General features: G+C 41.8%; 1 protein-coding gene and 1 long non-coding RNA gene across 3 annotated transcripts; one reads left to right on the top strand and one right to left on the bottom strand.

Moving 5' to 3' along the window:
- The first annotated feature begins 17946 nt into the window (after positions 1-17946).
- On the top strand, positions 17947-25739 carry LOC116738081. Its single transcript, XR_004343667.1, has 3 exons — positions 17947-18054; positions 19916-20597; positions 25716-25739. It is a non-coding gene; the product is annotated as an uncharacterized LOC116738081 (long non-coding RNA).
- A 16227-nt stretch (positions 25740-41966) lies between these two features.
- Positions 41967-45191, bottom strand: TCF21 (transcription factor 21). Of its 2 annotated transcripts, none has more exons than XM_030316383.1 (2): positions 44323-45191; positions 41967-42553 (listed from the first exon to the last, which is right to left on the bottom strand). In XM_030316383.1, the coding sequence occupies exons 1-2, from the start codon at positions 44770-44772 to the stop codon at positions 42464-42466; spliced, it is 540 nt and encodes a 179-aa protein (XP_030172243.1). In that variant the 5' UTR covers positions 44773-45191; the 3' UTR covers positions 41967-42463. The 2 variants fall into 2 exon arrangements, with proteins under 2 accessions (XP_030172243.1, XP_030172244.1); XM_030316384.1 differs by lacking the exon at positions 41967-42553 and adding an exon at positions 43183-43244.
- Positions 45192-60948: the final 15757 nt, after the last annotated feature.

Below are 60948 nucleotides of genomic sequence, written 5' to 3'. Positions count from 1 at the left end.
GGGTAAGTGACCAAGCAAGGCCAAAGAGTGTCCTACTCTAGGACTTACTGAGGTGCAGCTGGGAAAAAGAACAGTCCTCTTTTCTGGCAATAAAATCGGGTAAGGTGTGAACTGACACAATGAGCTGATATATCCTGTAAGGAAGAGAATAATGTTCACTAGCGGATAACAAAGTGACATAGGAAGAGAAGTGGAGACAGAAGATGGAGAAAAAAGACAAGCAAATGTAAAACTGCGTGGGTGGAAAGGCTCAGTGGTATAAAGAAGTCGATCTTCCTCAAATGTATCTACATATTCAATGTTATTCCAATCGATAGCTAATGATAATTTTTAAGAAAGTTAATCAAATTCTAAATTTCACCTGAAAAATAAAATGCAGGAGCATGACATAGTGTTGCAAAAGAAAAAATCATGTATTTAACTGCCAGATCTAAAAACACATTAAAAAAGCAACAGTAATGGGAGGGCCTGGGTGGCTCAGTCGGTTAAGCATCTGACTTTAGATCAGGTCAAGATCTCATGGTTCATGAGTTCAAGCCCCACGTTGGGTTCTGTGCTGACAGCTCAGAGCCTGGAGCCTGTTTCGGATTCTGTGTCTCCCTCTTTCTCTGCCCCTCCCTTGCTCACACTCTGTCTGTCTGTCTGTCTGTCTCTCTCAAAAATAAACACTAAAAATATTTTTTTAAAGCAACAATAATTAATATAGTATAGAATTGGGGCAGGGACGGACAGAATATGAGTGGAAAAGAATAGAAAACAGGGGCACCTGGGTGGCTCAGTCAGTTGAGTGTCCAACTTCAGGTCATGATCTCACAGTCTATGAGTTCGAGCCCCAAGTCAGGCTCTGTGCTAACAGCTCAGAGCCTGGAGCCTACTTCAGATTCTGTGTCTCCCTCCCTCCCTGCCCCTCCACCACTCACACTCTCTTGCTCTCAAAAATAAATATACATTAAAAAAAAATAAAAATAGAAAACATATCTATGTATTTAAAGGAATCTATTAAATGATAAAGGTGCATTTCAACTCTGTTGGAAAAGGGTAATTAATCAGTAAATGGTATTGAGACAGTTGACTATCCACTGGAAAAAATATATATGCAGTCAGATCTTTATTTCATAACAAAAATACATTCCATGTGAATTAAAGACCTCCGCTGGCTGTCTCTGATGTTAGCCCCCTTTTGGAGGAGTTCTTACGACATTGGTCAAATGTACAAGCTTCAAAGATCCTCAGCTCTGTTAGGTTTTTATCATCAAATCTCTATCCATATAGTTTATTTATAAATGACTATGGAATAACCTTTTTTTCCTACACAAATGATGCACAAGTATGTTTTCTTTGTAGAAAGTCAGACGACACAAATGTACATACACAAAATGGAGCCTCCTGTGTCCCCCTCCTGCCATCCCACCCCCCCCCATCTCAGATTTAATGCTCTAGTGTGGCTCCTGCTTTATACGATTCAGAAACTCTCCACTGTTCTGTGATTCTGGTGGCACCTCAGACTCATTTCTTGTGCTGCTCTGAATTAATTTTTATGTTTATATTTCTTCCGTTAATTTAATTGAATCTTAAAATACTAGAGTATATGTATCTTTAGGCCACATTCTTGAAACAAAAGTTTGTTTGGTCGTTTGATAGATCATTCAATTTGCAACTAATATAAATACGGTTAAAACCTTGGATGGCGAGTAACTTGTTCTGTGAGTGTTCTGCAAGACAAGCAAACATTTCTAATACATTTTAACTTGATAAACAAGCGATGTCTTATAATATGGGTAGTACGTGATGCCGAATATCACATGACTGCAATTGAGCCAATGGTTCTTCTCTCTCTCGCTCGCTGCAGGATTGTGGGTGATCATCTTCAATGTTCAGATGCTCCGTCTCAGCCCACGGTGTTTGGCAGAAATCAGTGGTTTTTCAGAACATTGGAAGCTGCCCACAACTGGCACTAGTGGATTTTTTGTCACTTCAAAGCACCTATGGACAGTCCTTTGCTTTTCCATACAAGAGTAAGTTTAGGAATGCTTTGCTTCATTCTAGGTCAGGCTGCCTGCAGATATAGACCCTTTCCTCTGCTGCCTTATTGCCAGTTACATTAAATACAATAGGTAAAAAGATTTTATTAAAACTGTACTGTAGTCAACACCCGTGAGAGTGTATACAATGGCCCCCATGCAGAAAAAGGTTGAAAAGAAAGGCAGTTACGAGAAGGAAATGATCACAATGGAAGTTCAGAAGGAAATCATCGCGAGGTACAAACGAGGTCTGCAAGTGGCCAAAACTGCAAAATTTTGTAAGAAGTCTACGTCTGTATCTCGTCTGTAGAGGAGGAGGAGACAAAGGTGGAGGAATCCCTCACTTCAAATGAGATTAGGGAGATGTATAAAACGTGAGGAAGAGTACACAATTTTGTAGGAAAGGACTACGCAAAAAAGGCTGAACACTGTGAGCAATGAATCTGTTTAATAACAATGCAATGTCACATTTCAATGAAATTCTCAAAAGGAAGCAAAAGCCATGTGTCATTGGACAGGTTCCTTGTTAAAGTTGCATGAAAAGAAAAAAGAGTCCATTGAGCCAATAGACAGCAGTGATTCCATTAGTGAGACTAAGAGTGTGAAAACTGCCCTACACAATAACCCTCCTCTCTCTTGTCTCCCTCACACCGGCCATGAAGCTTTTCAAAGGTAAGTGCAGGTTGATTTGTTTATTTTTCTTTATATTTTGTATTTTCCTTATTATTTTGTATTCTATTATAGTATTGTAATCATTTTTATATGAATATTTTTGGGTTGTGGAACGAATCATCTGAGTTGCCGTTATTTCTTATGGGGAAGTTCACTTTGATATACAAGTGCTTTGGATTACAAGCATGTTTTGAAAATGAATTATGCTCACAAACCAGGGTTTTACCATAACATTATTTTGAAGTGTGTCAAACAAGTCATTTTGAAAAATGCATCTCGCCCTCTAGTGGTATGAAAATTAACTTTTTAATTTTTACTCTGGAAATTTTACCCTGTACATTTACCAACTCCTTAACTTGGGGTAGCAGGGTGGAGGTTGGTGCAGGAAAAGTATCCTTAGATTTGTATTGTTTGAAAGAAGTTACAGTATGATGGGTTTTAGATCTTGTTGAGTTGTTAAATAAGATTACTAAAAGACTACTGCTACTATAAAGAGAATAAAAAATAGTGTATATATTCCCATGTGATAGAAGGCAAAAATTAAATAATAAAACAAACAACTAAACAAACATAAAGTCAAGAGAGAAAAAAGACATAGAAAAAGTGGAACAAAGAGATGATGTAAAGTAAGAGAGTGGAAAAAAGTTGTAAATTTCTACTAAACAAAATACATGTAAATTAAACTCACATGCAAAAAACAAAAAACATAATAGATTACAAGTAATTCAACTATATGCTGTGTGTAAATATATTGAGTTCGCCAGCTTAAAAACAGAGATTGTTTTGGTGGATTAAAAAAATAAGCAAATGGGGGCACCTGGCCGACTCAGTCAGAAGAACATGTGACATGGGGTGCCTGGGTGGCTCAGTAAAGCGTCCGACTCTTGATTTCAGCTCAAGTCATGGTCTCACAGTTTGTGGGACTGAGTCCCAAGTCAGTCTCTGCGCTGACAATGCACAGCATGCTTGGGATTCTCTCTCTCCCTCTCTCTCTGCCCCTCCCCTGCTCCTGTGTGCTCTCTCTCTCTCTCTCCTTCTCTGACTCTCAAAATAAATAAATAAACTTAAAAAAAATAACAAGTAGAGCATGTGACTCTTGATCTAGGGGTTGTGAGCTCGAGGCCCATCTTGTGTGTAGAGATTACTTAAATAAATAAGACAAAAAAATAAAAATAAACAAATGAAAAGGAAATAGAAGATCTCTAAAGATTTATTATATATGAATAGCAGAAATTATGAAAGTTAAATGTTAAAAAGATTCCAGAAAAATGCTAATCATAAAAATGTAGTAGCCACATTAATATCAGCAAAATGAAAGCAAAAATTAGAAGATATAAAGTTAAAATTTGACAAATTTATATCAGAGTAGATATGCCAATAAATCTCTCTGAGCTATTAATAGATAACACAGATAAAAATTAGTAGAGATTAATACAATTAAAAATCTTTTGATTTGTGTTAAAGAAAAAAGCCTGAAAATTCATGAGCTAAGTATCCAACTTAAGAAGTTGGAGAAAGAAGGGTACCTGGGTGGCTCAGTCGGCTAATCATCCAACTTCAGCTCAGGTCATGATCCCACACTTCGTGAGTTTGAGCCCTGCATCAGACTCTGTGCTGACACCTTGGAGCCTGGAGCCTGCTTCAGATTCTGTGTTTCCCTCGCTCTCTGCCCCTCCCCACACTAGCCCTCTGTCTCTCTCCCTCTTAAAAATAAATAAACAATAAAAAATAAAATAAAAAGGGGCGCCTGGGTGGCGCAGTGGGTTAAGCGTCCGACTTCAGCCAGGTCACGATCTCGCGGTCCATGAGTTCGAGCCCCGCGTCAGGCTCTGGGCTGATGGCTCAGAGCCTGGAGCCTGTTTCCGATGCTGTGTCTCCCTCTCTCTCTGCCCCTCCCCCGTTCGTGCTCTGTCTCTCTCTGTCCCAAAAATAAATAAACGTTGAAAAAAAAAATTAAAAAAAAAATAAATAAAATAAAAAGAAAAGGAAATTAAAGAATAAAAAGCTGAAGAAACTCCAAGAAAATAGATAAACTCCAAAAAAAAGATAACAGAAATTAATGAAATAGAAAACACAAAGAAAATACAGAGGATTCTACTTATTTTTAAAAAAGAATAATAAAGTAGACAACAGTTGTATGAGTCTGACCAAGAAAAATAAGAGATAAAGCTTAAATAAAAATAATTAGAAATGAAAAAGGGAGTCTTAACCTCAGACATGCCAAAGACTAAAAAGATAAAAAGAGAACACTAGACCAACTTTCTACCAATAAATTTAAACATTTTGAAGAAATGAGAAATTTCCTAAAGTATGAACAGCAAAAATGACTCAGGAAGAAAGGAATGGACCTCAGGATTCTGGTAACTGACTAATTCTTTTGCAGAAAACTACTAAAAATCCTGGGAGAAAAATCCAGAAGCCTTTCTTAGAAGCACACACTGAAAAGAGAATAAGAGACTCTGAGACCAAAATTAAGAAAAAGGAAGAACCTGGAGAGGTCAATAGTCATCAGAAGGTGTTTTTGCTCAGTGAGTATTGGCCAGTCCTGAGACCTGAAACTTTAATGTTGACATCCTCCGTAAGTGAAGGGCACAGCAATAGCCCAGTGGTTGCACTAATTGGGAAGTTGAATAGATCTTCCTGACATCAAAGTGAGACGCCAAAGGGCTATATCCTGAGGGTAAGAATGTACCTGAAGTAAACAAGTCCGGTAGTACTTGTTTCCAGACACTGATTTCAGACTGATAGTGTCCCTGGGTGCCCAGTGGAAACACAGATCACTCTGTAAGGAGGTAGATTTCTATTAGGTTTCAAATTATTCCTATAAATAGGTTTCCAAGTGCTATTCCCAGTGCATATAGAGTTAGACTTATATAGGCACGTAAAGAAGACCACATGAACAAGAACCGAAAGAAACGACAAATAACAGAAATAGAGTAAAAAATATTTAATATTTAGATTTAGAAAGTTATCGAATAGGTAATAAAACAATTATGCTTACTATTTAATAAAATAAAAGATACATTTGAAATACCTGTACGAAAAAAAATTACCTAAGCAGGTTTGAAAAAGGTCAAGATGAAATTTCCAGAACCAAAACAATATAATAGCTGAAATTAAAAACTTGATTAGTGGTTTTAATAGCAGAGCAAACACAGCTGAAAGGGGAATTGGTGAACTAGAAGATAAATTAGAAAAAATATTTTAAAATGAAACAGAGACAAAAAGAAAATACAGAAGAAAAGGTATTGACGTAAATGACAGGAAAGAAATGATTAACATACATTTAATCAGAATCCAGGAAGTAGAGGAGAGAGAAAAGAGGCAAAGGTAACATCCAAAGAGCTAATGGCTGATATATATATGTGATTAATAAAACTTACAAATATTTGTTTAGTTGAGATTAGTTAAGAAAGAGAGAAAGTACAAACAGTTACTATCAGGAATACAAAAAGGGATCATTATTTTAAATGCTGTAGACATTAAAAAATGATTAGAGGATATCATAAACATTCATATATACAGCAAAGGATTTGGCAATACAGAAGAAAGGACACATTCCTAGGAAAACATATTTTGCCACACCTAAGAACTTAATAGCCAGAATTTTCCCACAAAGAAAATTTCAGGCCCAGATGGCTTTTGAGGATACCAAACACTCTGGTAACAAACATTCAAAGAAGATAAATAGTTCCAAGCTTATATAAAATGTTCTAAAGAATGGAAAAATAGGAAACACTCCTAGTTTCATAGAATGACTTGTTATCAAACATTACAAAGAGGGTGTGAGATATGAAAATACTGGCCAGTTTTAATCATTAGGCAAAATTCTTGAACAAAACAATTCAGAAATGATGATCTTCTCAGTAAATGGTGCTAGAATAATTTGGTGGCCAAATGGAAAAAAAAAGAAAAAAGAACTTCAATCCATATCTTGAAGCATATATAAAAATTAATTCAAAATGGATCCTATACTTAAAGGTGTAGCCTAAGCCATGAAATTTCTGGAAGAAAACACAGGGAAAACTTTATGTCCTCAAATTAGGCAAATATTTCTTATGTATGACATCAAAAGAATACCTATTAAAGAACCAATACATTGGATTTCATCAGAATTAAAAACTTCTATTCCTCAAAAGAAATGTGAAGAGAATGAAAAAGTAAGCCATAGACTTGGAGAGAGTATTAGCAAGTCATATGCTTTATAAAAACTCTAAAAATATTGTAAGAAAACAATTATGACAAAACAACTCAATAAAACACAGAGCAAAAGACTTTAACAGACACTTCATTAAAGAATATATACAGGTGGTTGGGAATGCAAGCTGGTACAGCCACTCTGGAAAACAGTATGGAGGTTCCTCAAAAAACTAAAAATAGAACTACCCTACGACCCAGCAATTGCACTACTAGGCATTTATCTACGGGATACAGGTGTGCTGTTTCAAAGGGACACATGCACCCCCATGTTCATAGCAGCACTATCAACAATAGCCAAAGTATGGAAAGAGCCCAAATGTCCATCGATTGATGAATGGATAAAGAAGATGTGGTATATATATACACAATGGAGTATTACTCGGCAATCAAAAAGAATGGAATCTCGCCATTTGCAACTATGTGGATGGAACTGGAGGGTATTATGCTAAGTGACATCAGTCAGTCAGAGAAAGACAAAAATCATATGACTTCACTCATATGAGGATTTTCAGAGACAAAACAGATGAGCATAATGGAAGGGAAACAAAAATAATATAAAAACGGGGAGGGGGACAAAACAGAAGAGACTCATAAACATGGAGAACAAACTGAGGGTTACTGGAGGGGGTGTGGGAGGGGGGATGGGCTAAATGGGTAAGGGGCACTAAGGAATCTACTCCTGAAATCATTGTTACACTAGATGCTAACTAATTTGGATTTCAGTTAAAAAAAAAAAAAAGAATATATACAGGTGGCAAATAAGCACAAGTAAAGATGTTCAACATTATTAGTTATTAAAGCAATGCAGAGACACCGCAATGAGATATCATGGCACGGCTATTGAAATAGCTTAAAATTAAAAAAAAAAAAAAAAAATACTGGAAGCACCTGGGTGGCTCTGTTGGTTAAGTGCCTGACTCTTGATTTCGACTCAGGCCATGATCTCATGGTTTGTGAGATCGAGCCCCAGGTTGGGTTCTGCACTGACAGAGAGGAGCCTGCTTGGGATTCTCTCTTTGTCCCTTTCTCTCTCTTTTTCAAAAATGAAGAAAGAAACATTGAAAAAAAAAGTGCTTAAGCTACTAGCCGATACATGAAAAGGAAAAATACACCATGACCAAGTGAGTTCATCCCAGGATTGCAAGGTTGCTTTCATATAAGAAAGTAAATATATATAATCCACTAAATGAATAGATTAGAGGATCAGGGGCCCTTTGGTGGCTCAGTCGGTAAGCATCTGACTCTTGGTTTTGACTCTGGGCATGATTTCACAGTTCATGGGTTCAAGCCCTGAATCTAACCCAAGCAGAGCCTCCTTGGGATTCTCTCTTCCTCTCTCTCTGCCCCTCCCCTGTTCTCTCTCTCCCTCTCTCTCCTCCCTGTCTCTCAAAATAAATAAATAAACTTTAAAAAAAAAGACTAGAAAAGTAGATGAATATTTCAATAGATACAAAAAAAGCATTTGATGTATTTCAATATACGTTTATGATTTAAAATATAACTTTTATAAAGCCAGGAATAAAACCACATTTCCTTAAACCGATAAAAAGTATCTACAAATAACAACAATATCTTTACTGCAGATATCATACCCAATGGTGAAATACCAAACACTTCCCCTTTAAGAATGAGACTCAAACAAGGACCATTGCTGTTAAACTTTTATTTTGTTTCAACCAGCTCTCTACTGGAGTCTTAGCCAGGTGAGTATGGCAAGAAAAATATACCAAAGATAGAAAGATTTTTATTTTTTCCCCCTTTTTAAAAAAATGTTTATTTTTGAGAGCGAGAGAGCGTGTGTGCACAGAGAGTGGGGGAGTATCCCAAGTGGATCGTTGAGGGGATCCCAAGTGGGTTCTGTGCTGCCCGAAGAGAGCCTGCTGTGGGACTGGAACTCACAAACCCTGCGATCATGACCTGACCAGAAAAGAAGAGTCAGACACCTAACCCACTGAGCCACCCAGGCGCCCCAAAGATACAATGATTTTTAAAAACATAATGGTTATGTCTAGCAGATGAAATATTTATATGAAAATAAAATTCAAAAGAATTTATTAGTTACTAGAATAAGAAAAGGAGTTCAGCGAGGTTGTGAAATGCAAAATAAAATATAAAAATTAGTTGCACTTCTACAAATCAGCTAGCAACTGGGAACTAAAGCCACTCCAGGTACTTTAAACAGAAGTTTAACAGAGGAAATTAGAGGAATATGAAATCATTGGAAGTTTTGGGCTTCCAAATATGACGCTCAGAACGACACAGAATGATCCTCCAAAGACCACAATAAACAAGTTAGAGAATCAGGTCACCGCATTCAGTAACACACCACCAGTGCTGCGATTCAGGAATGTGAAATCAGAAAGCCACTTCCCAACTGCCTCTCAACTCAATGCCTGTGAAATGTGACTGGATTCTAGAACACTGCCGCAGACGAGCTCCCCATCTCAATGACCGTGCTTATTTACTAGCCAAAAACGGATGAAGTGTCAGAAAGATGACCTCTGCCTTACTTTCATCTTCCAAATTTCCTGTAAATTTACATGATTGGTGGAAACTAATTCACAAAGATAAAACTAGCTTCAGAAGAGTCTGCAAAATGTAGATTTTAGCCTTCCAGACTCTGCTGGAAGGAGCAGTGACAATACAACAGTGATACTAGGAAAGAGTAGGAATGAAAACTGAGGGTCAACCATATCCACTTCATCCAGCAACAAAAATTGAACGAATGTAATAAAAAATGTAAGATATATAGAATCCACAAAATGAAGCATTTAGGAATGCTCCTAATAAGATATGCAAGACCTTTATATAAAAATTATGTTATTCAATTAAATTGAAGAACACTTACATAAATGCAGAGATAAATCATTTTCATAGGTAGGAAAACTCAATATCTAAAAGAAGTAATTTCTTCCTAAACTGAGCTGTAGATTCTATAGAATTCCATTCTAGATCCCCACGAGATTTTTTAGAGGAACTTTGACAAATAATCCTGAAGAACAGGCAGAATTTATTAAACAGCTATAGAGTTAAATGATGGACTATTGGTGTAGGGTTAGATCAATTGAGTTGCGAAACAGAATAAGGAGCCAAAGTCAGACTCATATAAGGAAACCTGATATATGTCAGAGGTCATGTTGCAATTTCAGTGGGGAAAGAATGAGCTAATCACTTATCAGTGCTAGGAAAATGGGTTATAAAATAGGACCCCTCCTTCGCACCATACAGGAATATCAATTCCCGCCCGATGAAGGACTTAAATGTGACGGGTAAAGTTTCAAGACTTTAAAAAGAAAACACGGAAGCAGATGAAATGGTTATATTGGATTTATGATCTCAGGACTGGGAAGTATTTCTTAAACAAGATACGAAAGCAATAATCATAAAGCAGCTCAAGTTTAGAATATTAAAATGAATCTCCTGGGCGCCTATGTGGAGTGTAGTTGGTTAAGCATCCAACGCTTGGTTTTGGCTCAACCCATGATCTCACAGTTTGTGAGTTTGAGCCCTACATCGGGCTCTGCACTGATAGTGTGGAGCCTGCTTGAGATTCTCTCTCTCTCTCCCCCCTCCCTCTGTCTGTCTCTGTCTCTCTCAAAATAAATAAACTTAAATTTTTTTATGAACAAAATAAAATGAATGTCTTTACTGCATGAAAAAATATGGAGAAGTAGCGAACTTCTGTAAATCGGTAAGGAAAAGTCAGACAACCCAGTTGAAAAATATGCAAAAGACATAAAGAGCATTTCATAGAAGAAACATGATGATACGAATAAAAATATGAGTCAAACATAGGGAAAGATGCTCAATCTCATCTTGTTAGCAGTGATAGAGTAACTCTTGCTTTGGGATACAAACACAAAAATATTCAAGGCCACACTGCTAGTAGCTAAACTTGTAAACAAATCCAAAGTTTTCTTAAAAAATAGAAGGGACAAGTTGCGGTGTGTTTATACGAGGGAATATTATATGGCAGCAAAAATGAATAAACTGACATTAGAAGCAATCACAGGGATTAATCAATTCAATATTGAGTGCTATGAACAAGTTGCAAAGGCTGCATAGAGTATGAACCCAGCTCAAAGACAGGCAAAATGAAACAAACTTAAAAATCGCTTGTGAAGGAAGGGTTAAAAAAAAAAAAAAAAAAAAAAGTAACAAGAACAATTTTTATAAGTAAGGATACTATAAGCAAAAAAATCCAGGCTAGCATTTACCTTACTGGGAGGAAGGTTGGGCTCGCTGAAAAGTCAAACTTTGAACATGTTCAGTGTGTTTCATATGTATATGATTTGTCAAGCCTAGACTAGCAGCATAGTCATTAAAATAAAAGTAAGATAAGGATGCCTCTTATCACCATTATGTTCTCCCCTTTGTTCTAGAAGTTCTAGCCCAGGAAGTGAGATGAGAAAACGAAATAATTGTATAAAGGCAGAGTAAAATGGTTTTTAATGATTTTTATTTGTGCATGGTGGGAGGACAATTTGAACTTGCAAGGGCTAATTCCAAAGCTTGTGCTCTGAAACACTTTGCTCTATTGTCTCCAAATAAATACTGAAAATAAAATCGTTTCTCTGTAACAGAAATAACCAGTGATCAGGACATTTGTTCAATGGCAAGCATTCTCAAACTAGGCTAGTAAATGTCTTACTTAAAAGTACATATGCCTCAGGGGCTCCTGGGTGGCTCAGCTGGTTGGGCAACTGACTTCAGCTCAGGTCATGATCTCACAGTTGGTGAGTTCGAGCCCCGTGTCAGGCTCTGGGCTGACAGCTCAGAGCCTGGAGCCTGCTTCGGATTCTGTGTCTCCCCCTCTCTGCCCCTACCCTGCTCATGCTTTGTGTCTGTCTCTCAATAATAAATAAACGTTAAAAAAAAAATCTCTTTAAAAAGTACATATGGGGGCGCCTGGGTGGCGCAGTCGGTTAAGCGTCCAACTTCAGCCAGGTCACGATCTCGCGGTCCGTGAGTTCAAGCCCCGCGTCAGGCTCTGGGCTGATGGCTCGGAGCCTGGAGCCTGTTTCCGATTCTGTGTCTCCCTCTCTCTCTGCCCCTCCCCCGTTCATGCTCTGTCTCTCTCTGTCCCAAAAATAAATAAAAACGTTGGAAAAAAAATTAAAAAAAAAAAAAAAGAAAAAAGAAAAAAAAAGTACATATGCCTCAGATGGACCAAATCTATATATGCAATGTGATCAAGACTGTCTCTCCCGCACAGTGCTGCAGAAACATCTTAAATTCTTCCATTTCCCCCTTTTTAGACAGCATGCAGGTTGCTATCTTTCTATTAATTTGGTTTTTCTTGAGAGGAGTTACAATAATATTATTGATCCGGTATTGATTATCCCCCCTGAAACTATGCCTTGATTGGCTTGGGGTGGTTTTGCAGCTCCCCTCTAGAGTTACTTCCATTAGGAATTGATTCTTTCTAACTTCCCCCGAGATGGTAATTTTACACATTAGGATTGATCTTAGGACATTTTCTAGGGTCTGGAAATTCAACACTTGTAACTAGTGTTTTCTAGCTCATTTATAACTTCCATCAGAATCTTCATTAATTCCTTTTGTCCTGGGGACTCTCAACCGTTCAAAGAGGTTTGCTGAGCCTGTTGCTTTTCCTTCTGGAAAATGCTGGGAACACTCTCACTCGTGCCCTCCCTCACTACGTCCCTCATGTGGCGCAGGTTTGTTGGGCTTGCTCCTGCAGGGGCTCTGTGCCACCTTCCTCTCCTCACAATCTTGGATTTCAAGCCAGTCTCCAGTCAGCTTTGGAATCGTAAGTTAGAGCTAGAAGGGACTTTGGAGATCAGTTTGGTTTTATAAGCAAGCAAACAAAGGCCCACGCTATGTTTCCTGCTCGCTTCCTCCAGGACATTGTCCTGCATCAGCTCCTTGCTCCCGAAAACCCGATACCGAATCAGTAACAAGGGGGATCCCTGCTGTGAAAATACAGACCTGGAAACGAGAAACAAGGCTGCCACCGTGTGGTGCGAACTTGAACAGCAAGGAGGGATTTATACAGAGAATTGTGAGAATTGAGGAAATTATGCTCCGTGAATTTTCATTAATTAGAACAGTAATGACCCACTTTTGTAATTGTTATTGTGATTCACTTAGTGAGATTTACAAGAACGTGAGATCCTTTTTAGACTGCATCCAGAAGTCTTTAGACCAGGAGTTGTCTTAAGTCCCGGCAAGATGTTATAATTGACTGATCAATGTTTGCAACTGAGAGGTCTACGGAAGGAATATATGCGTTTTTATCTTAAAAGTAGGTCTAGATATGCCCCATTTTATTTTGTAGAACTATTAAGTAAAATAATATTTATAGGATATTAAATTCTTAAAATTCTCTTTGTTCCTACCTTTTATCACAAATATTTTTGGCATGATAGTCATGTTGTATAAATGAGATAATTAAGTAGAATTTAATGAAGTCTAAGTGAGGCAATTACTTAAACATTATGCATTTTGATGAATTTGCTCTCAGTGGTTATATAAGTGTTGCTCTAGTGTGAGTGTCACAGAAATGTGCACTGAGATCTATTTTGGGCCACACCTAAAGTGGAGACCAAGGGAGACTCACCAGCTGAGTTGCCCAGAGGTCGCTTCCGTGGATGTGATGCTTTCAGCAAGCAGACACAGGGTGAGAGACAAGGCCATGAAACATGAATTTGCCAAAAGTATTTGCTGTATCAGCAGCTATCCTCATCCTAGACTATTGCAAATTGCTTGTGTCAAGTACCCACGGGTCTGCCTTACCTCACCTGGAATTAATGAGAATGGACAAGGGGTACCGGATCCAGAACTCCGAGAAATGGACCGCTCACCGTAAGACAGCTTAACATTCTTCCAGGAGCCTAATAACCTCAGAGTCGCAATTTCCTTTCTGAACTCAATGAAGCTGAAAAATACATTAACCCTATTCTATATTTTTAAAACTTCAATATCAGTCATACTCGAAATAAAGGGTTCAACAGAAGGCCCTGACCTCATGGCATGGTCAAGAACTTGAGCTCTGGAGTCAGACCTGCTTGAGTTCAAATCCTACTTCCTCTACTTGGGTGATAACTTTGGTCCAGTTATTTAACCTCTCCAGCCTTTAGTTTCTCGTCTGGAAAACGGGGCGAGTAATACCTACCCACTGGATTGTAGCAAGGATTCGTCAGGAAAAGGCAGGCATAGCACTTAGCTCAAAGCCTAGCACTCAGTGCTCCATAAACATTAGGCTGCTAGAATCACCCAGCAGTGGAGATGTGGGTACAAAAAGGAACAACTGATTTCCAGCGGGTTTTCTCAAAGACAAGGCCTTAGTCGAGGCACTGCATTTTCAGCCTGGCACCCGGAATTCTTAGCACACCAAAAAAATAGTCCCTTGGTGAGAAATTCAGGCTGTTAGTGAAAAGAGTACTGATTTTCTAATCAGATGGTCCCAGGTTCATATTCTTAGATCCATCATTTACTGGCTAGGTGTTCTTGGACTTTAGTTTCCCATAGGTTCAAATAGAAAGATTAATAGCATGTACTTACATACTGCTTATTGTTTAATATGGTTGTTATTATAGTTTGCTACTTCGGGAGATAATGTAGGTAAACATCGATTCTAGAGCAAGTCTCCACAAATGTTTTTGTCCCCTTGGGATTCTTTGATGGTGGCGATGGTAATGGCCAGGAAAAATCCTGAGATTTAAGTACCTGGGAAGTTGATTAACAAATCCATTTTGTCTGATGAATAGAAAAATAAAGCACAGGAAGAGAATGGCTTGGGCAGTCTTCCAGTTATCAGCGTACCACCTCTCAGTCTCCAATCCACTCTTTTGCCTCTGGATTTTATAAGCATCTCTCCTTTGCAGCTGGCACGTTAAACTTTGTCAGTAGAGGGCGCTGGAGGGACACTGCAGGAGGAAGGGGCTCTTTTTTTTCAAATTCATTTACTATGTTCCTTCCCAGCAGGGTCCTTTGATGGCCCAGCTTCTGCAGGCCAGGCTCCTCCAGCTCAAGTGGCAGCCAGCAGGGGCCAGTGGCCAGCAGAATACAGCACCTCCCTGTGGGGACCTCCACCCAGTAGCTCTTCTGGTGGCTTCACAATGACTTTGGAGGTGTGGCACCTCTCGTGGATGGCTTTCCCCTGCACACTTCCCAGAGGGCAAATTTCCAGTGAGTCCGAGCCATGGTTCCCAGTTTACCAGCCCCTGCCTGCCTCCCACCAGAAGAGTGTTCCCTGCATCCTACTCCCATGCCAGCCTGCGCTCCAATCAACTACGGGCCATTTCTGGCCCAGAATAATCCAGGGATATTTTTTCTGTCCAGTGGACTTCTCTAATAAGGCCTGAGGCCTAGACTTGGGAGGGGGGGCCTCTTTTCCAAGTTTGTTCCCTCTGTGGGTATACTTTCTCAGCCCCATGGTTCTCTATTTCTAGTTAATCTTTTGCTCTAGTTAATTTTTGATTTTCCTTATTTTTACTTTTTTTGTAGTTAACTTTTTAAATTACACTTTCTTCTTCAGATTACTATACGATTTCTGGTTGCACACCGACAATAAAAGTGGGTCCTTCACCCAACCTCTGTGAAAACCCAGTTAACTCTATTCCACCATAGAAGTAACTGTTTTGTGACAAAACTTCCTCTGTCCCTCATATCTTCCTGGAAAGTTCTGAATATAGAACGCAGACTTTTGTTTCTTGATGTCAGTCACGTCCCTTTTGTCAATTCATCCTTGACTCAGATGTATAAATTTCGTTAAAAGGTCAAGTCGATATTGGTGGGGACCTTCAAAGGTTATGCTTCTTCCTGTCCTTATTTGATTTAATTATAATTAGGCAGATGTGTACTTTTCTGGAATCTACCGTACTCACACCGCAACTAAGCTTTCCAACTGAGGCAGCTGGGAAAGGCTTCATGAGATGGGCGGCATTTGAGTCCGACTTTAAAGGAAGGATAGGATTTCACAAAACTGAAATGTATCCACAATCACGAGGCTATTTCAAGCGTAAGTAAAAGATCCAGGGCATACCTGTTGACCTGGAATAAACACATTGGATAGGGAAGAAGTAGGCCTAGAGTTGAGAAGAAGGTAAAGTCAGATCATGGAAGGCCTTGAATGCTAGGCAAAGAAGCATAGAGAGATACTATATTTTCATGAAGATTTGGCTTCAGTGTAGACTAAGTTGAATTGGAAAGGGATTCTAAGACCTGATCAAAGACACTAATGAGAAAGCTATCATAGTAACCAAGATATCAGGCAGTCTGGACCCTAATAATGGAACAATGGAGAGGAGGGAAAATGGAAAGGAAGGAAGGAATGGAAGTATAAAAACCATATAAAGGAAGAATACATTAGAGACTGAATGGGCAGATACAAGAGAGGAAATCTTGATGATCCTAGGTCTCCGGTTTATGTGTTACAGAAACAGGGGACCATAGGAAGACAGAGTTAGTGCTGATTTTCTAACCTAGGTGGAATATACTATGAGGAATGGAAAGTCCGTATAATAAATATAACTGGTAGACTGATGTAATTCAAATACTTTATTTACTTTCTTATGCATCCATTCTGCTACTGCCTCTTTTAAAAAGTGTTCAGTGGGGGAATTTGTTCTTATTTCCTTAAATGAAAGTTTGGCCTCTCACTTTTCTGCTCATTCTCAGTAGACAGTGCTAAGTGTCATGGAGTTTCAATTCAGTAAGTAGAATATCCAGCCCAAGATCTGAAGAGAAGTTCTGGGCTATCTTATGTGTTAAGGCTCAACTCCCCCAGCACAGGCCAACCTAGGGCCGCAAGTGGCAAAGGGCCATAGAGTTGAACCCGTCTCCATCTCTCCTCCCTTTTTGTTCCTTCCTCTACCCTCAACCCTGCCAGTTTCTCATCTTGTAAAGTTGAAACAGGAAGGAGTTGTCCCAGAGACTCTTAAGGGGAAGGGAAAGATGTCATAAGAACAGGGTATCATTATAATCTGACTCCATGGGGTCTGGACCTGGCACATGTTTAGAGCCAGCTTTCTCTTGTGGGCATTGTCCTTTGTCCCAGACAGATGCGTCTCCACTCTTGGAGGCCACCTGAGGCTCTTCGTGTGGATTTTAACCCTTGGGTCCCTCTGCCCCTCCAGGTGGTCTGCTTAAACTGGGCCCATTGTGACCCCAAGCCTATTCCCTCTCTCCTGTGGGGACAGGCTCTGGGTGTATAGATCCTTGCCCAGTATCCCACTCCTTGTTTTGCCTTAGAAAAAGCCAACCCTCCTGCATCCCTTCCCAGAACAGAAATAAAAATAAAACACTGAGCTTATCTGAGTAGCCCTGGGGAACCCCCTCCACCCCACGAGATAGCTGGCTCCTCCTTTCCCTCTTGGAATTGGGGTGGGATTGGGCTCATAGCTTAGTCCCATGCCACCATATTGTCTTCCAACTCTCCCTACACTTTCCTGCCCCTTTTGTATTCTTGATGTAGTTGAGAGATTCAAGGGTAATGAAACCAATTTTCCTAGCCAGTTTTCTTCATAAATTCTTCGTAGTGGGATCCTGTCATGAATGTCAACATTGATTTCATTATAGTGTCTCAGTAGAAACTTTAATTTGAGCAATCTTTCACATAATACTAATCCCAATGGTAATTTTTTTTCTGAATTTCTTTCACAGAGGATAAATTAAGTCAATGCTATAATTGTTGTGTCCACACTTATATCAATACATTTACATATATATTTAGAGATTTGGTATATTAGTTTCCAATCGCTGCTGTAACAAATCACAAACTCAGTGGCTTGAAGCAACACTCACGTGTTATCTTACAGTTTGGGAGGTCAGCAGTTGGAAATTGGTTTCACTGGGCTAAAATCAAGTTGTCAGCATCTAGGGAAGACTCCATTCCCTTGTCTTTGCCAGCTTCTAAAGGCTGCCAGCATTTTGGCTCGTGGCCCCCATCTTCAAAGCCAGCAACAGCAGTTGGTTCTTTCTCCCTTTGCGTCACTCTGCCCCTGATGCTACTGTTTCCTCTTCCACATTTAACTCCCCCATGATTGCATCAGGTTCACCCAATTCATGCAGAATCATCCCCCTAACTTACAGTCAGCTTCAGCTGATCGGCAACCTTAACTCCCTCTGCAGCCTTAATTCTCTTTTGGCGTGCCTACCAAGGAAGGTTCAGTCAGAGAAGCAGAACCAGTAGGAGGTATGTATTAAGAGATTTATTGCAAGGAGTTGGTTTCTGGGAACTGTGGGTGCTGGCGAGGCAAGTCAGGAAGGCAGCTGGGCGTCTTGGGCTTGGGCTGAAATTGCTGTCCACAGGTGGAGTTTCTTTTTTTCTTCCAGGAAGCCTCAACCCTGCTTTTAAGGCCTTTCAAGTGATTGGATGAGTCTCCTATAAATTATGCAAGACCTTCACTCTTACTTAAAGTCAACTTTAACTGATTGTGGACTTTTGGTTTCATAACTGGGACTATAACCTTGGCAAGCTGACATGTCAAAAAAAAAGCCATTACAGTTCACTCTTTGTCAGCGTGGCACCTATGCACACCTCTATAAATGATACTTATGCTCCAAATAAAGGCGACAACAAAGTCCTACTTCCACCTGACGTCACACATCCTGCATGCAACAAAACACACCCAGCCTTTCTCCACAAGAAGATGCAGAGTGCTTGGGTGATATTCACTCTTCTCTTTGACAGACTGTACCTTAAATGGTATGATACAAAGTTAACTTTATTCATACATCTTAGGGGCGCCTGGGTGGCTCAGTGGGTTGAGTGTCTGACTTCAGCTCAGGTCATGATCTCACGGTCTGTGAGTTCGAGCCCCGCGTCGGTCTCTGTGCTGACAGCCCAGAGCCTGGAGCCTGCTTCGGATTCTGTGTCTCCCTCTCTCTGACCCTCCCCCATTCATGCTCTGTCTCTCTCTGTCTCAAAAATAAATAAACATCAAAAAAAATTTAAAAAATAATACATCTTATGTTCTATGATAAGGGGATAAGAGGGGGGAAAAACAAAAATAATTCGTTAAAATAATATGCATACAGACATATTCATGACAAAACAAGGAAGAAACACTCACACCTGGTGCAGCCCCAATTTCTGCAGCTGGTTACATGTCTTAGTTGGTATTTGTAGGCATCTTCTCCCACTACCCCTTCCCTATCCCCTTTGCCCTCAGCAAGCACCTCATTGATTTTGGTTCTTTACATGGTAGGGTGACCCAAACTTTCGTTTGTAAAGTTTTGGGTTGTTAGTAACCCTGGCTGAATTGGATTGTTGCAGTTTTCCATTTGCTTTACTACAAATGATGCTTAATTTGGGGGTCAACTTGAGTGGGCCATAGGGTGCCCAGATAGTTGGCTAAACAGCATTTCTGGGTGTGTCTGTGGGGTGTTTCCAAATGAGAGTAGCATTTGAATTGGTATACTGAGTGAAGCAGATCACCCTCTTAAGTGTGGATGGGTACCATCCAATTCATTGAGGGCGCTGGGTTAGAAGAAAATGGCAGAAGAAGGGAAATTGACTCACTCTGTCTAACTGCTTGAACTGAGATGGTCTTCTCCTGTCCTCAAATTTTGACTTACACCATTAAATCTCCTGTTCCCAGGCCTTTGGACTTGGACTGGAACTTACACATTGGCTACCCTGGCTTTTAGGACTTTGGATTCAGATTGGAATATCACTGGCTTTCCTAGGTCTCCAGCTTGCAGATGGCAGACTGTGAAACATCTTAGCTTCTATAATTAAATAAGCCAGTTCCTTACAGTATCTATCTATCTATCTATCTATCTATCTATCTATCTATCTATCGTATTAGTCTATTTTTCTGAAGAGGTCTGACTAATACAGAGGGCAAGATAGGACAGTCAACCCTCATTTTTGAAAGATTCCATATTTGCAAATACACCTATACTAAAATTTATTTATAATCCCCAAAGCAATACTTTCTGGCTTTTATGTTCATTCTTGAAGCGCACAGAGAAAAATTTGAATGCCCACTGGGCTTATTTCTAGGTGAGGTTACAAACAAGATGATGCTCTCTCTGCCTTCTTGTTTCAGCGCCTATACAGAGATGACCGGAGAATGAGGCCAGTCAGGCATAGCGCAGTGTCGTGCAAGAAACTCCAACTCTGGGGCCATTTGGGCGGGATTTGAATCCCAAATCTGGCGTCTGCTAGTGGAGCAGATTCAGGCAAGTCGCTTAACACTTCTGAACCTGATTTGCATTAAAAAGAAAATTAAACATTTTATCTTGAGATGGCTGTAGCATTTTCACTTTTGTAAAACAAAGAAAATAGAATCTACCAAGATGAATTGTTCTAGGATTTAAAATTGCACTTTATGTTAGAAATGTATGTGTATATATATATGAAATATATACATATCTCCCATAGGAGCTATGGTTCAGTATTTCCTAACTCTATTTGCAGTGGCTTTGTAGAACATAACCACCACAAATAAGGAGAACTGATTGTACTAACAGGTGCCCTAGGATACCTCCTGTATATTCTTCCTACTTCCATCGTGTAGTCATAACCCAATTTCTTTGTTAATCAAGTCAAATCATTCCAGCCAATATAGTAACCACTTTTTTTTTTTTTTTGGCCTGTTGTTTCAGAGTCATGGGGACCCCAAAGTGGGAGGATGGCAGTTTCAGTTTCCAGTTCAGTGGAATAGTTTTTGTGTCTCCTGGTGGAACAATTCTTCCCCTTCGGGACCAAGACTTCTAGACCAGCAGAGTGTAAGGTCATGTAGACAAGTAACAAAAATTTCAGTAGTGAATCACAAGGGTTAATGGTGAGTGGAATATTCCCATTTCCACCCTTTGGTTCTTGGACCTGGGAATCCTGGCTATGGGAGGCACAGCGTGTATTGGGTGCTGAGTTAGAGCATGTGCAACCTCTTGGAGGACATTGTACCAGCTCAGCCAGAGTTAGTGCTAACTTAGCGAGTGCTGCAACTGTCTTCAAAAGGCCATTCTACCATCCTGTGAAGTTAGCTGCTTTAAGATAGTAGGGTACACGGTAAGACCAGTGATTTCCGGGGCGCCTGGGTGGCGCAGTCGGTTAAGCGTCCGACTTCAGCCAGGTCACGATCTCGCGGTCCGTGAGTTCGAGCCCCGCGTCAGGCTCTGGGCTGATGGCTCAGAGCCTGGAGCCTGTTTCCGATTCTGTGTCTCCCTCTCTCTCTGCCCCTCCCCCGTTCATGCTCTGTCTCTCTCTGTCCCAAAAATAAATAAACGTTGAAAAAAAAAAATTTAAAAAAAAAAAAAAAAAAAAAAAAAAAAAGACCAGTGATTTCCATGAATATGGGCCCTTATTGCCACACTTACTTGCTGTGAAGTGAGTTCATTGATCAGAAGCAATGCTGTTTGGAATCCCAACAGTGGATAAAGGCTTTATTCTTATAAGTGTACTCTGGGGCACAGACTGAATCTTCTGTCCGCAGATGGAATTTCTTCATCATCAGGAAAACCTCTACTCTGTTTTTAAGGGCTTTCAACTGATTGACTCAGGTCCCCCCAGATTATCCAGACAATCTCTCATACTTCAAGTTAACTGATTATGGATAAAAATGAAAAATAAGTGAGAGAGGAGAATATGACAAAGGGACAATGAGAGCGAAGAAAACAAACACGATTCCTCTGGTGGAGTCAGTGCATCAAATTGGCTACATGACCCTGAATATTTGCTATGATTTTGCTACCAAGGATTTGTCTGTGATCCTTTAAGCATCTGTGCAAAGCATCTGTACAGATTACCTCAGTCACAGTATTAAGAAGAGAAACAAACCAATTGACAGGAGAAGTATAGCCATGCCTGGCATTCTGGAACATTAGTAAAATCGGTGAGCATAGCATTTTAGGTTCTCAAGAACACCCTTAAAATGAAAACAGTAGCAAATGATAGAACCCCATTTTATATAATAGTTTATATTGTATGTGTTTTATAGAATATGTTATGTTTTATATAATATGTTTTATATATTATATATGCTGTGTAAGCAGCACAGTTGAGTAAATGGAGTCATACCCACAGATCATTTTTTTTTTAAGTTTTTTTTTTCAATGTTTTTATTTATTTTTGGGACAGAGAGAGACAGAGCATGAACGGGGGAGGGGCAGAGAGAGAGGGAGACACAGAATCGGAAACAGGCTCCAGGCTCCGAGCCATCAGCCCAGAGCCTGACGCGGGGCTCGAACTCCCGGACCGCGAGATCGTGACCTGGCTGAAGTCGGCCGCTTAACCGACTGCGCCACCCAGGCGCCCCGTACCCACAGATCATTTAAAGTGGCTCACAACCAGCTCTCTACTGCTTCATAGTACAACTGGGGGCAAGTTTTAGGGTATTTGACAGTTGGGATGGATTATATATGCTTCTGGCTATTCTCTATATTTGTAGTTTATAGTAACTGAAGTTTACAGAGTATACTACTTTGGGTTGTCCTTTAAGTTAAAAAAATGTGTACGTGATAAAGTTGACATTTCAAATTAATTGGCAGTGAATGAATTATTTAATAGATTATTTGGGGACAAATGACTCTTCACTTGGAAAAAAGTAAGTTAAATCACTTCTTTATATAATATGCAGAAATTAATTCCAAGCTTAACTAAGATTTTAGAAAATTTTAATAATAATCCTAGAGTAAGGAAAGCCTTCTTAAGAACCCATTGAAGTTCTGTGTCCTTTATTAATTTCTGTATAGTTGTTTTACCAAATGTTGAGTGAAGGGTGTTGAATTCTCTAACAATAATTGCGGATTTGTCTCTCTTTCTCCTTTCAGTTCCATTAATTTCCACTTCACATATTTTTCACCTGTGTTTATTGGTGCATACACATTTGAGGTTGTTGTTTTTCTGATGGACAGACCATTTTATAATTATATTAATGTCCCTCTCTGTCACTAGTAATTTCCTTTGCTCTGAAATCTGTTTTTTATGGTGTGTATATAATTGCTCCTTTTTTTTTTTATTGTTTGCATGATACATCTTTTCCCCATCCTTTTACTTTCAATTTACCTATATTGTTATACTTTAAGAGAATTCATGTAGACAACATATAGTTTGGTCATTTTTTTAATCCACTCTGGAAATCTCTATATTTAATTTATATATTTATATCATTCACATTCAATGTAATTATTGATATGTTGGGCTCATGTCTGCCATTTTATTTTTATCTCTGTTTTTGTTTCTGTTTTTTTCCTCCTGTGTTACTATGAGTTATTTGAATACTTTTAGAATTCCATTTTGTTATGTATAGTGTTTTTCAGTGCATTTCTTTGTATAGTTTTATTAGTGGTTTCTCTAAGCATTACCTTGTATATATATAATGTATTACACAGTCTACCAGTGTCATTATTTAATCAGTTCAAGTGAAGTATAGAAATCTTATATCTCTTTATGTTCATTTACCCTCTCCCATCTGTAATTCATTGTCAGACTTAAATATTTCCTCTACATATGTTTAGAACCACATCTGACAGTGTTATATAGTAATTTTTGCTTCAGCTGTCAATCATAATTTGTGGGTTTTTTGTTTTTGTTTTTTATTTTTGAGAGAGAGAGAGAGCGAGAGAGAGCACATGAGTTGGGGAGGGGCAGGGAGAGAGGGAGACACAGAATCCGAAGCAGGCTCCAGGCTCCAGGCTGTCAGCACAGAGCCGGACTCGGGACTCAAACCCACGGACTGTGAGATCATGACCTGAGCTCAAGTGGGACGCTCAACCAACTGAGCCACCCAGGTGCCCCAACTATCAATCATATTTTAGAAAACTCAAGAAGAGACTGAAAATCTATTGTGTTTTACCCATATTTTCCCCTGCCTTGCTCTTTCTTACTCCTTTATGTTCCAGCGTTTCTTCTTAGATAATTTTCTTTCTATTTAGGAATTTCCATTAGCCATTTTTTAGGGGTAGTCTATTGATGACAGATTCCCCTAGTTTTCTTTCATCTGAGATTGTCTTGATTTTCTCTTCATTCCTGAAAATTTCTTATGAGTATAGGATTCTGCCTTGACAATTCTTGCTTTAGGCACCTAAAAAATATTGCTTCACTTCTTACTGTTCTCCATTGTTTCTGGATGAGAAATCCGCTGTCATTTTAATTGTGTTAACCATGTAGCTAAGGTATCGTTTTTCCCTGATTGCTCTCAAATTTTTTTTTTTTTTTTTTGTCTGTAGATTTCAGAAGTTTAATTGTGTTGTAGTTTAGCCTGGATTACTTTGGATTTATTCTATTTGGGGTTCACTCACCTTGAATCTGTAAGTTTATGTCTTTGCCAAATTTAGGATGTTTTCAGTCATTATATCTTTGACTGCTTTTTCAGTCCTGCTCTCTTTTATATATATATAAATATATATATAGAAAAAAAATTTGTTTTCAACATATTCCTTCTCTTTTGTTCAGACTGAGTAATTTCCTCCAGCTCACCGATTCTTTCCTCTGTGATCTCCATTCTGCCATTGGGCTCATCCGCTGAGCTTTTTATTTTTGTTATTGTCTTTTTCAGTTCTACAGCCTTCATTTAGTTCTTTTTTATATCTTCTTTCTCCACCTTCTCCGTCTCCTCTTTCCTTTTTCCTCTTCCTCTTCCTCATGCTTCTCTTTGGCTAAGACTTCCTATTTCTTTGCTAAAGCTTTATATCTTGTCATTTGTGTCAACATGTTTGTAATTACTCATTGAAGCATTTTTATCATGGCTGCTTTAAAATATTTGTTGGATGGGGTACCTGGGTGGCTCTGTTGGGTAAGTGTCATGACTCAGGTCATGATTCCATGGTTCGTGGGTTCAAGGCCCGCATCAGGCTTTGTACTGACAGTGCAGAGCCTGCTTGGGATTCTCTCTCTCTCTCCCTCTGTCTCTGCCCCTCCCCCCACTCCTGCTCTCTCTTCTATCTCTCTCTCTCTCTCCAAATAAATAAATAAATAAACATTAAAAATATATTTACAAGCAAATAAAATAAAATATTTTTGGATAACTCTAACATCTTTGTCATCTCAGTGTTGGCATCTATTGATTGTTGTCTTTTAAAAAAAGATTTTATTTTTTTTTTTTTAAGAACAATTTTAGGCCCACAGCAAAATTGAGAGGAAGGTACAGAGATGACCCGTATACCCTCTTCCCCCACACATGCATAACCTCCCCCATTATCAACATCCCACACAAGAGTGGTATATTGTTACAATTGATGAACCTATATTGACACATCATTATCATTCAAAGTGCATAGTTTACAATAGGGCTCACTCTTGATGTTGCACATCATGTGGGTTTGGACAAACGTATAATGACATATGTGACCAGTATAGTGTCATAGACAGTATTTTCACTGCCCTAAAAATCCTCTGTGCTCTGCCTTTTCATTCCTCCACCTCCTGGCAACCACTGATCTTTTTAATACCTCCATGATTTTGCCTTTTCCAAAAAAGTCTTGACCTTCCACTAGACCTCTTCTAGTATCACCCCAGCAGGGAGGGGGAGGGCCATTTCCTTACTGACACGTGGGGATAGAAGTCCAGTGTCTTCACACGGTCTACACTGACACTGCTGGGGTGGGGCTTGTTCCATGTTGTTCCTTGACCTGATGTTCACTTTGTATAAAAACGTCAAGTTTTTAATTGTACTTCGCCATCAGAATAGAGAAAAGTATATCTGCTTCAGCTTCCTGGAAGCAGAAGTCCTCAGCAAAATTTCTAAAAATTTGATAACATTGAATATTATCACGGATGTGAGGCAATTGGTACTGGGAGTATGAACTTGTAAAAACTGTGGTGAGAGTAATTTGATAATAGCTATCCAGAAATTTTATTTTATTTTATTTTTAATTTTTTTTAACATTTATCTATTTTTGAGACAGAGAGAGACACAGCATGAGCAGGGGAGGGGCAGAGAGAGAGGGAGACACAGAATCCGAAACAGGCTCCAGGCTCTGAGCTGTCAGCCCAGAGCCCGATGCGGGGCTCGAACTCACGGACCGCGAGATCGTGACCTGAGCCGAAGTCGGACACCCAACCGACTGAGCCACCCAGGCGCCCCTGCTATCCAGAAATTTTAACAAGATCAGCAGTCCTACTTGTAAAAATCTATTCTATGCAACTGCTAACGTGAGTACATAAATAGTAAAGATGCTTCTCTTAGCATTGTTTGTCATAGTGAAAATAATTAGAAACAATTTATCAACAAATAGAGAAATGCTTAAAAATACTGTGGTATCCAAACGGTGACATTATATGCAGCCATGACTTTTTATAAAGTAAGCTGCAAAAAAAAAAAAAAAAAAAAAAATGGATAGCACATTCTCATTTCTCATACAAAAATTGTTGAGTAGCCTTTTCCTTTCCTTAGAATTAACGACTAAGTTAATTATCCTAGAGCATCACCCGTTCCCTTCCTACCACCTCATTCAACACCCCAGTGCTTCTTACAGTCCCATAAACAAAAGACCTGGGGGTAGTGATAGAATAGGGAAAAGCCTTTGCAGTCAGGCATTGCTGGCTTAGGTGGGAACTCTATTTTCCATTGGCTTCCCATGGAAAAAGGAAGGGGCGGTGCTCATCCCCCTTCCACAAGTCAGGTAAAAGAGGGGGAATCATGGTAATTGCTTACAGACCTTAAAAGTACCTTAAGAGTATGAGACTGACATTTTGTTCTCCAAACGAGTTTTTGGGATTTCAGCTTAAGCAGCTGATTCATCAGTCCGCTGTATAATTACGTGAATAGGGGAAAACAGACAGATGGCAGACGGCTGAGAGCTGATCACAGGGCAAGGGGACCCCGGTGGTAAGAAGGCAGGGGCTGAAGGCATTGAGAAAGCTAGATAGGAAGATATGGAGACAAACTCCACCTCAGAGAACTACGCAGAAGGGAGGCCCCCTGGCACTCTCTCCTCCCAATGCGCTCCCCTCCAGAAAAGAGACTGAAGAAGAATTTACTGTCAGGCTCCTGTGAGAGGGCGCATTTGGCCCCTTGCTTCCCAGAGGGCAGCCAGGGCAAGCGAGAGGCAACTCACAAAGGACCACCACAGTGGGTAGTCAATAAAGAAGCACCCCCTCTCATAGTCTCTGTCAACACCTACTACGAGAGAAACAAGTTCTTGAATAAGGTGGGGGAAGAGATGAGCCAGGCTTCTTTGCCTTCACTCCAACCCGAGTCAGTGACCACAATGGAGGGGTCAAAGAGCACACCCATGCAGGCCCCTGGCCGGCCGTGACTAGCAGAGGAGGTGAGATGTACATCAGATTAAGATATCTGAGTTTTAAACTGGACGATACCGAATGTGTCTTTTAATAACGAAGTGTTGGAAATGCTGTAGTAGCTGCCCGAAATATCATTAGGGATGTGCTCCCCACTAGGAAATTCAACAAGGAATTTTGGAGATTCAAAATTTTGGAAATTCAACATGGAAGGAGATTCAACATGGCACAGTAATGCTGGGAAAATAAAACTGGCTTATGTTCCTATCCCTGGGCAGTTAAAACTGTCCATCGACACATGACATGTGCATGTATGTATGATGTATGTATGTGTGGGTCTATATACCTATATATCTAGATAGATAGATAGATATGGAAAGTTCCGTACCCCATTAGTAACAATCACACACTGGCATATATAAAGATGGAATTTATCATAACCAATAGGTTTTTAACTTGAGAAATAAAAAGGCTTTTCTTATTGACAACAGATGAATACACTAAGCCCCAGCCAGGTGAGAACATGCCCATAAGTTTCAAGAAGATATAAAAGGCTTCACCAGTTGATAAATAAATCTTTCATATTTGTACCCCATACACGCCAATGCTCTGAGCTGCCTCATTGGGATTAGCAAGCTGTGGTGTTTTGCTTCAGGAATTCCTCGGAGTATGACCCTGTACAGGTCATTTGTGATGTTGGCATCTCTGGAAGACTAGTTGGGGGTGCGGGAGCTGGGTTGGAGTGGCAGCACGAGGGTTGTCTCAAGGTGATCAGGGTGGGGTCCTCTGGCTCCCTGGAGCCAGTGTTAGCTTCTCGCGCCTTCCTGCTCAGCGACAGCTGAGTCTCTTCTGCTGGAACCAACATCAGCTGCTTTGGGACCGCTGACCCTCAACTCCCCCGGGTTTCTGCCTCTCCTCTGCTAAGCCCTGGGCGGTTTCCTGGTGTTCCTTTCACACTAACGATAGGAAATCTCCTATTTCTGATGTCCCACTCTTAAAAAGGGGACTGTCACAGCCCAGTAACTTGCTTTCCTGGGATACTGTTCTTTCAGCCCTCAGTGATTGATCAGTTTGGAGGATAGTTGGGCTCAGTTTCTTACTCTCTTTGGAACAAGAGCCGTGTTCCATATCCACACCTTGCTGTACCGTTAGGCTCACTCCACTCCCCTCCTTGTCACTCAATGTGATACTTTTCATTCAGCCTTCACCATTCTCCCTTTAGTCCAGATTACTTTGGAGACCTACAGGTTATCAGGTTTGTACATCTTTCATTCCAATTATAAACAGAGCTCAAGTTATTTCTCGCAGGACTTCTGAGCTCCGTGCAAAACAAGGGATATTACCTGGCATCTATTCTACGTGTCCCTCAATATTTCATAACAGTAAAGTTAAACATGAAACGAATGTAACCAGACCATAGAGGGGACCTCTGGGGGGGTGCCTAATTCCAGCTGACCACATAAATCAGCAACTACCCCAACCCAAGTGCTACCAAGGAAATAACTTGCTTTTCAGAGCAATGCGTGAACAATTCTGGGGACAGAAACTCCTTTCTCTCTCTCTGTCCTTCCCCCTCTCTCCCTCTATCCTTCCCCTGCCTTCTGTAACAGCCCTATGAGTAAATTAATAAAGTTACCCAGACCTCGTCTGAGAGCAGACTGGAGAAAAACAATGAGATGTTTTTGACAAAGATATAGAAAATGATATCCAGGGCTCATAAGGGCTCATTATAATGTACTTTCTTACACACTGCTGGTGAGATTTTGAATGAGTATAGACTTTCTGCAAAGCAAGTTTATACTATTTATTTAAAAAATCACTTCCATTATTCTCAGGAATAATCTGAGAAGTAAAGATGTAAGGATGTGTAAGGATGGTCAATGCAGTACTATTTATCATGAGAGAAATTGGAAACAACCTAAATGTATGAAAACAAGTTATGCTTTATGCATTAAATGAAATATTGCCCTCTCTTTAAAAATCATGTTTCCAAAACATATTTGTGTGATGTGGCAAAAGCTTAGTTTATAATATTGAGGCAAAAAGTAGAATAAAAACTGTATATGCAACACTAACCTAATTTTGTTATGTTTATCGATCTCTCTGGAAGTAAATCTTTTCTTTCCGAATGATTTGAAATAATCATAGATTATTTTTATTGTCAGAAAAAAAATTAACACAGCTGTTTTCATTTGGCAACAATCTGTTTTTGGGGTTTCTAGTTTGGGGGTAAATGCCTTTTTCCTGTGAGGCATACAAGATATAATTTGGAGGAAAAGTTCTTAGGGAAGGAATGGAAAGACAAGAGTTTGGAAACCAGTTGATGCTTTCCCTCAACAGCTGCACAGTTTCGGTGTTTTTATTTTTTCATGTTCTCCTTCGGCCTGCCCAAGAACAAATATTGTTATTTTTTAAGTTGTACATTGACCCAAAGGGGGTAATGGTGTGAATTAGTGGAGGAGAGAGAAACTCACTAATCCCAACCCATCACTCTTTTTATCTGCTCAGGGGCCTGACTTCCCTACATGGGCAAGAGAAAAAAAATGTTAACTTTAAAATTCAGTCCAAGCAGCCAACTAGAAATTGCTGATCTGGCATAAAATACGAAGCATTTTGGCAATGTGTATGAAGAGCCTAAAATGGGTCATACTCCTTGGCTCATAACTCTACTTCTGGAAAATGGAGACCAGGATTCAAGATGGGCATGAAGGCCTAGAGTGAAAGAGTAGAAAGTCAGTCATCCTCTAACTATCTGAAAATCATGGAATGGTTAGCTTAACTGTGGATGAGATAAGCAAAATATGAAAAAAAAAAATTAAAGCTTCTGTAGGCTCAGTACTTCAGAGAGTACCATACATTTGGAGCGTCTTCGTCTTTTTAGCCCCATTTTGCTTATCCAGCCATTGGTAGAGATGAGACTCAGACCAGGGTCAGAATGATAACTACATAGATGTGAACATATAACTTGGTTTGGAATGTTCTCTAAACAGTATGTAACTTGTGGGAAAGGAAATCATTCTAATGAGAGAGATGCGTAGAAGAAATCTCATGCCCTTTTCGGTTCTGATGGGACCAGTAGAGGCTTCAAAACGAGTCATGTGCCAACAATTTCTGGGATTTTCTATAACTTACAGTTGAGACTGGGTGGATCTTTATCTGGCAAAATACCCGCATTCTGGCTCAAAAATCACAGGAAATTTTTCCTCTAGAGTCATGACTTCCTCTTTTTTTAATGCTGGAAGGAACTTTAGAAATCTTACCACTGGTGAAGAAACCAAGGCACAGAGTGATTACACAATTATCTTGGGGTCAGAGCAACTTAGTAGCAGAGCCCGCAAAGTTCAGGACCATTTATGAAGTTTTGAAAATAACCACTTTGGTTTTTTAAAAAAAATTTTTTAACGTTTATTCATTTTTGAGGCAGAGAGAGACAGAGCATGAATGGGGGAAGGTCAGAGAGAGAGGGAGACACAGAATCTGAAACAGGCTCCAGGCTCTGAGCTGTCAGCACAGAGCCCGACGTGGGGCTCAAACTCACGGACCACGAGATAATGACCTGAGCCAAAGTCAGACACCCAACCAACTGAGCCACCCAGGCGCCCTGAAAATAACCACTTTGTAAAACCTTTATACTAATAAGTTAGAATATACCTGATATAAATATTGAGAGAGACAGTGGAATTCAGTATCACATAATGTGTGAGTTGATTTATAAGATTCAAAAGAAAAAGGAAAAGGAAAAGACAGACCAAAAAAAATGGGGGTTTGTAAATTGTTTGAGGAGAAGGCCCCCTAGATGATGCAGAAGGCTTTGCAGGTGGAAATAAAAAGTTAAGTTCAGCTATCACGGGTCATGGCTGACTCTGAAGATATACCCTTCTTAGTTTGGGTGTTGATTTTCCAGCAATACAGATAAATTTCTTCGAATGCACTCATCATATTCTGATATTTTTTTTTTTGGCTTTGAATCAAGAGTATTTTTTTTTATTTTTTTAACATTTATTTATTTTTTGAGAGACAGAGCGTGAGCAGGGGAGGGGCAGAGAGAGAGGGAGACACAGAATCCAAAGCAGGTGCTCCAGGCTCCAAGCTGTCAGCACAGAGCCCCACGCGGGGCTCGAACTCACAGACCACAAGATCATGACCTGAGCTGAAGTCGGACACTTAACTGACTGAGCCACCCAGGCACCCCGAATCAAGAGTATTTACTTGCAAAATGGCCTCCTCCATCAGTGTAGTAACAATGATGGCCCATCTCCAGATGGGCTGAGATCCAATTTTAGCGTTAGGAAAATAAAAGCCTCTAGGACACCACCTTGGATTCGGAAAGGGAACTCTCGAAATCACTTCCCCAAATATTCACCCACTACTGGGAGAATGATGTTAGTCCAGAGTAGCAGCAGCTAGAAGCAGTCCACGTTGAGCTGGCTTCATGAATGACAGGCTGAGCCGCCTGGAGCCTCGTGGTTCCAGTGGGTCAGGGGAGGCCCTGTAGGAGACCCTTCTGGAAACTGGCACAGTTGGCTCTTTTGAGTACGAGACTTCCTTGCTCTTCCAGGTCCTCGAGGAGAGGAGATTGTGCAACTACTGAAGAGGAAGACCCAAGCTGGAGATCAGGAAGGGGACATCTGTTTCCAGTGTGTAACACAAGATCCTCGACACTTAGTGATGGTGCATGGAATGCAATGAGCTACTGTGCACCATCGTTCTAAAATACGTTTTTTTTTCACAGTTTTACATTTCTAAAATGGGGATGCATCTTAACATTTGTCTCTTCGGGGCGCCTGGGTGGCTCAGTCGGTTAAGCATCGGACTTGGGCTCAGGTCATGATCTCACAGTTCATGGTTCAAGTCCCGCGTCGGGCTCTGTGCTGACAGCTCAGAGCCGGGAGCCTGCTTTGGATTCTGTGTCTCCGTTGCTCTCTGCCCCTCCCTCCCCCCAAAAAAAACCATTAAAAAAATTAAAAACATTTGTTTCTTTGTTTGAATTTTCTATATTGTTGGTATCATCCCTGCTGAGTTTAATTACCATTAAAAATGCCTTAAAAAGATTAAAGTCTGGTTCAGCATCAGAAAAAAAATGTTTTTTTATATAAATAAGAAATAATAAATATTATTTTGTTACACACTGGAAAGCATGAAAATAGAAAAGTAACAGGTAAGAACAAAGGCATTTGTCATTGGAGAAATGCCCACATTCTGTATTTTCTACAAAGCAACATCCAAGTGACTTACAGAACTTAAGGAAGGAAGCAAACCATGAGCAGATGACCCTGTTACATTTTGTTACTAAGATATGTGCAAGGGATTGCCTTTCACATCCTGTATTCATTTGTTGTGACTGCTGTAACAATGACCACAAACTTAGTGCCTTAGCACAACAGAAACTTACTCCTTCTTAGTTGGTGGTCAGAAGCTCAACATCAGTTTCACTGGGTCAAAATCAAGGTGTGGGTATGGCCCTGCTCCCTCTGGAGGCTGTTGCTTCTTCCAGCCTCTGGTGGCTACATCACTCTAATCTCTACCTCTGTCTTCATATCACCTTTTCTTCTTCTGTGTATCAAATCTCTCCCTCCAATTCTCTTAAAAGGACACTAATAATGGCATTTAGGGCCCACATAAATAATCAAGGATAATCTCTCAATCTCAACATTCTTTTTTTTTTTATTAAATTTTTAACGTTTATTTATTTTTGAGACAGAGAGAGACAGAGCATGAACGGGGGAGGGTCAGAGAGAGAGGGAGACACAGAATCGGAAACAGGCTCCAGGCTCTGAGCCATCAGCCCAGAGCCTGACGCGGGGCTCGAACTCACGGACCGCGAGATCGTGACCTGGCTGAAGTCGGACGCCCAACCGACTGAGCCACCCAGGCGCCCCTCAATCTCAACATTCTTAATACATCTGCAAAGACCCCTTTTCCAAATAAGGTAACATTTACAGTTTTCAAGGATTAGGATCTGAGATCTTTGGGACCACCATTCAGCCCACTACGCATACCAAAGAATATAACTAGAGTCAGAAGAACCCCCAAATTTCTAAGAATAAGTAAAAGAAAGGTTGACATGACTCATTTATGATGACATTTTCTTTATGTTTTCTTCTGACAAAATCAGAAAAGAGTGAGCATGAAACTTGCAGAACTGGTGTATCAGTGGCTGGGAAGAGAATCTCAGTGACAACAGAGAATTCTTCTAAGAAATGTTCTTAATAGCTCAGAGAACAAAACTGGGTGGTAAATCACTAGATATTGGCAATTCAAAAAAATTTTAATGTTTATTCATTTTTGAGAGACAGAGAGAGACAGAGCATGAGCGGGAAGGGGCAGAGAGAGAGGGAGACTCAGAATCCGAAGCAGGCTCCAGGCTCCAAGCTGTCAGCACAGAGCCTGACGCGGGGCTTGAACTCACGAACTGCGAGATCATGACCTGAGCCGAAGTCGGACGCTCAAGTGACTGAGCCACCTAGGTGCCCCTAGATATTGGCAATTCAAAGTGCGAAGTGATTCAGAAGGACTAGACTCTGAAAATGAAGACGTTGTAGGAAAACTTCAATATGACAGATTGATTATAAAAATGGTCCCAAATCTCCACCCTTTGCTTACCCATGCTCTAGGCAATGTGACTTTGCAGCTTCTCCCGTCGAGAGATGGTAATTCTATCAAGAGATAGAATCTATTTCCCCATCCTGTGACTCCAAGATGCCCTGTGACTGGCATTTGCCAATAAAACACAGCTGAAGTGATGCTATCTAGGTCCAAGAGGCATTGCTTCTGTTCCTTCCCAAGTCACCATGAGAGCAAGTACAGACTGGCCTACTGGGTGATGAGAAACATGTGACTCAGTCGCTCTTATCACTCCAGCCAATGAAATAGCCAGCCAGCTACCAGACATGTGAGTGAGGCCATCCTGGACCAGCTAGCTCTCAGACAAACTGCTATTCAACCACAGATAAATGAGCCAGTTGAGAACAGCGGGGCCCTGCTCACACCAGCAGAACTGCAGTGTGACCTGCAGATTCTGAGTGACAATAAATGCTTACTGTGTTAAGCCATTAAGATCTGGCATGGTTTATTATACGACATAATACATCATGTAATGGCATGGTTTATTATATGACAAAGACTAAATAATACATAATGGTAGAAAGTCATCAGATTTTATTTATTTATTTTTTCAACGTTTATTTATTTTTGGGACAGAGAGAGACAGAGCATGAACGGGGGAGGGGCAGAGAGAGAGGGAGACACAGAATCGGAAACAGGCTCCAGGCTCTGAGCCATCAGCCCAGAGCCTGACTCGGGGCTCAAACTCACGGACCACGAGATGGTGACCTGGCTGAAGTCGGACGCTTAACCGACTGCGCCACCCAGGCGCCCCAAAAGTCATCAGATTTTAATGGCAGCGTGAATAAATATTTTAGAATAAATCAGACTTCGAATGCAAAACATAGCTTTTGGAGTATTTTAATGAACTTATTTTGCTTATAATTCCCTTTTTTGTAGTAGTGACATAGGATAGAAATATACTTACTAATAAGTCTAAAACAGATCTTTAAATAAGTGTGAGACAAACGTTTGAATTGAAAACAAAAGCATCGTGTAATGATTTCATTGGAGGTACTTCTTTTTCAGGGCTACAGCCAGCCATCCTTAATTTCTTTTGGAGCTTCTCCTACGCTCAAGGCAGAAGCACATTTCAGTTTAAATACAATAATTCTATGCTAACCTTTCTGCTGCTTATCCACGATATAACTTCTGGTGATTTACCGCCCTTCTCTGAGTTTCAGGTGTCCTACATGAAAAGGGAGAATAATACCTCCTGGTTAGGGTTGTTTTGAAGATAAAATACGATAGTGCATATGAATCTGCTCTGTGTAATGCAAATGGATGAAAAATATTAAGAAGGCTGAATCTATGCTGAATAGCATATTTCTAAATATGCTCAATAATAGCATTTTATTGGCTCAAGAGTGGTGTTGATTTTTTCAATAAGATTTTTCTATTCCATGAAGCAGATCATGTGGGTTCTATGAATATATGTTTTATTGCTGTCGTTATCCCCACTCATTCCCACAACGTAGACACAATAAGACCTGCGAACCTGACCTTTTCCCCATCACATGCTGCTCACCGTTGGTGTAGCAGAATAAAACCAGGTGGCCCAAATGCAGACACCCCAGCCTTAATTGCCTTAGGTTACATTTACAGCAAGCAGATTTGGGATTCTTGTCTCACCTAAAGCCTCCATTTCATAAAATCTGCCTTGGTCAGTAACCAACCTGTCCATCCATCTCCAGCCAACCAAAGTTGACAGGGCAAGAGGCATACAACTGATTTGGAGAGTTTATTCAGAGCTTCTTAGAACAAGTCCCTATCTTGAGAATTCAAATTAAGACATGCGGAGGTTGAAATTTTGGAAAGTGGAGCTGTAACTGTATGTGTGGAACTGGGGCCATGGTCAGCAACCTAACCCACCAACCGCATATCAAATAGCAAGTTCAGGAGAGGCGCCTGGGTGGCTCAGTCAGTTGAGCCTCCAACTCTTGATTTTGGCTCAGGTCACGATCCCAGGGTTATGGGATTGAACCCCGTATCGGACCGAGCATGGAGGCTGCTTTAGATTCTGTCTCTCTCTGCCCCTCTGCCCCTCTCCCCTGCTTGTCTGTTCTCTCTCTCTCTAAAATGTAAAAAAGAAAAAGAAAAAAAAGTTCAGGAGGAGTAGGAAGTGACTCATCACAAAAAATCAGAGGAGAAAATGCAGAGGACTGGTGGAAGAAGCAGAGTTCAGGTCTCAGAGAGAGAGAGAGGGTGTTTCGCTCCAAACTTTCAGTTTCCCAGTAGATTTTCCCTACTGTTTATTCTCTGCCTGGAGATGTCAGCCAAATTCCTCGGACTATCTTTACAATGCCTCATTCCCCTTTTTATTTGAGCGAGTTTGAAGGGATTTTTATTCCTTGTAACCAAATGACCCCTGCTGGTTTGAAAAATTCCCCTGGGTTTAGAGATGTGTTGGGTTTCTTTTTAGTCCTTGGTGGGGAGAAAAAGAAAGCTTGTTAAGAAAAAAAAAATGGTGGAGGAAGGAGCTATTGAGTGGGTGACAGATGCCTGAAAGAAAGAGATTAGGGGGCAGCAGAAGGTGGTGGTATTCACATAAAATGCAGACGAAAAAGGAATTCTAATGAAATTGATTAGTCAAAGACCCCAGGAACCAAGCAGAACAATGTAGAGGTGACCACTCCCCAGTGATGGTAAGGATGTTGAAGGGAGACCCACAATGTTCTGAAAGACACAATACTTAATATAGACCTTTCCTGGGTTTCAGTGCTAAAAAAAAAAAAAAAAAAAAAAAAGATTTCTAATATGATGAGGACCAATGTGTCAGGGTAATTCCCTTTTGATGGAATTGGTGATGACTTTAAATTATTACAGAGTAAGTGTTCATCACCAGATTCTAAAATTAAGATTAGACAATATATGTCAACCAGCCTGTGGTTACAGCAATGCAACATGAACTTACCACACAGAGACATCTCTAAGAAACTTATTAAGCTTTTTGCATTCATTCTTCTTCAAGCACTTGCCATGTGCCTGTCCCTGTGCTAGCTAGGTACTGGGAAAACCAAGGCGAACGAGCCTCACATCGCCCTTGTTCTCATAGAGCTAGAGAAGATACACACAACTTGATACATAAACAGAGAAATGAAACAAAATAAGAATTACCTGCTATTGATAAAGTGATAAAGGCTGAAAAATACAGAATTTCGAGTAGCTTCCACTCCACCTAAGGTGGTGAGGTCTCACTGAAAAAAGACAACACTTGAATGTAACCTGTCTTAATCACATTCAAGATAACCCGAGGTGATTAGATCATCACAAGAATTTAATATTGTTTACCACTGGCTAGATAACCGTTTAGGGTAAATGCGTATCATTCGTTGAGGCACTTTTATAACTTAAGGTCCAGAAGAAGGGGAGAAGAGAGGAGAACAATAAATATTAATTAGTGTCTAACATGCACTAGACATTATGTTATCAAAGGAGTCATTATTATACTCATTGTATAGATGGAAGAACCAAGGTCTAAATGGTCAAGTCTCCTGTTCAAGGACTTAATCAAAAGCTCTTTCCACTATACCATTCACTAGATGAAGATCTAACTGCATCCTTAAAAGGCAACCAACTACTTCCTTATCACCAACTGGATAACTGGATTAATTCAACTGGATTAATTCAACTGGATTAATATCACCAACTGGATTAATTTTAAAATAAGGTCCTGGGATCATTTTATTCTTATAAGGTGTCTCATATTATTTTGCTACTCAAAGCTCCTTTTAAGCTAATGCTTCTGTCCCAAGGGCCATATAAATTCAAAACCAATAATGTCATCTTCTACTGGGAAGGGAAAAAAAGAACAGATTTCATCTGAGCGTCGGGGTGGGGGGGGGGGTGACGCCACCTAGTCCCATCATGTCTGCTTGTCTATGCTTCTATCAAATATGTACCGAGGCTTCATGGTAAGAGTAAAGTTTCAATTCGAGCACAGCAACAGCCCTGCTGTCAGTTTCTTTGCCCCAGCTTCCTTCACCAGAGCCTCGGACAGTCAATGATTCCCTCTTGATTCCACATTTCTGGAGGAGTGGGGCACCGCCACGCTGGGTGCTGGGGGACAAGAATGAAGTTGTTCCTCGGAGAAGTCGGCTCTCTACTGTGTTCTAAACGGCAGTTCTCTCCACCTTTTCACTCCTTTCTTCTCCCTCTGCCCTGGGGAGGGGATTTTAAGCCCTGTCCCGGGGGTGGGTAATCCTTCCGTGACCGTGACCGGGGAGGAGGGGGGCCCCCGCGGAGCCCGCCCGGATCTGAAGATCAAAGGCGCGTGCAGCCCAGCGGGACCAGAGGAGCTCTCGATGCAGCTGGCAGCTCGCAGCTCGCGAGCTTGCAGGGGCACAGCCAGCATCTGGAGGGAAGGATGCAGAGCCAGGAAAGGAAGCTCGGCTCGCCGACGGCGTGGGGCGGGCGCCTCCCCTCGGTGGCTGTGCCGGGTCCTAACCCGAGAATCCTCCCCGGGTGGCGCCTCCGCGCGGGGCGGTCCGAACACGTACCCCGCTGTTGCGGAGGCGGCGCCCGGAAAAGGCCGTGTAGGCTGCAGCTCGGCGCTCGGAGCGCCCTTCCTTCTCCTCCTGCCTTCTTCCATCAGCTCTGGGGGGGGGGGGGGGGGTGGAAAAGCCGCGGAGGAAAACCCGCCTTTCCCCACTAGTCCTCTGGGCTCGGGGCCCCGCCCAGCCTGCGAGCCACACCCGGCGCTCACCACCCCTCCGGCGCCCCTGCGTCCCAACTCCGGCGGACTTCCCACGAGCCCGCCCGACGCCCAGGGCCCCATCCCGGAGCCAATCCTCCTCCTACCACTGGAGTGAAAGGGAAATCTTCGCTGGACCTTCTGCGCAACCGGGGAGTCGCAGGGGGCGTGGATGCCGGGTGCCCATATTTCTCTCCCCCTTAGGGGTCGCAAAGGAGCCAACAGCAGCAGGACCTTAATCCATCCAGGTCTGTAACTCGTAGACTGACGACCGAAATCTGTCTGGAGAGCACAAGATGTGCGCCCAAACGTGGATACAGGGGGGCCAGCCACACATCTCTTGGGACGAGTGGGTTGATTTCCCCGCTGGCATTTAAGCATTAGGCAGACACTGCATGCCCCGTGGAGGGAACAGAAAAGGACACGAAGCCGGACCCCAGAACGTGCAACCCCTTGAGAAAAAATTTCCCAAATATTTTCTTTGTCTCTGCATTCGCTTCTTTGGTTTCCTTGCGACAGATCCCCAAACAGTGATTCTCAACGTGCGGTTCCTGGGCCAGCAGCATCAACGTCCCCTGGGAAATTGTGAGACATAGAAACGCTGGGGCCCCATCCCAGGCTTTTTGAATCCAGAACTGGGGTGTGTGTGTTGTAACCCGACAATCTACTTCCGCCAGCCATCCAGGTAATTCTGGATGGCACACCCTGAAACAACCACCGGCTTAGAAGTCTCCTTGGGTAGTATTTCCCACTAACCAGCGGTATAACCAGCGTTCCCAGGTCTTGTTTACCACTTCTCTTTTTAGAAAGAAGTCTCTGATTTCACAGTAGAGAAACACCTGATAGAAGCACAGTGAGTTGCTCGTAAAAAGTCATAAAGCAATCAGAATGAGGGAGAGAGAGAGAGAGAGAGAGAGAGAAGGGGGACTTCCCCAGCTACAGTCCAGTGTTAATATCTGTCTCCTCCTGAGCACGCGAAGACACGTTTATCTTCCAGGTTTCTACAACCTGTTTTGGTTGTTCTTCTGAAACACCTTCTTATGAAAACACCTTCTAAGATAGTTTTCATAACTAAGAGGTCACAGACAGGACACGCTCCACCCCTCACGCCCCTCTGGCAAGCAGCAAAGGAGGTCCCCCATTCCTTCTCTAGGTGCCACTTGCCTCCTTTTCAAATCAAGGGACACCAGGTACCTAGACTGGACACAGGTAGGCTGACTGTTACCAGGAGGACAACAGATGCTGGAAAGTTGGGCGTGGTGGGTGTGAGAGTGCGGGGGGTCTGGCTGGCTGGCCGAAGAGAAGGGCCAATGGGGAGGAATCATTTAGACTGTGGATGTGTATACGAAGATGTTTGGGGCGGTCACATTGCTATGTTCCTGGGGCAAGCGGGAGCCATAACCCAGTCATCCCCACAGTGTTGCCTACTCCCTTGGATGCACAACCATGGGATCCCAAGTACAACCCTGCCTCCTGGCTGAGGCCCTTGTGGGCAGATCTTCCTGTAGCCTTCCTATTTGCTGATCTCAGCCCTGTCTTTGATCTTTGAAATCTGGGTTCTAGAATTTTAGGAAATAGTCACATCGGGAGAAAGCTGTCGACAAATCTGGAGAACATTGGGGAAGGGTAAAGGTACGTGGGGGGCAGAAAGAAAAATTGTAACCTTCAGCGTTGCATCAAAGGAGGAAGGCGTTTTGTTCCAGCAATAAAAAGAGCATCACCTATGTGTTATAAACACATACCCTTCGGGCTTCCTGGCTGAGACACTTTCAGGTCGGGTCAGGCATGGACAGCTCATTTCTGGCCACTTAGTGAAAATCACTGATATTTGCACAGATCTTTCCCTTTATAAAGCAATTACACAAATATAATCTCCTCTGGGTCTTATTAAGGCTGTGCAAGGCAAAAGAGGAAAAGTATGAGTATGATTATGTTAACATTTATCCCCATTTTCAGAGATGAGAAAACTGAGGATCCGAGTGCTTTCAGTGAAAAGCCAGAGGCATAACTAGGGCTTAACTCATATGTTCCCTATTCATAGCCTCATCCTCAAGCTGAAAGCAAAGGCTTCAAATCATAGGAAGGAGGCATCGGACTTAAAAAAAAAAAAATCCTCTTGCAGTTTGGGGTCCACAGAATGAGCAAGCAGAAGTTTCTTCTCTATGGACCACCTGACTCAAGTGCTCAGAACTGTGAGCAAGTTTGGAAATTTTGCTGAACGTGAAATGCAAACAGTTGGGACTCATCATCTCTGACTTGGATTCAGAATCATGGAGGGGAGGGCACTGGTCCTCTAGTAGAAGTGACCTGACGGAACAGAAGGCGGGAGTTTGGGGAAGGTGGAGGTGGCCAGAGCTTGAAATGCGCTCCTAAAGGTCAAGTGGGGGCTGGGGGAGTGGTAGAAAAGCCAGACGTCCAGAGACGTCCTCCGACGTGCAAATGACAGGGACAGGAACGCAGATTAGAAGTCAGCCACGTTCCCGGCCCTTGGAGAATGGAGAATTGCGCTTGGTAATGCCATCACCGGCCCAGAACCACCAGGCACAGCGGTTCACCTGTTGGGCGAGCTTCGCCGGCTTCTTCCCAAAAGGCCAGGCTGAGGGTGCCACCCACCAAGCAGCCCTGAGGTTGGTCGGAGGTGCAGGAGGTGGAACGGGAGCTCTTACTCCAGGTACCAAACAGAGCCGAGAAAAAGAGGGGAAAGAAATCGAAAAGAAAGAGCAAATGAAGCGGAAGTTTCAAGGCCCTCTGCGAGGAATAACAGTATAAATAACCGAAGACGTCTTGTAAACACTGCGGTCATAACCCCGAACATTAAACAGCCCGGGGGCATCTGGCTCATCGGCCGCTGCGGGCTGCGCTGGGGCAGCGAGTGAACCCGGTTCCAGGCTCCTCGGCCTCGCCTCTCTGTTTATCTCTACTTAATCTTCCCCGACGAGCTGTTCCGTAGCCTGGACGATGTTTAAATTAAAACCCAGTCTTCCGGAAGTCGTGGCGGGGAGCTGAAGGCGCGGACTACCCGTAACAGTAACCGAGAGGCAGGCACGATTGGTGTTGGAAGTAACTCATTAATTACTAAGAAGAAATCGATAATGTACGTTGCAGCACTCTCTAGATGTTAACACACATCCTCAAGGTTACGGAATTTACACTTCTCGTGACTCGCATTACTTCCTCCCATTCTGGCGCTGTGGGTTGTTCGGGCTCCTGTCTGCGGCTACACAGTTGAAAAACGTGAAATTTACCTGAGTGCCCGTGTCATGAATTACACTGCGAATACACGAAAAGCGGATTTTCCTTTTCTGGTGTGCTTTTCCCTCGAATCGTGTCACTGTTGGTAACTTCAACACTGCCCGTTTAGGTTCACGATTACATTATTTATAATTGTCTTCAAAGTAACCTGCCAACCTGAGACTATAGTTTCTTTTGGACGTTTCAGTGCAAAATGAGATCTGCACCTTGACAGTGGAAACTGAATCTTTTCCCCTCTCTAGAACTTTGGCTTGAGGTTCAAAAGAACCGCTTTTATTGACAAGCTTCCCCATAGTCCCCAGCTCTTCTGTTACAAATAATTTTTTTTTCCAAAGAAATCACACTAATGTCAGGGCTTTTTAGCAATATAAAGAAAGATTTATTTTTGAAAGTAGCAAAACCTGTTTGAAAAAAATATATATCTTTACGTGAATTACTTTATAAATGTGACTGTCAAAGTCAGCTATTCTATGATCTACAATTTACAACATATTGTACAAAAGATACACGTCGATATGCTCTTATTATCTATTTATATATTTATAATTACGTATGGCACTTGGACCAGCAAGGCTCGCAGAGTCATTCACGGTAGAAGTTAATAAAGTTAAATAGATGGGAATCTTTGTAAGTACAATTGATCTCCTCTGGTTTGGAAACGAATCTCCTCGTCGTTGTAAGTGTTCTCGAGGTGGGGGGGGGGAGGGGGCAGGGAGAGGAGCGTCGCGAGGGGGAAGCAGAGACAGAGAGCAGGGAGGGCAGGGGTCGCCTTCCCGGGGCCCGCTCCCCCCGGGAGCGCGCCTTTCCCAGACTCGGGCCCGCTCCCCCCGGGAGCGCGCCTTTCCCAGACTCGCACCTCCAAGGTCAGGATGCTGTGGTTCCACATAAGCGGCTCGCGGTCACCACTTCTTTCAGGTCACTCTCGGGTTTCCCGGCCACCATAAAGGGCCACGTCTGCAGGAAAGAAGAGGGCGTTGGAGGTAAGTGGCAACGGAGGGGGTGGGGGGATGGGGTGGGCTCAGAGCCTGCGACCAGAGAGGAGAGGGCGAGATGGGGGCAGGCGGTGAGTTGTAAAAACCCGTTATCTCTGCAATTTACTCAGGGTTCTAGTGCGCCCGGTGGCTGGATAAAGAAAGAGCAGTGTTGGCGCCAAGTCGCTGCTCGGGGTGTTGGAGCAAAGAGGTTCATCCTAGGTTGTAAGGGAACCCCAAGAGAGGGGCCCTTGGAAAGCCCAAAGTGGCTGGGGCCGTGGCCCAGCCCGGAGGCCGAGGCCACGGTCAGCCTGAGCTGGGCAGCCAAGTAGGACCTCGTGGCAAGTGGATACCGGGTTCGAGGCGAAGCGGCTTTCGGAGGCCTCTTCCGAGGCCGCGGTCAGGTTTCCCGGCCCTCTGGCTTTCACCCCCATCTATTTTTCTCCTGCCAACTTTCATTTCCTCCCTCACACACGCGGGCTTTGACCACAGTTTCTAAACGAACCACTGGTTCTTAAGGGAACAAAAAAAATGCTAATAAAAGAATATACGCGCCTATTTTATTTAACATCATCTTCCTACTGGGCTGAGCGAGCACTGCCTTTTCTCTTCTCCCAGGCGTTCTATAACACAGCTCACTCAAGTTTCCTGTTCAGAGATGAACGCAGCAGCAACTGTAAATGAGGTAAGTACTTTCATTTTGGTTCCAGATTTTAAGAAAGCTATCTACTCACCTTATTCGAAAGAAATAAAATAAAACTGTGATCAGAGGGGAAAAATATTTACCAGGGTAAAGTGTGCTTCCGCATCCCCTCCCCCCAATTCCTGAAACCAATTCAGTGAGAAGAGGATTCAAAGCTTCAAACCTCTCCCGCTAGTGCTGGCCGATAAGGCGGCTTTCAAGAGGAAAACCTCTCCTTCTTATCATATATAAACAAAGGTGCTAGTAAGTTGTGGTTGTTTTTCTTTAGAGCCTGCAAGTTTTAAAATGAAGTCAAATCAAAAAAGGAGTTAAACCATGCTTCTTGCATGGCAACATGCATTTGAGAAAAATTTAGCCTCAATGAGCATTCCTTTTTTTTTTTTTTTAAGACAGACTGAAAGGTCATTACTTTTTAAGATAAAATGTAACACGTTTTTACATCTTGGGCAAGAGTGACCTATTCGAATATTATTTATGACACTGATGTTTGTGAGAATCTGCGGATTATGCTGATGTGTACTAGAATTCCTGGGATTTAAAAATGTTAACGTGCTTATAAGAGAAGCGCAGAATATTTAAGCAGTTGGGGGCTTAGATGACAATTATGGGGGCACGAGTTTGTCTATACTATCTAATGGTCCTAAATATACTTGGGAGGGAAGCGGAGCTGGGTGTTTTTATGTACAAAAATTAGAGGGGAAAATCAAGGTCTCGTCGGCTAAAAGAAGAAGAAAGAGATGAATAAAATGCCTTTGTGGGCGCGCAGCATCTCGTCGGGGTTCCCTGTCCCACATCAGCCCTGATGGCGCGGGCGCGGGGGGATCCCTCCTCGCTGCCAGCTCAGGACACTTGCAAAAATCTTAATTGGGCTGCCACGTTAAGCACTTGCATAAATCATCCCCGCTCCAGCGGCCCTCAGCGCGGATCGCCCGCAAAGGTCCCCAGAGGCGCGCGGGGCTGGTGGTGGCCGGGGCGCGCGCGCGCTCACCGCGCCGCGGGCGCGCTGGGCGGGGACGCCCGGCCCGCCTCGCCGGCCCCCGCGGACTTACCAGGTTGACCGGGTGAATGTAACCGTTCTCGTACTTGTCGTTCGCCAGGATCTGCCTCAAGTGCGCGATGTAGCTGGATGCCAGCCTGAGCGTGTCCAGCTTGGAGAGCTTGGTGTCCGGGGGCACCCAGGGCAAGGTGGTCTTGAGCCTGGAGAAGGCCTTGCTCAGCACCCGCATCCGGGCCCTCTCGCGCGCGTTGGCCGCGTTGCGTTGGACCTGCTTCCCCTCCTGGCTGACGCCGCCCAAGGGGCTCTTCTTGGTGGGCGCCTTCCTCCTCTTGCCCAGGCCTCCGCGGCCCTTCTGGGGCGACCCCGCCTCGCAGTTGGAGCTCTCCTCGGTGCTCTCGTTGGAAGTCACAAACTCCTTGCCCGAGTCCATTTTCAGCCCGTCGCAGTCCAGCATCTCCACCTCTTGGAGGTCCTCCACATCGCTGAGGGAGCCGGTGGACATGTTTGGGGGAGAGGATCAGAGAGAGAGAGAGAGAGAGAGAGAGAGAGAGAGAGGGACAGAGAGCGAGCGAGCGCGAGCCCCGAACCAGTGGGCCCCCGGGGGTGGAGGGCGGAGCGGCCACCTCGTGCTGGGAGCGGGAGTCGGGGGGCTGGTTGAGTCTTACACTCCTTTTCCCCTTCGCAGAGCTGTGAGAAGGAACCGAGAGGGCTTCTGCGGGGAGGAACCCGGCTCTGTGTCCCCACCCCCGGAGTCCTGGCCGCAGAGGAGTGTGAGAGAGCGCTGAGGAATTTGGTGGACACTAGGAATTTATCTGGGGAATAGAGAGGCGGGTCCTTGTAGCCCAGGGGAGGGGCCTGCTAGGCCCCGGCGGACTCTTCGACCCCTTTCACCACCGGAGGGAAACTCCTGCGCACGGATCCCCGTTTCCAACTCGCAGTGTGAATCGACTCAAGGGCCACACGCGAATGCGGGTCACCTTCTTCCGCTAGAGCCGAGGAGGAGCGTGCCCCACCCACAGCCCCTCTCCTGGGCCGTCTCCTCCGGCCTGCTTTCCTTCTTCAGAGGTCCTAGCCGGCTGTTACCCAGGACTTAGGGGAAATGATCAGCTCCTTTTGCCCTTTCTAGGCCTTCGGACCGACCGCAAATCTCACAAGCATCCCCCTGTCGTCCCTCCTTCCCTCCCCCAATTAAAACACCAATTAAAATCCAGGCAGGGGTCGACTCCCTCCCGCCAGCACCCCGGAATGCCCTTGTGGCTTTACAGAGCTATCGTCCCACCTTCACCGGGGTAAATGAAGGAAACAAGTGCTTCACAGAATCTTTAGGATGGGTGCAGAGAAAGCACCAAAGCATCCGTCCGCACCCGGCCACTTTAAAGAGATCAAGGAGCTGCCTGTGTGTACCCAAACATACTAGACCATCGCACGCCCATGTGCAACACACACAGCTTCGTGGGCATGAGATAGAGTAATATGAGTGTGTGGAAAGTATTTTGCTAATTGATCATCTTTTCTTGACGGAATTAAAACTGTCCCCTACATTTCTTTCTAGAGATACATTTAATAATGTCTTAAGACTCTCTCAGCTGCTCTCAGATATTACCTGGCCTGGGACTTGCCCTCGCCCTCCCAATCCTGCTGCCTTTGCGTCTTCCTTACCTCTGTCTTCTTTGCTATCGGGGTTCCCCATATGAAGCTGATATGGCAAAACACTAAGCAGTATTATCCCTTCGGGAAAGGTGTTTTTTGTTTGTTTGTTTGTTTGTTTGTTTGTTTTCCTATCTCTAATCCCAGCATGGATCATCTTTCCTGGAGAATAAGAAAATCTGGAGAGTGAGTAGAAAAAAGTAAAGGGAACCCGAAAGCCAAGAGGTTGAATACAATCCACAAAATTGGAGAGATGGAGTGAGTGCGCGGATCTCTCTTACTGACTCTTCTCCAGGTTTTCTTTTTCCTTGCAGTTAGGCAGCGAAGACAGAGGCTGGAGCAGAGTGTAAGAGCAGCTTCTGAGGTTTTGGCTGGGAGTCTGCACCCCTCTCCTACATTAAGATATCATATCTCTAATCCGGGGCTCAGCTGGGAATTCACTAACCTCTAACGTTTTGTTTTGTTAGCAGGGTCTTGTTTGCTTTCCCCCATGCTGTAAACTAAACAGATTGTCAGCAAATCAGTCTTTATTAATGAATTAGTGAGAACCCCTCCCCATAATATCTTTGCCCAGGGTCCAAAATTTGTTAATCACCAGCGTAGAGATTTATGAGCTCTCTTATTTTCTGTTGTTTGTGCAGGTGGAGCTTTAAATGACCATATCCACCACCAAGATTTATTGTGAGAGTGATTGATGTTATAAACCAGGAACAGGACTCTTCCCACAGCAGGGATGACAGAAATATCAAGTTGAAGTTGCCTTTGTCCTCCTGCACAACTGACCCAGTACTACAACACAGAAGAAGTATAATAATTTAATCCGAGATCTACGACAGCGTTAAGAGAACACCCCGCAGGCCCGCTAAACATTGCCCCCGCTGATTCTTGGGTTTTCCCTCCCATTTCTTGGTCTTAGCAAGGCGTGAGAGTCATGAAAGTGGGCTTTGGCCAGCACTTTGTGCAACGTGTTATGTATTTTTGTAGCTACTGAGGTATCTGCAAAATAACCACAATTTATTTATTTATTTATTCACTGGGACTCTGGAGTGGGATAAAAATTAAGAATCAGAACTATGGCCTTACCACATGCCAAGCTATTAAGCTATAAAGCTTTTGGTTCCTGGAGCTCATGTTTGAGCTCATGTTTGAGGGGAGGGGGAAGGGTCTGGTTTTCTGCCACATCTCAGTTGTTAGGCTGCTCAGGCTATTTGGGGGATAGCAACCATCATAGAAATAAGTACCAGATTTCTGCTGTCTATGTTTTCAAGGTCTGAAACTTGGAAATAGAAATTTCTGGAAGAGAGCGAGACTAGCTTCATGCCACACATTGATTTATGTGCCTAGCAGTTATTATTATTACCTTTTTTTTTTTTTTTTAGATAAGCAAGAATTAAGTCCACTTATCCTACGGTGATACAGTTAGGCTGAGAAGGGCTAGTGGGTTGATAATGAACTTGGGGGTGTTTGCGAAAACTCGCCAAGGGATGGTTACCAGTTTGGGATGTGAAGATGTGGAAAAGGCCATTATTTAGGCGTCCTGATGTGACGTCTTGAAGAAAGTAGATTAATATGAATACTGCATCTTTTCTCTTGACATTTTGTGCCTATCCCTGCTCATAAACACTTAGGGAAAAATGGGTGGGAGAAATTCCTTATTGCTGGATTCTACTAAGAAAATCAGTTAGGCTGTAACTTAAGCTGTGCCAAATTCTCCCCAAATATAAACTATACTCTGTGAGAAGAGAAAGAAAAGAAGCGCTTTTGAGAAGCTGTATTAACTCTTTTGATAACAAGGGAAATACTCTGAACGTTACTGTTTCAAAACGCTAACTAGAAAGCTCATGGTTTGAAGGCGCGAGGTAGTTACTAAAAGTTCTTGCCTCACTTTTAAAGACAGAGTTTATGCCCCAGAGACATCTGGCCAATTTGCAACACACTTCTAACAATTTGTTTTGAAAGACAGACTATCTTCGAAAGATTTCAGTGCTAAGGAAAAATCTAGCTCTAAAGGTTGTAAAATGAAGATTAGGTGTGGAATGTATCCTTGAACTTAAATCCTGGTTTATCAACTGATAACTTTTCAGGAAGTTCCAATTTGATCCAGTCGCGCTTGGATGAAATAATTTGCTTCCTTTTATATGAGAAGGAAAACTTCACAGGCTTCTTCAGAACTGACTTCGTACGCCATCACATTTTCTTTCCCAGGGGTGGGGGGAGTTATGTCTTCAAATGAAAATTTGACTTATTTTCTCGAACTCTCCATTACCTGGCCAGGAAGCACACAGGCTGGCACATTCCCAAAACTGCCAATTCTCTTTGTTTCCCCGTCACTTCTAACGAACACCTCTAGATGTGTTATTCTCTTTACTTAATGGTAACCACCTTTTCAACAATGTCTGGGCCTTCGATGCAAGTCAGCGCCTTTTTCTCTGTTCAACCTAATCTATACCCTTTGTTGTTGATCGTTTTCCATCTCCTGCTTATAAGCCTATTGAACTCTGATTTTTTTTTTTTTTTACCTTTTTAACTTAATTTACAAAATGGGCATTATCTCCCCTTACTTGTTCCAAATCGTAATGGGGCTGGCCTATTATATTCTGGCAGTCAACGTGAGTAGAACACTAGTGAGTGAGGTTAGTGGCTATCTAAGGAGGTCAATCTAGTGCTGCAGGGTGTTACTGTTATCTTTACCCAACATCAATTATGATCATCAAAAACCAGAGGTCCTCTCAGTAGTCACCAACCCCTTCTCCCTTTCCGCGTTTAATTCAACTAATTGTACCTCCAAAGCCACAACACTAAGATTTACAGCTGGCAAAAAAAAAAAACAACACTGAAATCCAAAGAAAGTCCAAATTCCCCATGGCTCTTAGACCCAAGAAGCAACCTTGCTCCACAATGTGACTTTGAAAGCAACCAAGCACGTGTACATGAAGGACAGAGTTTACCTTAAGAAGTGGGTTGAAGGAAACTCCGGTACGTGGTGAGAGGTAGAAACTCTACAAACTCAGTTTCATGTCTTCCCAAGTCTTCAATATGAGAATAATTGTATCAGACCTACTCGCCATCAGGAAAAAGGAGAGGAAAATTTGAACAACTCTGCAATCGGGTACTGAGTGAGGATCTTTGCCTCACTTCTTCCATCTTCTGTAGAATCTCTCCTTTCGGTTTCACTGTTAAAGAGCTGTTATGTGAAATGAAAATTTTAATAGAACGTGTGCCAGAAACTCTCCACCCGTAACAATGAAGTTTTAGAAAAACTTGCTTGAATAATGACTTACCTGTATCTTAATGTCAAGGCTGAGAGCAAATCCTCTCAAATTTTCCTAAAAAAATAAATCTTGTGGATTACATGAAAGATAACCTGTGAAGCACATCTACGTTAACTATGTTCATTGATGACTATAAAACAGGCCACCTGGCTGTCAGCCTTCTTCCTGTCGGGTTAGGAGAAGATGCGCATTAAAATTGAAGCCTATTTCTGGGGATTAGCTCCTTGTGATTACGTCCTTGTGGCAAGTGCTTTTAGGCTTGAGGAGCGAAGAGTCATGGCGTGTAGATTGCAGGACCAGAAGCAAAGTACTGAGAATGTGACTGCTAACCTCAGGAACATGAAATATTTCCAAGTGGGGTAGTATATTAAAATAGAACCCTAAAGTAATAGATGATCAGAATTGGAAGGGCTGAGAACCTAGGAAAGCCTATATGGCAGGTTCACCTGAGTCATCAATGACAGTATGACCGCTTGAACCTGTGTCCAGATTTGCCTTGTAATGCTCCTTCCATGAAGCCAGAGTGCTTTGAATGGTTTTTCCTAGTCGAATAACAGTAAGATGCATGAAAAAAGCTTTTATTCTGTTATTTCCGGTTTAGTACCGAGAATCCGTAACACCTGAACCTTGAATTATATAAAACAAAATAGATTCGGCCATCCCTGGTTGTAAGTTTACAACTCTGCCTAAGGGGTTCAAGTAGTGTCAATTCCAGAACAACCTTGTTAAAATCTCGTCTCTCCTAGGAGAGCCCCATTGGGCAGGGCAGGGGCCATGCATTCAGTGAGCACGTCCTCAAATCTGCCTTCTTTTCTCCATCTCCTCAGCTAAATTCTGGTTCAAGTCATCAAAACCTTTTCCGCAGATGACTTTGAAAGTCTCCAAGAGATGGGGGCACCTGGGTGGCTCAGTCGGTTGGGCATCCGACTTCGGCCCAGTTCATGATCTCACAGTTTGTGAGTTCGAGCCCCGCTGTCGGGCCCTGTGCTGACAGCTCGGAGCCTGGAGCCTGCTTCGGATTCTGTGTCTCCTCCTCTCTCTGATCCTCCCCTGATCACACCCTGTCTCTCTCTCTCTTTCTCTCTCTCAAAAATAAATAAAGATTAAAAAAAATTTTTTTAAAAAGTCTCTAAGAAGATTCTTTTGTTTCTATTCCTGTCCTTTTAAAATCCATTTCCAACAGAGTGGTCCAAGTTATTCCACTGCTTCAAATCCCTTTAAGCTTCCCATTGTATTTGATATAAAATCCAAATTCCTTATCACGGCTGGCATGATTCTACTTTGCTTACCTTCCAACCACACTGGCCCATGTCCGTGTCCCTCAATGACACTGTATCCCTGCTTACCTTAGGACCTTTGTCTTGGTTCTTTCTGTTGAGATGCTTCTCTTTAGCTCTCTGCATGATTGGCTCCTTACTTTTCAGGCCTGAGCTCAAATGTCACCTTCTCTGTTAGAACTTCCTTGAGCATCCACACTTAGGAATATTTTTGTCCATCATCCCCCTTTATTTATTAGCAATAGTGATAGTAGCTACCATTTACTAAATGTTTATCACAAACCAGACACTGTTGTAAGCACTTTCCAGATTAATCCATTTCGTTCTAATAACAATTTTGTGACATAGGAACCTTACAGATGAAAAAACCAATGCATAGAGAGATCAGGAAATGTGTTTCACTCAGAAAGTGGCTGTTGCAGTTGTCCATTGCCGTGTAACCACCCAAATTAGCGATGTAAGTTATTTCTCTTATTTCTGTGGGTTGACTGGGTTCATCTAGGTGACACCCAGTGTCTCAGCAGGGATGGCTAGAACAGGCAGGGACTAGTCAGGCGTCTCTCTATATGTAGCCTCTCCACATGGCTTCCCCCGCATGGCAGTCTCAGGTGGTTGAACTTCTTACATGGTGGCTGGCTTCTTTCTGTGTGAACATTCCACAGGACCCAGAAGGAAACTGAAAGTCTTCTTATGATCTATCTTTGGAAGACAGACAACATCACTTCTGCTTCATTCTGTTTGTCAAAATCAAGTCATGGGGCCTGCCCAGAGTCAAGGGAAGGGACCTATACAAGAATATGAATCCCAGGAGGTATAGTTCAATGGCAGGGGTGGCATTGGTGGTTATCATCCTTGGAGACTGGTGAATAAATGGCAGAGTCAAGATTGAAACACAATCTGACTCTAGAGCCTTTACTTTAAATAGTTAACATGTTGTGAAATTATTTCGTTTCATTTCATGTTTATGATTGTCAGTTGACTCCCCTTCCTCCCTCCTCGCTATAATGAAAGCTTTAGGAGTGCAGGGACTTTGTGTGCCTTGCTCAGTTTTGGGCTCTGAGCCTAGAGCAGGGCTGCAAAATAATACGCACTTAATAAATAGTTGGCAAATGAATGAATGGATGTTCTAGACCATAGCATATGGAAAGCACACTGTAAACCATAAGATATTTATTTAGAGAACTAACAAAACACCAAAAATAAGGTGGCTCAGACAAACCACAAACTTACTTCTCTCTCTCTTATCCATGCAGACCTAGGCAGTGGTCCAGGATGGATGAGTAACTGCCCCACAAAGACACACTAAGACTGGGGTTCCATCTGTCTTGTTGCTCTCGTCCTTGAGTGGAGGTGCCTTCCCATACAGAGACGAAGTCTGCTTACCCTTAACAGTTCTCAGGAAGGGGGCAGAAAAATGGTGAAGGGTAAATGGGCTCCTTATAGGAAGATCTGGAAGTTATACATATCACTTCTGCTCCCATCATATCAGCCTCTTTAGCCGGAAAAGGAAAAGTTTGGAAGTACAGTCTCTAAATATGCTCAGCCTAAATTCAGAGTTGGGGGGATCCGTTTATAAAAAGAAGGGAAGCCAATTCCGTCTCTGCCAGCACATTTGTAGCACAAAGGATTAAGTTGACATATGTGGAATAGTAGAATAGTTTGATAGAAAATGCAGATCACAAGTTCTATGAAGTTTATGATGAGTTCAAATCAAGTATCCGTGGGCTTCAGTCCTTATTTGGAGCTCGGAAAATATTTAACAACCTACCTCTGACTTCGTATGTGAGAGCGCTCATCCATGTGGACCATTCCAAGCACAGCGGTCACTAATTTCTACTCAGTGAATGGCTTTATAGAGTTGCTGTTTTTGAAGATCAACCAGTGAAAAATGTGCAGGTTGTTAAAGCTATTACTAACAACCATTGGCCCTCACTAAAGGCCCCTAAGTTGCTTATTTAATTGGGGGGAGAGGGCACAAGTCAGTCCATACCATTTCTCTTTAGAAACTGTAACTGGAAAAATGTGTGGTTTTTAATTCATTATTATTTCCAATTTTCAGACTACTCGGGATTAAGATATCCCTAAGGCTCTTGTGTCATTTGAGGGTTTACCATATACCAATGTCATTATACCAATGTCAATGACAACCCTAAGAATAACAAACTCCCAGCATTGTTTGTCTTAGTTTTTATTCTTTGAGGGATCATTAGGAGGAAGAGCTTTAAATCCAGATTCATGGTCTATGACGAGGAGGGTCATCTGATACTCATTCCTAAAATTTGCAAAGGGCAATCCTCCTAAAGAAAGGAGGACCATTCTTTAGTCAGAAGCTCTAAATCAATTCTAAAGAAGCCATTAGTAGAAGAATCTAGGAATTCTTTATCCAGTGCCTTTGAGTATACCACACAGCTCCCACACAGAAATAGACATGGGTTAGATCAATTCGGTAATAAAATTTGCCAAACGTTTTTGGGGGATTACTTATAGACAAAACAAACAATGGATTGACTGCACTGGGGTCTTTTTCACTGGTCACTCTGACATATTTTAGATAAAGCCAGTATTCTTTTTTTTTTTTAATTTTTAAAAATATTTTTATTTAGGGGCGCCTGGGTGGCGCAGTCGGTTAAGCATCCGACTTCAGCCAGGTCACGATCTCGCGGTCCGTGAGTTCGAGCCCCGCGTCAGGCTCGGGCTGATGGCTCAGAGCCTGGAGCCTGTTTCCCATTCTGTGTCTCCCTCTCTCTCTGCCCCTCCCCCGTTCATGCTCTGTCTCTCTCTGTCCCAAAAATAAATAAACGTTGAAAAAAAAAATTAAAAAAAAATATTTTTATTTCTTTTTGATAGAGAGAGACAGAGCACAAGCGGGGGAGGGGCAGAGAGAGAAGGAGACACAGAATCCCAAGCAGGCTCCAGACTCCGAGCTGTCGGCACAGAGCCTGATGCAGGGCTCGAACTCACAAATTGCGAGATCATGACCTGGGTCAAAGTCAGACGCTCAACTGACTGAGCCACCCCAGTGCCCCAAGCCAGTATTATTTTCAGCTAGAATGCTGGGCAGACCCTAAACTTCCCCTTACATGAATAAGTGAGTTCTTTTTTCTTTTAACCCAATTGCAACACTGACCACAATGAAATAGTCTGCCCAAGAAGGGTAGACTAAAACACTTCTCAAATGAATTTGGGCAGAAGGGTGAACTAAATGTTAAATGTATAATAATCCCATCTCACTAAACTATAAAACCTGAATATCCTTAAAAGAATCATGACTTTTGCTCCTCTTGTCCTTTTCTCTGTGACAGAGCGGAACGCTTTTGGACTGTGTAAGAAGAGACCAGATCCAACTTCTGCTTACATGACTAACTAGTTGTGTGAGCTCAGATAGGTCTCTTAGTTATGCTGGCTTTTACTGTTCTGTTTAATATGGTGCAAGCAGGGATGGGGTGCATTAGCTTAGAGGATATATGTAAATGACTTAGTTTAGTGATTAACATGCAGTGAATACTTATAAATATTGATGGCTCTTCTGATGTTGGATGTTATAATTGTCGCTAAGGCCCTGTTTTTAAAAAAAAATTTAACGTTTATTCATTTTTCAGAGACAGAGAGAGACAGAGTGAAAGTGGGGTTGGGGCAGAGTGAGAGAGGGACACAGAATCCAAAGCGGGCTCCAGGCTCCGAGCTGTCAGCACAGAGCCTGACGCGGGGCTCGAACTCACGAACCGTGAGATCATGACCTGAGCCGAAGTCGGATGCTTAACCGACTAAGCCATCCAGGTGCCCATCTAAGGCCCTTTTGACAGTAGCATTCTGTTGTTTGTTGTTGTTGTTGAATAAGTGCAACAACAAACAACAAAGAAGATACACCTTGTCTAAAACCTAAACCTTAAAAAGTGTGTGTGGTCAAGGGAGAGGAGTAATTCCAATAAAATCTAGATTTCTGTTATTTTGGTTGAAAAGCAGCTATGGTCTCAGTCATAAAATTAAAATTATCTTCAGCATTAAGTTATAGCTACTCTAGTCTTTCCCCTCACCTTCTGGTGATTTGAAGGATTGTTTCATTAGCGATCATTGTTTTCTTCCACATTAAATTTATTTAGTCCAGATCATGGTAGAATAAATAGATAGCATGTTTTGTAAGAGCCTCATAATAAGCAATTTATACCACTGATATATATTGTTTATACTTATATTTATATCACCCTTTTATTAGGGGATAAAATATTATTTTATTTTATTATTTTATTTTAAAACATTTTTAAATATTTACTCATTTTTGAGAGAGAGAGAGTGTGAGCCAGAGGGAGGCAGACAGGGAGGGGGACAGAGGACCTGAAGCAGGCTCTGTGCTGCCAGCCGTGAGTCTGATGCCGGGCTCGAACTCATAGACCGCGAGATCATGATCTGAGCTGAAGTCGGACGCTCAAGCGACTGAGCCACCCAGGCGCCCCAGGGATGATTATTTTAAAATTGATACTGGGTTAGCATCCCTTTTGAATACTTTGTGATTTTTATGAAGGATTGAAATTCTATTAACAAATGATTTTCCCTTTTGCCTGGGTATGGGTACATCCTAAATAATTGCTTCAGTTTCTTACAAAAGGAAATTAAACTATTCACAGTGAGGATGATCTGCTTCTGTGTTTGGGTTTGTATTACCGACGTTTAAAATTAGATCTCACTAAAACAAAATAAAACCACAAAGCAGACAAGCAAAAAAAAAAAAAAACTTGCTGTCACCGACGGCTAAAATGATCACATCCTAGGATCTTGCCTCCAAGTTCATTGTCACCAAGAAAGACCAATACCTTGAATGGCCCTTGTCTGTTCATGACTGGCAAATGAATTCAGAGATCTTTTTATTTTATTTTATTTTATTTTATTTTATTTTATTTTATTTTACTTTTATTTATTATTCTTTTAAATATTTATTTTGAGAGAGAGAGAGAGAGAAAGAGAGTGTGTGAGTGGGGGAGGAGCAGAGAGAGAAGGAGCGAGAGAATCCCAAGCAGACTCCGTGCTGTCAGGGCAGAGCCCAACGTGGGGCTCGATCTCACAACCGTGAGATCGTGACCTGACCTGAAATCAAGAGTCATATACTTAACCAGCCGAGTCACCCAGGTGCCCTGAATTCAGAGATTTTAAAGCTTGTATTCATTTCCTAGGGTTACTATAATCAATTACCACAAACTGAGTGACTTACAACAACAGAAATTTGTTCTCTCACAGTTCTGGAGTCCAGAAGTTGAAAATCGAGGTGTTCATAGGGCCACACTCTCTCTCTGAAGGTTCTAGGGAAGTACCCTCCCTTGCCTTTTTCCCTTCTGGTGGTGCCCGTGTTCCTTTGCTTGTGGCCACATTACGTTGCTTACCATCTTCATCATCAGAGGGGCTTCTCTTGGGGTGTTTTTGTATCCTTTCCTGTCTTTTATAATCATACTCGCATTAAGTTTAGGGCACATTCTAGTCTACTAGGATCTCATTTTGATTCTTACCTTTATTGTATCTGCAAAGATCCTATGTCTGGATAAGAGTCACATTCTGAGGTTTTGGGTGGATGTGAATTTTGGAGAGATACTTCAAACCACATAAGTCTCCATTTTTGTGATTTACACTACATATGACCATGAGCCAGGGTCTAAGTTGGGTCTTCACGGACTGAAAGAATTAGAGTGGGTAAAAAATATGTAATTAGTTATTTATTTGCATCATGAAGAAATTTAAACTTATATTGGATCTTTATATGCATGGCAAATGGCCAAACTTCACTTCTGGTGATGGGGGGAACCCCCAACCAATAAACCAAATGCACTCTTTAAAATGGCATTCTTCAATAAAAGTTTTAAGCTTACAGAACAGAAGGAAAAATAATCATACTTTTCTAATAATATATTTACATCTATTTAATGATGTCCCATGAAATGGAGACAGGTAATAGAATCATGAAGCCGCGATTTTTTTAATGTTTATTTATTTTTGAGAGAGAGAGACCCAGAGCACGAGTGAGGCAGATAGAGAAGGAGACACAGAATCCAAGGCAGGCTCCAGGCTCTGAGCTATCAGCACAGAGCCTAACGTGGGGCTCCAACTCACGAACTGCGAGATCATGACCTGAGCCGAAGTCGGATGCTCAACCCACCGAGTCACCCAGGCGCCCCTGTGAAGTCTCTGTTTTAATGTTACTCAAATACATATATCTATTTTAATTTTTACATATATATTTATATTCACATACATTTCAAATCTTATGAAAGATCAAGTCTTAAAAAAATTATCTAAGAACTGAACCAATGATTGCATGTATGGTTCATTATTTTGCCTTTAAAGAGAAATTTCAAAAATTAATCTATAGTTATGTTAAAAGCATGAAAGGCTGAAGTGTCTCACCTTTGAATATTTAATCTCTACTAAGTAACTACCCAGTTCCAATTATTTTGTATTCTTAGCTCCCCCTTACATTGCCTTTCTTTAAAAACTGTTCAAAGTCAATATCTAATGCTGGATAATCTTACACTAAATATGGTGGCCTTCCCCATTCCTTGTGGACTTTTATCCATTACATCAGAAGCCTCATAGACTTCCCAAACAATAGATAGCCTTAGAAACATTACGTAGATTATGCAAATTTGATGGCATTTCTTTTGTTTTCTTATTTATGGTAATTTTTTTCCATTGTGGAAGAAGCCTTGTGAAAGACTTTCTTCCTTTCTTTTCTTTCTTTCTTTCTTTCTTTCTTTCTTTCTTTCTTTCTTTCTTTCTTTCTTTCTTTTTTAAGTGTTTATTTCTTTATTTTGAGAGAGAGGGAGTGAGCATGAGTGGGGGAGGGACAGAAAAAGAGGGAGAGAGAGAATCCCAAGCAGATTCCACGCTTAGCACGGAGTCTGATCTCACAACTGTGAGATCATGACCTGAACCTAAATCAAGAGTTAGACACTTAACCAACTGAGTCACTCAGGCACCCCAAACAGATCTCTTTTTTTCCCCCTTTGGGTTCTTTCAGTTGTGTTATTACTTCACCGAAAGGTCAGGATATACTCTCTTTTTTTGATTAAAGAAATCTTAATTTAAAAGATGACATGAATGCAATACAACCAATGAAAAGTTATTATGGATGCAGGGAATGGTCTGTGTTGTTTGGCCATTTGGTGGAAGCTGGGGCCAATAAGGACCCGGCCAGCTGCTCTGCCCAACACAAGTGCTGTCCTGTCCCCATCTCCGTTCACACAACCAGTTCACCGATAAACAGGGACAGCTAACTGAATTTCTCTTCTTTGTCATGATATAACAAATCTTTGGAGTACACAACATTTTCTTCTCAACATTGACAAATACAAATGAAGAAAAGAATGAATAACTGTTCTTCATAAAGAGCCATTAATTATAAACTTGCAAATAAGTAAATCAAATACTCGCAAACACAGTTACAAATGAGAGAAGGTGTGTTTGGAGTAAGGATTCCATTGCTAAAATACAAGTTTGCAAAACATTAATTTAAAGGCCCTCAGAAAGTAAGAGACCATATATGTGTTCTGGCATTTACCTTTAATTATGGCATTTGTGATATTTGGTTAAGACTGTTATTTAATACAATGATTTTGATCACATTCTAGCCTCAGTGAGCTTTGGGAGTGATTTCAACTTTAGCATGGAAGTAAAAACATATTTCTATTCTTTCCCTGCAGGATATTGTCAAGACAAAGGTCCTTTGTTTGAACTGTAGGTTTGTAAAGATTATGGAATGCCTTAAACGGTCAAGGTAGAACGTGGGACATCATACAATGAGCTGTCTGGTTTCTAGGGATTTGTATTTTAATGCTTTGCACTGTATTGGGAAATGTAATTTCAGCACATGACCTTGATGGGTTGAAGATAGGGTAGAGATGGCAAGCAAACCCTCTTCCTCCACGGTTTTCTTTCTATTGGGGTTTTTGGTGAGATAGGAGAACTGACTTGGGTCTTGAACAGCAACTAATACTAATAGAAGTCAACTCAATTGGTGGAAGAAATACATGACTTTCCTGAGACATTCTCTAGGTGTGCTGTCATCACTAAATTATTTAGTGATGCTTGGTTTGGATGTGTTCTTTTTTTTCTTAAACAAAATATTGACATATAAAAACAACTCATGTTGTATCAGACATTAATCTTGGGTGCTAGAGGGGTTATTGACATGTATCATGTGAAACTAGTTGAAAGAGTAAGGTATCTTAAGCTTCTGCAGATGTGTGTGTGTGTGTGTGTGTGTGTGTGTGTGTGTGTGTGTGTGTTATCTTTCTCACATCCCAGAACACTCATGAATTTTTAAGTCAAGTGATTTTTTTTTTTTAAATTCCAAGGACTATTGAAACTCAGACCTCTTAAGAAATAAAATACCTTGGACCAATATTCTTTTTTTATGACATAAAAAAGAAATGCCACGTGCACAAGGCTAATGGCTTGTTGTAAGTTAGCAGCACACTCCTACATCTTACAATTTTCTCTACGGGGAAAATATCGGGAGTGATGATGCCTTCTTTCGACTGCTTATTTCTGGAATGCTAGACCCCTACACTCACACAACTTACTTGCATTGTCTCCATATGTACAAAACCGTTAGGGGGTATTTTCATTGTTAGGACAATCCGGTGCCATTTTCTCCCCCTTGAAATATGAAGATAACTGAGATAGAACTGATATTTTGGGAAAGAGCTTAAATTATCTAAACAACTGCCTTCCTTCCCTGTTCAATAAATAGAATTGTAAATTAAAAAATATTTTGTCAATTTTAGCTTTCTTTTCTTATTTTAGTTTTAGGTCTGGTCCCTATTCAGGTAAAAATGTTCTGTTTTATTTAAAGCTATATCCAAAAGAGCGAGATGAATTATCCTTTTATTTTTGGCTTTTTATCATTAGTTTCCTTTGAAGACACGGATGGTGCATGATGTTCTATTGCGATTAACAACTACCGCATCATAAACCAAGCTCAGCTCAGAGCTGCAAACTAGTGGAAACAAAAAAACTTAAATGCCTCTGACAAAGGAAGAGAGGGTTTTAAATAGAGTTGGGAAGGCATAAGTTATGATGAGGGCTGTGGGTAACTCTATAGGGTAAGGAGCTATTGACCTGTCCACCAAGTTACTGAAACCTCTCCCGGAGCTCCAGGAAGGAAAATAAAGTGTTAGTAGAAGTTTCCTGTGATCCTTCCTCATCGTGACATAGGATCCCTTGGGAAATCTGCTGCTGTTTCAGGGTCTGTCTACGTCTATGCAGAGCCGTGCTATCTTCCCAATGTCATGTTCTAAGCCTCTGAGCAACTTATCCAATTAACTCTTACTCACTCACAGGCCATCTTCATGGGCAGATCTTCCCAAGATACCTATCTCTCACATTTGAGTTTGACTTTAAAAAAAAATTTTTTTTAGCGTTTATTTATTTTTTGAGAGAGAGAGAGAGCAGGAGAGGTGCAGAGAGAGATGGAGACACAGAATCTGAAGCAGGATTCAAACTCTGAGATCATGACCTGAGCCGTAGTCAGTCGCTTAACCGACTGAGTCACCCAGGCATCCCGAGTTTTACTTTTAAATGGGCTCATTAAATGTCCATGTTAATGTTAAAATTTAGCAGACTGAAGCCATTTCTTCAAAAGCCTGATCAACTTAGAGATTGCATTAGGTGAAATAAAAAACACAGACAATGAAACATCGAGATTTAGCATTTTAGAGACATTATGACAGCACTTTAATTTTTGGCAGCTTTATTGAAGTATAATTTACATAGTATTCAATTTACCCTCACAATTCAATGATTTTAGTAAGTGTACAGAGTTGTGCAGCTCTCACTATAATTCAATTTGAGATCATTTCTATTACTCCAGAAAGTTCTCTCTTGCCCATTAGCAGTTAATTCTCACTCCTGTCCCCAGCCCTAGGCAATCATTGAACTTCTTTCTGTGCCTATAAATTTGCCTTTTCTAGACACATTAGATAAATGATAAATCATATAAATCATAGAATATATGATCTTTTGCATTTTCCTTCTTTCACTTAGCATCATGTTTTGTTTTATTTTGTTTGCTTTGTTTTTGGAGAGAGAGCAAGAGCATGAGCAGTGAGGGGGCAGAGAGAGAGAGAGAGAGAGAGAGAGAGAGAATCTTAAGCAGTGTCCATGCTCATCACAGAACCTGACATGGGGCTTGATCCCACGATCCTGGGATCCTGACCTGAGCTGAAATCAAGAGTTGGAAGCTCAACCGACTGAGCCACCCAGGCGCCCCTAGAATAATGCTGATCCGTATTATAGCATATAGTAGTATTTTGTTCTTTTTAGTTGGTGAATGATAGTCCTGCATTTTGATTTTTTAACCAGGGGTTTGGCATACTGTGGAAACACGGAACCAACTAAGGGACAGAACTTGACTTCACTGTTAACAACTGTAAGCCAAGTGTTTTAGAGAGAAACAATGAGATAAGTACTTTCCCTTCACTTTTGAGAACTGGAGTGGAA

This window comes from Lynx canadensis, chromosome B2 (assembly GCF_007474595.2).
Source record: "Lynx canadensis isolate LIC74 chromosome B2, mLynCan4.pri.v2, whole genome shotgun sequence".
Lineage (NCBI taxonomy): Eukaryota > Metazoa > Chordata > Mammalia > Carnivora > Felidae > Lynx > Lynx canadensis.
The sequence above is the reverse complement of the archived record's forward strand: the minus strand, read 5'-3'. Positions and strand labels throughout refer to the sequence as shown.

Bases quoted from the DNA above. Each gene is read 5' to 3' on its own strand.
- TCF21 (XM_030316383.1), bottom strand. From the start codon at position 44,772: ATGTCCACCGGCTCCCTCAGCGATGTGGAGGACCTCCAAGAGGTGGAG. The intron at 42,554-44,322 runs GTAAGTCCGCGG...TCTTTCCTGCAG, and splicing joins ACATTCACCCGGTCAACCTG to ACGTGGCCCTTTATGGTGGC.